The sequence below is a fragment of the Hibiscus syriacus genome, unplaced genomic scaffold (assembly GCF_006381635.1).
Source record: "Hibiscus syriacus cultivar Baekdansim isolate YM2019G1 unplaced genomic scaffold, ASM638163v2 tig00111013_pilon, whole genome shotgun sequence".
NCBI lineage: Eukaryota > Viridiplantae > Streptophyta > Magnoliopsida > Malvales > Malvaceae > Hibiscus > Hibiscus syriacus.
This window is the reverse complement of record NW_024062953.1, coordinates 1,803,748-1,875,836: the sequence shown is the minus strand read 5'-3', so window position 1 is coordinate 1,875,836 and position 72,089 is coordinate 1,803,748. Positions and strand designations below refer to the sequence as shown.

The 72,089-nt window shown below is 34.2% G+C and overlaps 3 protein-coding genes and 1 pseudogene across 6 annotated transcripts; 2 read left to right on the top strand and 2 right to left on the bottom strand.

Annotated features, from left to right (window-relative positions):
- Positions 1 to 20,829: 20,829 nt before the first annotated feature.
- On the top strand, positions 20,830 to 48,814 carry LOC120149939 (annotated as a pseudogene).
- LOC120149937 (aspartate aminotransferase, cytoplasmic-like) lies at positions 42,439 to 52,821 on the bottom strand. Of its 2 annotated transcripts, XM_039162648.1 has the most exons (13): positions 52,537 to 52,821; positions 52,355 to 52,426; positions 51,900 to 52,045; positions 51,664 to 51,763; positions 51,429 to 51,549; positions 51,020 to 51,183; positions 50,759 to 50,896; positions 50,512 to 50,633; positions 50,229 to 50,323; positions 50,010 to 50,130; positions 49,731 to 49,827; positions 45,490 to 45,496; positions 42,439 to 42,458 (listed from the first exon to the last, which is right to left on the bottom strand). In XM_039162648.1, exons 1-11 carry the CDS (start codon positions 52,717 to 52,719, stop codon positions 49,743 to 49,745), a joined length of 1,347 nt encoding a protein of 448 aa, XP_039018579.1. In that variant the 5' UTR covers positions 52,720 to 52,821; the 3' UTR covers positions 42,439 to 42,458; positions 45,490 to 45,496; positions 49,731 to 49,742. The 2 variants fall into 2 exon arrangements, with proteins under 2 accessions (XP_039018579.1, XP_039018578.1); XM_039162647.1 differs by lacking the exons at positions 42,439 to 42,458; positions 45,490 to 45,496 and having other exon boundaries at positions 49,574 to 49,827.
- Positions 52,822 to 54,079: 1,258 nt separating this feature from the next.
- LOC120149938 (aspartate aminotransferase, cytoplasmic-like) lies at positions 54,080 to 57,710 on the bottom strand. Of its 2 annotated transcripts, XM_039162649.1 has the most exons (12): positions 57,620 to 57,710; positions 56,537 to 56,608; positions 56,027 to 56,088; positions 55,862 to 55,945; positions 55,644 to 55,743; positions 55,446 to 55,566; positions 55,164 to 55,327; positions 54,948 to 55,085; positions 54,733 to 54,854; positions 54,503 to 54,597; positions 54,289 to 54,409; positions 54,080 to 54,203 (listed from the first exon to the last, which is right to left on the bottom strand). In XM_039162649.1, the coding sequence occupies exons 1-12, from the start codon at positions 57,689 to 57,691 to the stop codon at positions 54,119 to 54,121; spliced, it is 1,236 nt and encodes a 411-aa protein (XP_039018580.1). In that variant the 5' UTR covers positions 57,692 to 57,710; the 3' UTR covers positions 54,080 to 54,118. The 2 variants fall into 2 exon arrangements, with proteins under 2 accessions (XP_039018580.1, XP_039018581.1); XM_039162650.1 differs by lacking the exon at positions 57,620 to 57,710 and having other exon boundaries at positions 56,023 to 56,088; positions 56,537 to 56,671.
- A 7,899-nt stretch (positions 57,711 to 65,609) lies between these two features.
- Positions 65,610 to 71,471, top strand: LOC120150059 (TOM1-like protein 9). Of its 2 annotated transcripts, XM_039162766.1 has the most exons (11): positions 65,610 to 65,989; positions 66,857 to 66,935; positions 67,068 to 67,166; positions 67,240 to 67,353; positions 67,554 to 67,711; positions 68,344 to 68,425; positions 68,794 to 68,879; positions 69,367 to 69,558; positions 70,069 to 70,535; positions 70,714 to 70,851; positions 70,915 to 71,471. In XM_039162766.1, the coding sequence occupies exons 1-11, from the start codon at positions 65,889 to 65,891 to the stop codon at positions 71,382 to 71,384; spliced, it is 1,986 nt and encodes a 661-aa protein (XP_039018697.1). In that variant the 5' UTR covers positions 65,610 to 65,888; the 3' UTR covers positions 71,385 to 71,471. The 2 variants fall into 2 exon arrangements, with proteins under 2 accessions (XP_039018697.1, XP_039018696.1); XM_039162765.1 differs by having other exon boundaries at positions 65,612 to 65,989; positions 70,714 to 71,470.
- The last annotated feature ends 618 nt before the right edge of the window (positions 71,472 to 72,089 follow it).

The window sequence follows — 72,089 nt, the reverse complement described above, 5'->3', positions numbered from 1 at the left end:
GAATGTTACAGCTCAACTCTAAAGCCATCCATATTATTTTTTGTGCTCTTGGACCAGATGAATACGGAAGAGTTTCATCGTGTACAACCGCCAAAGAAATATGGGACAAACTTCAAGTCACACATGAAGGTACAGATGAGGTAAAGAAATCAAAAATTAGTATTCTAACGCATAGCTATGAAAATTTCAGGATGAAACCAAATGAAGACATCAAAGCTATGACGGATAGATTTTCAACGATTGTCAATGGTCTCAAATCATATGGAGAGATCATCTCAAATGAAAAGCTTGTGAGGAAGTTAGTCTACTCCCTCCCAAAATCATGGCAATCAAAGAAGACGGCAATCATCGAGTCTAAGGACCTATCGTCCTTAACTCTTGAAGAACTTATCGGTTCACTCCTCACTCATGAGAAGATGCTCGAAGATGAGGTGGACCTTGATAAAGTTGAAGAGACACCAAAGGAAAAGGAGAAGAAGAAAAATATTGGAGTTGCTCTCAAATCCACAAAAAATGAGAGTGATTTTAATAATGATGATGATGACGAGGAAATGGCATTGTTTGCCAAACGGTTCAGAAAAATGATGAGACCTTACCAAGGAAGAAAATTCAAACAAAACGAAGGCCTCAAAAATGAACCAAAAGAGAAGGACCCAATCATTTGCTATGAATGCAAAAAGCCGGGGCATGTCAAATATGATTGCCCACAATTGAAGAAAAAGGGTCAATCAAAGAATAAGCACAAGGCTCATGTGGCTACATGGAGCGATGAAGAAAGTTCCGATGAAGAGGAACAAGAAGTAGCAAACTTGTGCTTGATGGCATTCAGGGAAGATTCTAAGGTAACCTCTAACTCATCCGATTTTGATGATTTATCTTATGATGAGTTATTTGAGGAGTACAATGGGTTGGCTTCGGATTATGAGAAATTGTTTTTAAAATATAAAAATGATGTTTCAAAATTGAAAAATGAAAACAAACTCATATCCAAAACCAACAACGATCTTGAAAGTAAAATCAAAGATTTGCAAATCAAACTAGAAGAGTTTTAAAAGAAAATTTTAGATTTGCAAAATTTACTTTCAAAGATCAATGATGATCATCAAAAGAAAATTGATTATCTTAAAACTTCTTTTGATAAAGTTGGAACAAAACATTTTGAAAGAGGTGGAAATTCAAAATCCAACTTTGTTAGAAAAAGTTTTAGAAACTACAATCATAGAGGTCCCCAAGGAACCTCTAATGGAAAAATCATTAGAAGTATGTGGGTTCCTAAAGAACTCATTACTACTAAAGATAAAAATATCCTACACAAATGGATACCTAAGGGGACTAGGATTTTGGAAACTAATGAATATGGACCCAAAAGAATTTGGGTACCAAAAATCAAAAATTAATCTATGTTTGTAGGGAAAGGAGCATTGCTACAAGGCACGGGAAACAAATTCAAACTCATGGTACCTTGATAGTGGATGCTCAAGACATATGACCGGAGACAAAAGCCGGTTCATTGAGCTTAACGCCAAAAATGGAGGAGAAGTGACTTTTGGAGACAATTCAAAAGGTCACATTGAATGTATTGGTACAATAGGTAATACCTCTTCCATACAAATTAAGAATGTTTTATATGTGAATGGATTAAAGCATAATCTTTTGAGTATTAGTCAATTATGCGATAAAGGATTCAATGTCTTATTTGAAATTAATGGTTGTAAAGTTATTGACATTGCATCTAATCGGATTATGCTTATTGGTCATAGAATAGGAAACATTTACATGGTGCATTTAGATTCTATTAATATGACTAATTTATGCCTAGTTGCTAAGGATGAGCATGATAGTTGGTTATGGCATAGGAGACTAGGTCATGCTAGTATGAGTGTTTTGCAACGGTTAATTCAAGGAGACTTAGTAAGAGGGTTGCCTAAGCTTAAATTTGATAATGATAAAATCTGTGATGCTTGTGCTAAAGGAAAATAAAAACGAGTTTCTTTTAAATCTATTAATGATGTATCAACTAGTAGAGTATTACAATTGATCCATTTAGATCTTTTTGGGCCAACTAGAACTACTAGCTTGGGAGGAAAACAATATGCTTTTGTCTTGGTAGATGACTATTCTAGATACATTTGGGTTCTATTCTTAAGTACTAAAGATGAAGCATTAGAAAATTTCATCATATTTTCAAAAATAATCCAAAATGAAAAAGGTTACTCTATCACTAGTGTTAGAAGTGATCATGGCACTGAATTTGAAAATCTTGGATTCATTGAGTTTTGTAATTCTAATGGTATTAGCCATAATTTTTCAGCACCTAGAACCCCTCAACAAAATGGAGTTGTTGAGAGGAAAAATCAAACTTTAGAAGAAATGACTAGAACCATGCTTTGTGAAAATAATTTGCCAAAATATTTTTGGACGGAAGCCACAAATACCGCTTGTTATGTTGTAAATCGAGTAATGATTAGGCCAATTTTAAAGAAAACTCCATATGAAATTCTCAAAAATAAAAAGCCTAACATTAGCTATTTTCATCCTTTTGGATGTAAATGTTTTGTTTTAAACAACGGTAAAGAAAATCTTGGCAAATTTGATGCTAAAAGTGATGAATGAATTTTTCTGGGTTATTCCTTAAATTTTAAAGCTTATCGTGTATTTAATAAAAGAACTTTAGTTGTAGAAGAGTCTATACATGTTGTTTTCGATGATAATCCCCTTCCGAGGAATGATTCTTCTGTTAATGATTATGTAGGTATTGTACAAGCAAATGACGTTAGACATGACGTTGGAGAATCATCATCAAAGGAAGAAACAAAAGATGAGGAAGCTCATGATCCCCTCGAGAATCCAACCATTGAAGAAAGGGAAGTATCTTTTCCAAGAGAGTACAATTATGTCAATGATGGTGAAATTATAGGTGATCCATCAAAAGGGGTAACTACTCGATCTTCTCTTAGAAATATCTGTAATTATGTTGCATTTATTTCATGCATAGAGCCTAAGAACATCAAAGAAGCATTAAAAGATGAACATTGGATTATGGCTATGCAAGAAGAATTAAATCAATTTGAGAGAAGTAAAGTATGGACATTAGTTGAAAGGCCTAGTAATAAATCTATTGTAGGTACTAGATGGGTTTTTAGAAATAAACTTGATGAAAGTGGTATTATAATGAGGAACAAGGCTAGACTTGTTGCTCAAGGCTATACTCAAGAAGAATGCATAGACTATGATGAAACATACGCTCCCGTAGCTAGGATGGAAGCAATTAGAATGTTATTAGCATTTGCATGTTTCAATGAATTTAAATTATATCAAATGGATGTTAAAAGTGTATTTTTAAATGGTTTTATAAAAGAATAAGTGTACGTGGAACAACCGCCAGGTTTTGAAGATTCAAATTTTTCGGATCATGTTTTAAAATTGACAAAAGCTCTTTATGGTTTAAAACAAACTCCTAGAGCTTGGTATGAAAGATTGTCAAATTTTTTAATTGAAAAAGGTTTTTTTAAAGGAAAGGTTGACACTACATTGTTTTTAAAGAGAAAAGGTAAAGATTTATTAGTAGTTCAAATTTATGTTGATGATATAATATTTGGTTCTACTAATTATGTTCTTTGCCAAGAATTTTCTAAGCTAATGCAAAGTGAGTTTGAGATGAGCATGATGGGGAGCTCTCATTTTTCTTGAGACTCCAAATCAAGCAAAGAAAAGATGACATCTTCATTAATCAAGCTAAGTATGTCAAATATATGCTCAAGAAGTTTGGACTGGAAAATGGGAAACCTCATAACACTCCAATGAGCTCTTCAACAAAGCTTGACTTAGATGAAGGAGGTAAATGTGTGGATGTTAAATTATATAGATCCATGATTGGCTCATTGCTTTATCTAACCGCAAGTAGACCGGATATTATGTTTAGTGTTTGCTTGTGTGCTAGGTTTCAATCATGTCCTAAAGAATCACATTTACTAGCTGTTAAGAGAATCTTTAGATACCTTAAGGACACTCCTAGTTTAGGACTTTGGTATCCTAGAGACTCTAGCTTTATCTTGCATGCCTTTTCTGATGCGGATTATGGAGGATGCAAATTAGATAGGAAAAGCACCTCCGGTACTTGCCAATTCCTTGGAAATATGCTAATTTCTTGGTTTTCAAAGAAATAAAATTGTGTTGCATTATCTACCACTGAAGCGGAATACATTTCAGCCGGTAGTTGTTGTGCACAAGTTTTATGGATGAAACAACAACTTTTTGATTATGGAATTGAAGTAGATATCATTCCTATCAAGTGTGACAATACTAGTGCTATTTGTCTCACTAAAAATCCCATCCAACACTCTAGAACTAAGCACATTAAAATAAGACATCACTTCATTAGAGACCATGTCACTAAGGAAGATATAGTTTTAGAATATGTTGATACTTTGCATCAATTAGCGGATATCTTTACAAAACCCTTAGACAAGGAAAGGTTTTGGACACTTAGAAGAGAATTAGGTTTAACTAACCTATCTTTACTTAGTGTTTAAAATAATTTAGCACTTTTAATAAATACTGAAAAATACTTATAATAATAATTTTTGATTGCATTCTTGCTATTAGTTAGGGGGAGTTTATGATTCTTAATGAAAATTAATTTTATGTTCAAATAATGTTTAAAGATTAATTTAATTGTTTGAACATAATTATTTTTTAATATATGAGTTGCCTATACCACTAGAGAAGATTAATTTAGCATTTTATGTGCTTAAAAGTCGGATTTTAGCATTTTTGTGCAGAGAGAATCGATCCCCCCATGAGGGAACCGATTCCCCCTTTGAAGGGGAACCGATTCCCCCCACAGGGGAATCGATACCCCCTGGGGTTCTGTTAAATCGGTCAGAACACCCCAAAAACCCCAAAACCTTCATTTTTCTTCTTCTTCCGCCGTTTCTCACCCTCTAAGCACTCAAATCTCCATTCTTGCCTCAAATCATTGATTTTAATCGGAAATCACTTCAAATATCATCTCCTAAACTTGCAATCATTATTAAAATCGTGCAAACAACATCTAAATCCCCTCAATCTTCATCTTTCAAGGTAAATTTTTCTAAACTCTCTATTTCATTGATTTTGAACATAGGATTAGTTTTAATTAGTTCTAGGTTGAAATAGTGATTGGGCATTGATTATTTAGTAATTAGAAACTAGATGTTACAACTAATTTCATCAAAAACACAAGAATTTTCCAAAAAAATTTAATTTTTCGAAATAAAAAAATTCAAATTATTGTGTTTTGATTAAATTATGTTGTTGTTATAAAAACTATACATATATTGTTTCTCAAAACCATATTTTTCAAAAGTTTTTCAAAAACTTTGCCCATTAGGATTGATTTAGAGAACCTTTAAATATTGAGGACTCATTTGAGTTTTGGGATTAATTGAATTGCATACATTTGTTTTTAAAATTGCAGGTTATCAATTCTATTCCGATTTCCTAAACCATGTCCAATCCTAAACGTGTTAGGTCTTCATCTAGTCGTTCTAGTCGTCAAACAAATCCTCCTCCTATTCCTCAAAATCCTATTCCAAATCTTGATCCTAACTTAACTATCCAAAATTCTTGTTTCAATCAACCGGGTCCTAAAGATTATCGTTATTGGTTTTACCAATATTTTGACTCATATAAGATTAGGGAAGAACGTATCCCATCTCTTCAAACTATGGTTGATATTAACTTTAAATATCTCCCTATCTTGCACGAATGGAAATTTGATAAACTTTTCGAACTTGAACCCATTGTCTATCATCAACTTGTTCGTATCTTCTACTGTAATGCCGTTTGTATCAAAAATCGTGACAAAACCAAAACCATAGGAGTGCGTTCCTACCTCCTAGGTCAATATTTCCATCTTGATCCTAATTACATAGCCAATGCCTTAGGCTTGGATAATGAAGGTTTATCAAACGAAAAACAAGTTTTAGGCTCACGATATAAACGGAATGATAGTGCAAGTGTTTTAGATCTCCATGAGCGTTTTCTTCATCTTATGATCACTTGGTGGTTTCGACCATCCGGGGGTCGTTATTCTACTCTTAGAGCTTTAGACCTATGGTGGTTGCATTGTTTTGAAAACAATATAAAAATAAACCTTTCCGAGATTATCTTTGCTGAGATCGTTGAAACAGTTAACTTAGTGCCAAATAAGAAACTCTGTTCTTCACTAGTTTACGGTTGTATCCTTAGTAATCTCTTTTCTAAAGCCGAACTCCGAGTTGGTCTAGATGCCTCATTTCCTCTTAAGAAACAAATCAATCTTCTTTCTTTAACAAGAGCGGGATGGGTCAAAAATAAGGAAACCGGTGCATGGGTTCGATCTTCTACTCCGGGAGCTAGTTCTTCACAAGCTCCACCCGAAGCTGACGAAGATCCCGAGTTTGAACAATTAATGAGGGATATCGAAGAAGCTGAAGAAGAACCTGAACAACCCGAGGAGCACGCACAACAATCGACTCAAATGCCTCCATATTTTCAATCCTTTATGGAGATATTTGATTTCCGTTATGCGACAATGGATTCGCGCTTTTCCTCTATAGAGTCTCATTTATCCACAATGGGAGCTCAACAATTAAAGATTCTTCAGGAGATGCGTGCAAACAATGAAGCAACCAATGCTCGTATTAATGAACTAACTTATGAAATGGCTGCTATGCGAGCCTGTTTTCCTCCTATCGATCCGGATGCTTGATTTTGTGTTTAGCTTTAAAACTTTGAACAAAATGAATATTGTTTCAACATTTTGAATTGTTTGATTTTGTGGATTGTTGGATTTTGGATTTATGGATAGTGTGAACTTATATGTTTGGTGTGTTTTATTCGTTATTGCATCATTTACATCATTATTAGCAATATGACCAATTTTGCCATATCACATTATTTATGAATATTGATTACGGAACTAATGGCTAACGTTTCTCTTAATTGTGATCTTAGCAGCTTATGCATACATATACCTAATCAAATGGCTTAATATTTTTCACGTTTATTTGAATCTTTTTTATTTAACAAAAAGGGGGAGAAGAAGTGTGTTTAAGTGTGTGTTTTTAATGATAAATGGGAGAAGTGTTAAAGTAAGGGGGAGTAATTTCAAAACTTGATTTCAAAATCTTAAAATTACTAAAATGTTTTGTTATATCAAAAAGGGGGAGATTGTTGAAAACATTTTGATATTTCGATATAACAAATTAAGTTAAATGAATTTTAAGATTTTCCAAAATGATTCTCTAAAGTATGTTCGATAAATTTATTCGAATATAAAAACATTACTCCAAATATTTCAAAAATCATTTTTAATCCTTACTTAAGTGTAAAATTAAGTTTTAATCTTAAAACAATTTCAAAATAATCTTTCAAAGTATTTCGAACCATTTCAAACCCAAAATTTCCAGATTGCTCAGAGGGAACCGATTCCATCCCATAGGGGGTACCGATTCCCCCTGAATGGTTTGACTCCGAGATTTCCAGAATGCTCGGAGGGAACCGATTCCCCCATAGGGGGTACCGATTCCCCCTGTTCAACGGTCGAAATATTTGAATTTTACACTTAGGGAACCGATTCCCTATAAGGAGGAACCGATTCCCCCCACGCTCCAAGCTGTTTTATTAATTGTTTTCACACTAAAATGGCTATATTATCTTCATTAATTATCCCCAACGTTCAGAAGTGATTCAATGTGCATTTAAACAAGTTCTGAAGCCCTTGATCAGTAAGAAATCATAGAGAAACAAGAGTGAAAGCATCAAACACAAAGTTTGTGCAATTCAAGCCAATTTTCATTCAATATTCATTTTGCTTTCAAAGAACACTTATTGTGCTCATTTGTAATTTTCTTTGAGTGTTCTTTTCTTGTTCTAGAATTGTGCAAACATCTTACCTTGTGAGGTTTTCTTGTAAGTTTGCAAATTTGTAATCTTCTCTTTGGGAAAAAGAGTGTTCTCAAGAGTTGGGGTATACTCTTGAGGGAATTGTAAGGTTATCTCTTTGGCCTCAAAAGAAAGAACAAATTAGTGAATTTGTTGGAAAATCCTTAGTGTGGATAGCTAAGGTAGTGGACGTAGACTTTATTTGAGAAAGTCGAACCACTGTAAATCGCTGTGCAATTACTTTCAATTTTCTGCAAAAGCTTCCACAAAAATTTTAATTGCCAATTCACCCCCCTCTTGGCCGATTCCGTCAATCGATTAACTCAACAGCTTGAAAAGGAAAGACAAGAAGAAATAAGAAGTTACAAGGGTCTGATGGCCTCTGAAAAGATGACATCAAACAAACAAATTGCAGAGACAAGCAAGTCTCTCCAGGAACTAGAAGAGGATTTTATGTGAAATTTATCAGTATTTATTCACCGATTACGATCCTTCTACCAAAAACTTGTCCTTCGAAGAAGGGTGTTTTCTGCTACTTTTTCCATTGCAAGCTGGAAGTTATTTGCCTCACGATTAAGTCGCCTCACTTGGGTTATTACACTGCAAATTGTAGAATGAAGTCGAGCATTGAGTGTAAGCGAGATGAATTTCTGCAATAGGTGCCATAGATTCTACCCAACATTATTGGAATCTCCTTTGTTGATTTGGTGTTACTTCTATTTTGATTTATATATGTTCCGAACGCAAATTTGCGTGATGATGCTTGTATGGTAGCATGGTTTTGATATTCTTGTGCTTATGACATTTTTACAACGTAAGCTCTCTCTGGTGAGGCTAGTTTTAAGGTAAATTGTCAGTTTTCTTTCAAGAAAATTACTCTTCATTTGAATAGAAAACAAACATCTCAAATTCGAGCAAGTTTTTGAACCCCAAAAATTTATATTTTATGTTTAATTTTATGAGTTTCAAACAAGTTAAGAAAACTCTTCATTTGAATAGAAAACAAACATCTCAAATTCGAGTAAGTTTTTGAACCCCAAAAATTTATATTTTTTATGTTTAATTTTATGAGTTCCAAACAAGTAAAAAAAAAATCTTAATCGATATAGTGTTAAAAAATCTCTGGCCTGTCCATTCCAAGCTATGAGTTGGCTCAAGGGATATCTGTGAAGGCATGGATATCTGAGAGTCCTAGAGACGAAGGCACGCACAGAGCAGCGACAACTTTCCTCTCTTGGCGGTGGAAGGATAACAGGCTGATGCATCCTGAGCCCAACATGGCTCCGCGGGCCCTTCCTGATTGGACAACCATATTTTTTTTTTATATTTTTGGGTTCTTTCATTATTTATATAAATATAATTTTCACTAAATTTATTATTTTGGGGTTAATTAATATGTAGCTGCTTTTTAAAATGTACTTACTTTAAATGCTAATTAATATTATTATAAGAGTGTTATTATATTTTCATATAAAATTTAAATAAAATTATTAATGTGCAAAGATTTAATCACTTCACTTATAATCATTTGTTAAACAATTTTTTTTTAAAATATTTGTTTATGTATAGTGTTTTACATTTACTCACATCATCAATGATACAAAATTTAATTCGATCGAGTACGGAATTTTTATACACAATAAAAACTCTTCAAAATGACTTTGAATCGTTCATATATAAGTAACATGTATTCTATATCGATTTAAGATTCTTTTAGATTTATCTCTAGCACAAATAATTATTATGTTAAGTTGTAACCTACAAGAGTTATACTCAAATCCAAATGTATCAAAAAAAAATCTCAGGTTATAGGCGAGGTTATTTCTAGTCGACTATATTTTATTGCTTCCTTTACTTATTTAAATTTCCTTTTTGAATAAAACATATTTCTCAAAAAAAAATTATTGCTTTTAAGTTGTATCTCAGGTTATAGTCGAGGTTATTTCTAGTTTTCATCAGATTGTTTGGGTGTTTTAAAACAACAAGGTGAATAAAAAAATAGATTTAAAATGAGATTTGGTTGGTTTTTGAAAAGAGAATCAAAGGAAATTCATTCAAAGGCATGGAAATTAAAAAAAAAAAACTCAAAATATAAAATAATAATAATGAAAAAACCCAAAAAATGTGATTGACCTAAGATGCAACAGCCTGTTATCCTTCCACCGCCAAGAGAGAGAAGTTGTCGCTGTGCTCTGTGAAACCAGCCTCACGCTGTGCCTTCTGCTTTATTAGAGTGAAGAGATATCCATGCCTTCGCACAAATCCCATTACTCAACTCCTAAGCTTGGAACGGGCAGGCCGAAACCAGCATCCATGAGCCCGACTTCAGTGGACCGAACTAATGTCCAACCACATTAGTGCCCCCACATAGGTTACAAACAGACGTTACCCCACTCGGCGTACCGTAAGAATTGTCTATTTAAATAGCAGGTAGGGTTGTAAAATCGGGTAATCGTTCAGGTTTCAGTCGGATCCTGATAGGTCGGGTAAAATCGGATACAGGTCAAGTCAGATAAATTTGACACCAGATCCAGATTGGGTTCAGGTCAGGTCAAATCAATTCGAGTTATTTTCAGGTTAATTTGACACCAGATCCAGATCGGGTTCAGGTCAGGTCATTTTCAGTTCGGATCGTTGCCAGTTCAGGTCCGAAGCAGTTAAAAAGCAGGTTAATTCAGATTCGGATGGACTTCAGGCGAATCTCGTTCAGATCGGGTCACATCATTGGCAGATAAAATTCAAGTCGGATCTCTATCAGATACGGATTGAGTTCAAATCGAGTTTATTTTTATTTTTTGATTAATTATTTTCGTCTTTCCTGAACGTTGAATTGCAATTTGTAATTGTATATGATTTAGAGTAAATTACTAAGAATATAAATAATCATGGTTCAGTTTTATAAAAATTAAAATTTAAGAATTAAATTGAACAAATATGAAATTACAAATAAAAAATTTAAATAAATTAAGCAACACACATTGGTGAGGGATCAAATCGAAATAATTTTAAATTGTGAGGTTGAAATTAATACAAAAAAGTACTAAATTATACCCATTTAAAAAGTTATGAGCCAATTAAAAAAATAGAATTAAGTAATAATTATGGATCACTTTCATATGCAAATAAAATTTGGAGGACTAAATTGAACAAATATGAAATTACAAATAAAATTTTTAATAAATTAAACAACACACATTGATGAGGGATCAAATCGAAATAATTTTAAATTGTGATGTTGAAATTAATACTAAAAGTACTAAATTATACCCATTTAAAAAGTTATGGGCCAATTTAAAAATAGAAATAAGTAATAAGTATGGGTCAATTTCATATGCAAATAAATTTTGGAGGACTAAATTGAACAAATATGAAATTACAAATAAAAATTTAAATATATTAAACAACACAAAAGGGATCAAATTGAAATAATTTTAAATTTTGAGGTTGAAATTAATACAAACAAGTACTAAATTATACCCATTTAAAAAGTTATGGGCCAATTTAAAAATAGAAATAAGTAATAAGTATGGGTCAATTTCAGGTACAAATGAAATTTGGAGGACTAAATTGAACAAATATAACATTACAAATAAAAATTTAAATATATTGAACAACACAAAAGGGATCAAATCGAAATAATTTTAAATTTTGAGGTTGAAATTAATACAAAAATGTACTAAATTATACTCATTTAAAAAGTTATGAGCCAATTAATAAATAGAAATAAGTAATAAGTTGATAAAAAAAATTAAAACAACTAATATATATATATATAATATAAACTATATAGTTTATATATAGAGTATATGTATTATATATATAAACTATATAGTTTATATATATATATATATATATTATGTATAAAGTATAAACTATATATACCATGTATAAACTATAATACTATATAGTTTATATATGAACTATTGAACTATATAGAAACTACATGGTTTATATATAAATTATATATGAATTATACCAATTTATATTTATATATTATGTATAATTATAAATAATATATATTGTATAAATTATATAGTTTATATATATAATATATATGGTTTAGGGTTTAGGGTTTATATTTATATTTATATAAACTACATACTATAATTTATATTTATATACTATATTTTATACTATCTATATAAACTATAGTTTATATTTATATATTATATATATGAACTATAGTTTACATATGAACTATATATATATAAATATATATACTAAGGTTGATATTTATATATGAACTATAGTTTACATATAAGCTATAGTTGATATTTACATATGAATTATAGTTTACATATGAACTATATATATAAACTATATAGTTTACATATGACCTATATATATATATATTATAGTTGATATTTATATACTATATAGTTTATATATGACCTATATATATACATACTATAGTTTATATTTATATACTATATATTATATATAAACAATATATACTATATAGTATAATTTACATATGAACTATATATAAAAACCATATAAACTATATACCATAGTTGATATTTATATACTATATAAAATAATTTATACTATAGTATATATAAACTATATAATATATACAAACTATATATTATATAGTTCATTACTATATATAACCTATATAATATATATATAAGCTATATGGTATATATAAACTATACATTATATATATATATATATATATATATTTCATTAGTATATATAAACTATATATTATATAGTTCATTAGTATATATAAACTATATAGTATATGTAAACTATTTATTATATAGTTCATTAGTATATATAACCTATATAATTTATGGTATATACAAACTATATATAACCTATATAGTATATATAAACTATACATTATATATATTTCATTAGTATATATAAACTATATATTATATAGTTCATTAGTATATATAAACTATATAGTATATGTAAACTATATATTATATAGTTCATTAGTATATATAACCTACATAGTATATGGTATATACAAAATATAGTTCATTACTATATATAACCTATATAGTATATATAAACTATATGGTATATATAAACTATATTAACTATACTATATAATTTAAAACATATAATTTATATTAATATTAACTTTATGCACTATATTTTATATTAATATTAATTACAAATTACAAATTATATTATATTAATATAAGTTAATATTAATATTAATTATATTAATATTAATTATAATATATAATTATTTTAATATTAATTATAAATAATTTATTAATATAAATTTTATAGGGATAAGATTGAAAACTGGCGCCAAAAGTAACCATTTTCTCCCTCTCTTCCCGGCCAAACCCTCCCTCCTTTATTTTCCATCTCTCTTCTTCCCCGCTCAGCATCCAAAACCTTTCCCTTTTATCTCGTTTTCCCTCTTTCATTGTTGTTTCTGTTTGCCTAGTTGTCTAGTTGTTCAATTAATAAACTTTGTTACTACTGTTGTTATCTTCTTTGTTTTCTGCTTCTGTTTTCAAACTCTCAGAGCTCGTGTGGTTGCCAAGGCTGAAGAAAAGAGACTGGAGTTGTTGTTTCTTCAGTGTATTTTATCTCTATATTATTCAAATTTCATTTTTTATCAGTATTTTATTAACAATGAAAACTTCAAATTGGCAGTTTCAGGCACTATTTGTGCTGCTACATTGGCAAGGAATGGAATGTCAGTTACCCTTTTTGACTCTGCTAGAGCCCCCGGTGGCCGCATGTCTCAAAGAAGGTTCTTTTTCTTGTTTCTCTCCATTTCTTATTATTATTCTATTATTTGTGCTGTTGTTTTTTTTTTGGGGGGGGGGGAAGAAAGAGAACTTTGAAGTGGATAGTTAAATTAATTTTTATTTACAACAATTAGGGTAGTAATTGAAACCAACCAAAACCCAAACTTCGTCCCCCCCCCTTTTTGATGTGATTGATCCATAGATCTACTGATTCTGGTTTTGAAGCTCGCGTGAAGCTTTTGCCTTTTCTGTTTCCAGATTCTACTTTCAAAGTTTAAAATCAAAGTGGTCAAATAAAAAAAAGGCGAGCTTCTTTTTCTTATTAATTTTTTTAGTTTTTAGCATGGGAATCATGAGTTGAATTATGATGATTGATGGGTTTAAGGGTTCTGTGAAACGTTATTATTTAAAGTTCTCAATGTGAAACTTTATACCTTCTGGATATCCTCTTGGCTGACCAACTACTTTGTTAGGTAAAGAATTGAGCTTTGACTGATTCTGTTGTCTGAAAAAGCCCTCATTTTTTGTTGATTTTTCCAGTTGAGGTATGCTCATGTCTTTCCTTTTTTACACTGAAACAAACTATAAGAAGGGAGCTTTTTGTACACAATTTATTGCTCTGCTAGCTGTTGGTTATATAGTTATCAAGTTTAGTGTACTATCAAGGCTTGAGGACTAGTGAAAGATACTAATTTCTGCTTGAGGTTTGCTTGATTTGGTTGCTTTTGAGTTGTAATTTCATATTGCAGTATTGTTAAACCTTTTGGTATGCTTTGTTGTTTGTGTTGCTGTAGTGTTCCGTTATCGTGTTGAGATACAAAGGAGCGCAAGTCCTGGTTGTATACGGTACTCATTTAGATGTAGAGAATTTGAAGGGTTTTTTTGGAGGAGATGAGGGATGTTATCTGGGTTTATAAACTATATCTTTTTATCTTGCTGTGTTAGGTTATGTGATTGCTGTTTTAGGTAATGTCAACAGAAGTTGTTTTAATTTTAATGAATAGGATACATTTTTTTTTTCTTATTTGGGGAAGGGGATTTAAAGCTGGCTTTTAAGCCTGGGAATCATACACTTCTCTCTGAACCAAATGCTCAAGTGCGTGAATAAATATACTTTATTTTCATCATTGGGTGGGATTCTGGAGAGTAAGATTCTTATTACTTCTAAAGTGGTTAGTGCTATTCATGAATAGGCAAGAGTAGCATTGTTAATAATTTCTTTGCTACATGCAGTCAACGCACATGGCTTCTCAGAAGATTACAGAAGAAGTCGTGTATCTCTGTACTGGAAATCCATTTCCTAAATACATTGAGCAAATATCTTACTGGCTTCTGAATGAATCGTTTTCTTAGTGTTTCACACGTACTTGTCTTAATCTCACTGTTTGTTATGCTATTAATAAAATGCTTGTCTTTAGATCAACTTTTTAACACTATATCTATATTTTGTTATTAACTCTCTGTAGGAGTTTCTGAAACGAAGACAAGAAAAGGATTGGCCTTGATTGATATTGTGAGGGAAGTGACTATGTAATTTCCTAATCCTTCTCGTTTTATGCCTCACTGCTTACTTCTCGTTTTGTAACATGTTGAGATTCTGTCTTCTTTATTCCCTTCAAATGTAACCTAATAATATTTTATATTTATAATGTTTATTTAATAAAACTTTCAAATTGTTTATTAATAAGTCTTCTCTTTTGTAGGGTGCCTTACTACCTTACAAGATGCAATACTTGGTGCTTGATTCTGTTTGCTTCTATTTTATATTGTTTACTTCTGTTTGATATTTGTACGTGTTTGGTAAAGTTGAAAATGTTTGGCACTGTTGGCCATTGAATTCTCTTTGGCTTTACCACTGATTGTATGCTTTCTTAATGCAAGATGCTTGTTGAATTGATGTAACAATGCTTGCTGAATTGGTACATGATGCTTGCCGATTGCTGTTGTCTATTATTCACTGATGCCTTGTAAATTATTGTTTTTGGTCTGATTTAAATCAATTTTAGAACCTTATAAATTTTTATCTAAATAGTTACTCATGTTTAATTATGTTGGTGGTATTTTGACTTTTAAAGCTAAAAAGTTGCTCATAATTAAATATGTCGGTAGCATTTAGGTATATGCTCTATGATGACGTTTCTGGTAGTATAGTTAGGCTTTTTAACCTTGTAAACATTAGTTATAAGATCTGAGAGCATTTATTTCAACATACATTTATTTTGTTTAGTTGATTTTATTGTATTTTTAGTGTTTTCAAATGTAATAAAATTACATTCATTTATAAATATTTATTTAGTATTTGTAATGTTATTCAAGTTTTTAATATTTAATAAGTTTATTTCAATTAATATATTTTGATTTTAAAATATCAAGTTAAGTTTACTTAAATTATTATTCAATTTTTACATTAAAAGTAAATTATATTTATGATTATTTTAACTTAGTAAATATAATTTAAAAAAATCAAGTTTAATAAGATAATATTTAAATTTAATTTAGTTATTTTAAATAAAATTTATAATATAAGAAATAGTAAGATATTTATGAATTGGAATTAACATAAAGATTAAATTTATAATATACAAATTATAATTAATATAAAATTAAATTTCAAAAAAGTAATTATATTAATTTGATTATCATAATAATTTATGATAAAATTTCAAAGAGTAATCATATTAATTTAATTATCATAATAATTTAATTATCATAAGTTTATATAAATTTAAAATAACATAATTATATTAATTGTAAATTTATTTATAAGTCAGGATAATATCATATCACTTTAACATGTCGGATCATTTACAGGTTGAGTGAATTACAGGCAAGGTTCATAACATGTCAGGTTGAAAACAGGTCGGGTAATACCAGATATTTACCAGGTCAATCTCGAGTTCGGGTTCATATCAGTAGGATGCAGTTCGGGTTCGGATATCATATTTTCGGTTCAATTCGGGTTCAGGTTGTTCTCAGGTCGAATGCAAGTCGAGTTCAGATTTATAATTTCCAGGTCCAACTCGAGTTCAGGTCATACCAGTTCCGACTCAAGTCGGTTTTGGATCGTCACAACGCAGGTCAAAAATAATTTTAACTCGAGTCAGTTTCAATCAATTTTACAGGACGGGTCAGTTTTTTACACCCCTAATAGCAGGTATCTCATTTATACAAGCAGGGTGGGATAGTTTTTTCTGTTCACGCACATCACACCCTAGAGGTGAGTTTTAGCTTTGAGATGTTAAAATCACTGTTCTAATCAACAATTTCATGGTTAACAAAGATATGATATCTTTTTCTGAATAACAAACCTGCGGATTACGTAATAGAAATGTAAGCAACTGATCTCGAAGGAGTCCTCTTTTTGTATAACAATGGCCAAATAGCTTTGAGGTTTCACTTCATCGTCAGCCGACCAAACCAGTCATTGCAGCACTGATCCAAGTCTGGCTATCACTCATCTTCATTGCAGACACTGAGTCGGACTCAGGGCGTCATCAAAGAAGGTTTAAATGAGATAAAATGAATAGTGTTTCTTCCTTACAGTTACTAGTTCTAAACGAGGCCGAGTAATGAAACTTTTGACAACGAGGTCATCGTCTTCACCTGAGAGAGACCGTTGCAGCATGAGATTTCCGGGTTTCTTCAGGTTCGTTAAACCGAATGACACCCTAATAATCTCTGATCCTAAAGTCAACATATTAAGCCTTTAGGGACCCCCAATTCCTCTTGTTCCAGTTCCAGCGATGACAACGAGCAGTGGGGAGCAAATCTTGGAAGCTTTAGCTCAAGTTCCAGATTTTACTAGGTGCTTTAATCAAAATGATGAACGGGAGGTGCCTTCGTTGGCAAAACTTTAGAGAAAATGTTATGAAAGAAATTAATTCACGAGCTAATGCACTCCTAAGATTAATTGCTCAAATAGGGTGAAATCTACAGTGTTAGCCGTAGGTCGCCATGGACCTTGTAGGTCGCCATGCACTCCGGGCGACCTACCCTTGCTCAATTAGAGAGAACGAACGTGTTGCATGGCACATGCACGTCCCAACACATAGGTCGCCATGCCCTCCGGGCGACCTTGTAGGTCCTAAGCACTCCGGGAGACCTACCCTCACTCGGCTGCCCTCGAATTTCCTCGCATAGCTCGCTCAGCTGTCCTCGGATGCCTTCGCATAGCTCGTTCGGATGGCCTCGGTCGGATGGTCTCGGATGCTCTCGCATAGATTGGTCAGATGGCCTCGGATGCCCAGCGTGTTGGGACGTGCGTGGCACATGCAATCTCTTGTAGCTCGTCGGGAAGACATGGCGACCTAGTAGGTCGCCCGGAAGACATGGCGACCTAGTAGGTCGTCTAGAAGGCATGGCGACCTACGGCCAACACTGTGGATTTCCCCTTATTTGAGCAATTAATCTGGGAAGTGCATTATCTCGTGAATTAATTTTTTCTAGAACATTATCTCAAAAGTTTTGCCGCTTTCGTTGTTGGAGAAATAATAATCTGCACCCTCAAATATTTGAGCAAATCTAATCTGAAGAAGAAAAGGAAAACGAAGAGAGGGTGGTCAGAGTCGACAGAAAAGAAAACACCGATGACGGTAGTTCGCAGTGGCTGCACCTGTGATATTGTAATGGTTCTCATGCTAAATTTGGATTAACTGAATTCAAAATTTTTAAGATTAAATTTATAGAAATTAAGATATTGGAGATAAATTTTTAAAATTAGGATAAAAATTTAAAATTCTAATAGTTAAATATATTATTATATAAATTTTATTTGTCGTATATGATGAGCACATGATTTAGATTTGATAAATTTTAATCCTATTCTATATTTTAGAGTTAGAGTTTTTTTAATTTGAATTCAAATTGAGTTTTGATTTAAGGTATAAATACCCGATTTAATCTAAAAATAATTATCTCTTATATATTTATATATAAATACAATAATATCTCTATTTTTAAATTAAGTTCATATTTTAACTAATAAAAATTTATATATATATATATATGGGCAAAATCAACGAGATAATGCGTTGAATTTTTTTTTTCACGAGATAGTGCCCTCACCAGATTAATTGTTCAGATGGGGTGATCTCTACAGTCCCCATATAGGTCGGGGTAGGTCGCCATGCCCAACGACCTACCAGGTCGCCATGCACGCCCAACGACCAAAGGTCGCCATGCAATCTATGAATAAATGTTTAGCCGTTTGGCAGCCGACTCATTGCTTAAACAAGCAGAAAGCAAACAAGCACAAGCCAAAGACAAGTCAATGAAAGTGGACAATATCATATTAATAATATTGCATCTTAGGCTGGAAAATACTAAATACTCATCCAATATAAAGAAATAAAAGGTCTAATCATGTTTTCAGTCGTTGTACTATCCAACTATTTAAAATGTAGTCCCTCTAATTTAAATCTAAGTATTTTTCACCCTTCTAAAAACTAATATTTCTTTTTAAATGTTTTTAGTCTTTGTTTAAATGAAGAATTATAATTTTCAACCTTTTGAAAAATAAAAAAGTTGAATAACTTTTTTTTGTTTATCAATTGATATTCGATCAATTGATCGATTATTTCAGACTAGATTTTACATAAACTCATTTTAAATATGGCATTGTCATATTAATTTATTTCATTCACAAAATTCCAATTATCTAAAATATTATAATTTTATCTCAGAACAAACATAAATTTCTAATTTCACTTGATTAGTACAGAACACGTGAAAAGTTCAATAAAAAATAAAAATATTCAACCTGAAATCTCTGGTTCTGAATTCAAGATTATAAGATTTTGAAAAACTGAACTGTGTTGATTTTTCTTTCTACTTGTATGACTTCAATAACACTTTATATCACATAATTCAATTTAGTACGTATCTTCAGGCATTTGCCAAGCATGGACTGCATGGCGACCTTTGGGGGCTGCATGGATTGCATGGCGACCTACCTAGGTCGTTGGGCGTGCATGGCGACCTGGTAGGTCGCTAGGCGTGCATGGCGACCTACCCCATCTAACAGGGACGTCACCCGGAGCACCTGGCGACCTATATGGGGACTGTAGAGATCACCCCATCTGAGCAATTAATCTGGCGAGGGCACTATCTCGTGAAAAAATAAATTCAACGCATTATCTCGTTGATTTTGCCATATATTTGTGTTAGGTCAAATAGAGTCCAATACGCGTTTTTATGAAAAAAATCATATCAAATTTTGGGTAAGGTCAAACTTCCTAAACTCAAGGTAGGTTGAATGACGAATGAAGGAGTAGAATGCTTGGATCAGATGATGATAGAAGGTTAAATTTCTCTGATCGAATTCAGGTTGGTCAAAAATCTAATATAGTCCGGTCCAATCTGACTCATACTCATGTATAACCACGCCATATATCGTCAAATTTTTAATAAAAACAAATTAATTTATATCTTTTTATATCAAATGATCATTTTATAATTTTTTATAATTAAAAGACTTTGTATATTATTATTTAAATATTTTTATAGAAATTGTTATTATATTAATTAATTATATGGATTCCTTTTCTATAAAATTAGTCAATGTATTAATTATTATTGGGTAATGATTTGATTATATAAGGTTTTTTATATTATTAATTAGATTAATTTTTTAAAAAAGCATTAATCCAAAGACATATAAAGTCTTTGACTAATTTTCAAATTTTGGCCGTTGAAAATTCAAAAGCAAATTCCACCGGATATAATCTTATAACCACAGGATTTGAAAACAAACATTATTCCGCCCTTTTACGTTTAAACAGCTTGTCTTCTACCATCTTCGCAGTGCATCTGCAGTTCTCGAAACCATATCTTTGCTTGGATCTGCAATTGCGCTTCGTTTCTACTTCTTCACTACTCCATTTTTCAGTTTCCGGAGCTCAGCTCGGTGAGTGCTTTCTTTTTTTCTTTTACTCTTCTTTTTAAGGTTTCTTCTTACGAATTTGATTTTTTAATCGATATTGATTTCTAGCGTCTAGGTTATTTGATTTACTAACTATCCGTTCTCTGTCCAATTTCTGATTTGATGTAATGAATTTGAACTTTTGATCGTGATCTGGGGTTCTAATTTAAGAGAATTTTGATTTAGTTTAAATGGAATTCTCTATGAAGTTTTCAAATCATTGATTTTGACTTTTTTCTCTTCTATAGGTGGAATTTTTCAAGGTTGATTTATAATTGTTTCCCCTTGTATATTAGTTTGTTCTGTTGTATCGAGGGGAGGAACTTTCTAGTTAGGTTGATATATAATGATTTGGGAAGCATATTGCGGAGAGAAACGTTGTAGAGTTGAAATTGGGGTATGCAGCTTTATTCATCTACAAAGGAACTATGGATGGTGAGGGAACAATATCGACTCCTTCAGCTGGATGCAGCACCGGCGATGGCGCTCAGAGGATGCGAGCTCTTCATGGGTATTTTCCTTTAAGCTTATAGTGATTTTTACTTGTTATTGCCTCTCACTTAAAAGGCTAAAACCATAATATGTGTTCATAACTGCTCTAGCTAATAATGGTATATATCATCTTACAAGAAATTATGGTTTATGTTTTGCTGAGTTTTTCTGACTTTGCAATCCTTTGTAGAAGGACTAGTGGTCCTACAAGACGTTCTACAAAAGGACAATGGACTGCTAAGGAGGTACCTTCTTTCCTTAGTTTATTAATGCCCTCTTGCAATTTAAGACAACGCCTTTCTATAGTTTTATTGCTTGTTTGTGTTATTGGTGTCTAATAACTTTAATTCCACCCCTTGATAAAATCATTATGTGTACATTTATATGTGTATGAGTGTTTGTATCAGTGTAGGTATGTACATACATATGTATCTAGATACTCTTAAATGATTTCAATTTTACAACACAATCTTATGGGCGTCCAGGATGAGATTCTGCGTAAAGCTGTTCAGCGTTTCAAAGGAAAAAATTGGAAAAAGATAGGTACATTTCTTTTAATGGAAGTGGCATGATAGCTCTTTGTGAATCATTTCACATTATCTAATTGTAAAAGCGGTTCATCTGCAGCGGAGTGTTTCAAGGATCGGACTGATGTACAATGCTTACATAGGTGGCAAAAGGTCTTGAATCCGGAACTTGTTAAGGGGCCATGGTCCAAAGAGGTGATTGTTTTTGCCACTTATCACATTTCCTTGCACTCGATTGTTTTTAGCAAACAAACAGCTTTTTCTTGATAATTAGTACGAGTTGCTTTGCTGAAACTTAAACAGGAAGATGAACGGATAATTGAGTTGGTGAACAAATTTGGGCCAAAAACTTGGTCAACCATTGCTCAGCACTTACCTGGACGTATTGGAAAGCAATGCAGAGAAAGGTGTGATGGTAATTTTCATATTTTAAACCTACTTATTTTTTTAGTTTTGGAGAAGGCCAAGGACTGGGGAGTTTGATCCTTGGATTGTGACTTTGTGTAGGATTGATAACAACGGCTGATCTAAGCCTGCTAAATTTTGCCAATTTGCGACAGGTTTTCATTATGGGATGCTATTGTGATCTGCTCCGGGATTTTATGAAATTATTTTGTTGTTGTAATAATCCTTTTTCCCTTAAAATATAAGAACAAAAAAAATGTTTATGTTTACATTTGTATTAATGCAGCTAACTACTAATGTAGGTGGCTTAATCATCTCAATCCTGCCATAAACAAAGAGGCATGGACTCAGGAAGAAGAGCTGACACTTATTTGTGCTCATCAATTTTTCGGAAACAGATGGGCAGAGCTCACAAAGTTCTTGCTAGGAAGGTATGCTTACTTATTTTTTTTATAGGAATAGTAGGCCTCATTAAAAAACCCCTTCATGATTAATAGAACTTGAAAATAGTTCCTTAATCAGCGGAAGGAGGAAAAGAGTGCCATAGGATTTCATTAACCTCAAATAATTACAAAGTAATACAAGGTCTAATCTTCCCCAAGAGATAGAAAACCAAAAAGAAACAACCCTTAACAGAACATAAATATCAACCAATACTAGCCTTAGCTAGGACGTCCGCCTCTATATTGGTTGTCCTACTAACCCATCTAATAAGACCTTCATAAACACTAAGCTTTTGAATAATGTCTTTAACAATTTGAACATAAATGACAGGACATGAAACAACATCCTTAACCCAGCCAATTGCCACCTTACTATCACTCTCGATAATTAATCTATCTTTAAAACTATGGCGAACAGATTCATAAGAATCTAAACCCTTTAGGATAGCTTTCAATTCCATCAAAGTTGGAGGCCCCGGACCAGCAGGCTCTTTGAAGGAGCCAAGAATCGAGCCAGACATGTCTTTCAGAACACCACCTAAACCACTCCTCTTCCAATCACTAGAAGTAGCCGCATCCACATTAAGTTTAATAAAACCCTTTGGAGGAGGGGACCAAGGAAACTTAGTTGAAATCCGATTAGAATGGGACGAGCAAGAATCCACTATGGAAGGGTCAACAATAAGAGCGTCCTTGGAGATAAAAATATGAATTTCCCTAGCTAGAAACCATGAAGCAAGCCTGTACCTCTAAAATGAAAATTTCTGCTCGATCAAGCTTCCCTCCTTCGAACACTATAAAATTCCTAGTTTTCCATATTGTCCATAAAACCACTCTAGGGATAAATGACCAAATAAGAGAGTTGGTCTTCAAGTCAGTCCATGCTAGTAGGAATCTTTTAGCATCTTCATGAAAAACATACTGAAAATTCCAATAGCCCATGAATTTAATCCATATTGGCCAAACAACCGAACAAGAAAAAGATATATGAGATGATGATTCTTCTTCTAGATTACAAAAAGGACACAAAGTAACATTTATGCCCTGAACACCTCTCTTAACTAGAGCTGTCTTCACTGCCAGCTTCTTTAAGATAACTTGCCAAAGAAAAGTCTCCACTCTTGGAGGCAGCAGGCCCCTCCAAACAACAGACTTCCAAAATTTAGCTTCCTCCGAATCGGAAGTACCCGAATAAGATAGATTGACACATGATTTAATAGTGAAAACCCCTTCTCCAGTACCCTTCCAAAACAATCCATCAACAGCATCAGCAGAAATAGAAAAATCTGAAATAACAACAATCAAATTTGACAATTGCTCAAATTCCCAGTCATTCAACTCCCTTCTCAACTGAACGTTCCAAAACCAACCCCCTGAACTGTATTCCCCAAATTAAAATAATCTTCCAGTTTTGTTCACTGCAATAGAGAATAGTCTAGGGAACATGACCATTAAAGGATGATCCAATGCCCAAGTGTCTTGCCAAAACCGAATATTCCTCCCATTACCAATTTTATAGCTATATTTGCTTCTGATACTACAGCCCATCGAATCAACTTTAAAATGATTACTCACCATAAATCTCCATATCCAAGAAAATTTAGGAGAAACTTTACTGTCAAACTGCATCAAGGAAGAGTCCATTTTGTATTTGATGCAAAACATTTCCCTCCAAATCGCCTTCCTCTCAATAGCAAACCTCCAAGCCCACTTTTCCAATAGTACCCTATTCATCACATTTAAATTAGGAACTCCCAAGCCTCCTTCAATTTTTGGTTTACAAACGTCGGACCAGCTCACCCAATGGATCTTCTTTTTCCCATCTCCACCACCCCATAAAAAAATTGACATAATAGAATTAAGGGTCTTGTATAATGAAGCTGGAACCTTGAACATTGACAAAAAGTATATAGAAAGTGAACATAAGACTGATTTAATCAGAACCATTATGTCTGCCAATGACAAAGAGGAACATTTCTAGCCTGCTAACCTCTTATTGAAGCTTTGAACCACTAGATCCCACAGAATGTTGGAGTTTCTGTGTGGACCAAGAGGGAGTCCCAAATATTATGAGGGAAAAGAACCCACTGAACATCCAATCGTAGCTGCCCAATCCTTAATTTCCTCTTCCTTTAAGTTCACCCAAACAAATTACACTTCTTCAAGTTCAACTGAAGTCCTGATATAATTTCAAACACTCGAAGCACCCTCTTCACATTCAAGATCTGTTTTTTTGACGCACCACAAAAAATTATAAGGTCGTCAACAAATTGAAGATTTGTTAAATTAAAATTCCTCTCCTCATTTCTAATGACCAAACCCGAAAAAGTCCCTCTGAAACAGCCTTAAGTATCAATAAATTCAAGAGTTCCCCAACTATATTGAACAACAATGGAGACAAGGAACAACCTTGACGAAGGCCCTTAGCCATTGGAATTTCCTCAGTTGGAACCCCATTCACCAAGACTGAAATAGTTACTGATGTGATACACTTCGAAAACCAACCTATCCACCTAGAACCAAAGCCCGTTTCCTTCATTATTCTGAACAATATAGGCCAGTCAAGAGTATCATATGCCTTCTTGAAATCAGCTTTAAAAACATATCCTTTTAAACGGTTCTTCTTCCAAAAGTCAATCCATTCATTGGCTATAAGGGAGCAGTCCAAGATTTGTCGACCGGGGATAAAAGCGAATTGACATGGACTGATCAAATCTGGAATGCAACTCTTAAGTCTCATTGACAGACATTTAGAGAGGATCTTGTACAAACCACCAACTAAGCTTATAGGTCTAAAATCGTCCAGACCACCACACGAATGTTTGAAATCTTTTGAATAAGAGTGATAAATGTGTGATTTACTCCATGTTCCCATTCCTTCCCCAAGTAAAAATTATGAAATAATTTCATAATATCTTCCTTAAGGACCTACCAAAGCTCTTGAAAAATCCCAGATTAAAGCCATCAGGACCTGGAGCTTTGTTACTACCACAAGACTTCACAATAGCCCAAACTTCCTCCTCTGAAAATTCCTGCTCTATGAATTGAATCTGCTCCAAAGAAATTCTGGAAAAATCCAGTTTTAAGTCATCAATTTCTAAAGTAGATCGGTCATTGTAGATTTTAAAAAAATAATCATTTACTATGGCCTTAATTGCAGTTGGGTCTTCAACTGTTTCTCCTCTAAAATTTAGTGCAACCAAAGTATTCCTCTTATTCCTAACCATAGCACAGGTATGAAAGTATTTAGTATTGTGATCCCCATCTTCAATCCATTTAGATCTCGAGTACTGAAACCAAATCTGCTCCTGGATCTTGTTAAGTTTCCATAATTCTTCTCTATAATTATTCAACTCTGTTAAAACCTCACGGTCGATAGCACCTTGCTTATGCTGAATATCAGCCTCTATCATCGAAATTTTCTTCTCTAACTCAGAAATCAAGGCTCCTGGATACTTATCTCTGCTACCACTCCACTTCTTTATTGCATGTTTGGTGTTCCTTAAAAGACTAAAAGCACATGCCTTCTTCTGATTTTTCTTACAACTCTGAATAGAGGAAATAACCAGATCCTCAAAACCCTCCTCATCCATCAAATAGTTGAATAATCTAAACGATTTTTGACCTCAGTCCACTCCTTTATTCACAAAAACTATAGTATTGTGATCTGACAACGATCTTGGTAGAATAGACTGCATAATGTTCAGAAACAACGCTAGAAATTAACAATCAACCAAAAAACGATCCAATCTTACAAAAGTTGGATTCTCTTGGTTATTACACCAAGTGAACCTACACCCATTAATAGGAAGATCAATTAAGCCCGTATGAAGAATGAACTCATTAAAGATCTCCATTGAACTCCTATTTTGACCTTTGTCCATCTTCTCATCTTCTTGTAAATAGACATTGAAGTCCCCTCCCACACAAACGGGATAATTATGCCCACTAAGAAAACTGCTTAATTCTTAAAAAAACCAGATTTCTCCTCCTCCACTGCTGGACTGTATACATTGATGAAACCACAACTGAAATTATTATTCCAAAATTTACCAAAAGTGGCTATAAATCTCCTGCTAATAAACTGACTTTCCAACTCAAAAATATTGTCATTCCAACAGCACTACAGGCCCCCCACTGATCCAATTGAAGGAGATTCCAAAACACCTTTTAGTTTATTAATCCCACTTCTTCTAAAAAAAGATCTCTTAAATTTCTCAGTCTTGGTTTCTTGCAGCCAAAGAAAAGTATGATTTAAGCTAGTGACTAAATTCTGAACAACCCTCTTTTTTTCATTTTCCCCCAAACCCCTAACGTTCCATGAACATATTACTAACTTTATCATCTTCATAAAAGAAAATAGGTACAAAAAAAACCCTCAATCAACCAAACCTTGATTAACCCCATTCAAGCCTTTCTCTATAACTATGATTTTTTCCAAAAAAGCTTCTTTCCCTTTCTTGAAAGACACCCCAAAAGCTTACTAACCTCCCAAGTTTCTACAGTTTCTTTCAATAAAATCGAGAAAGCTGAGGAGGATGTTGTATCAATGCTCACCTGGTCAAGGGTTTCTCGAAACAGGATCCTTCTAGTTCTTCTCTTCCTTCTAATTAACAAACCAGATTTGGATCTTAAGCATTCACCTTCTGAAAAGTAACCTTCAATCTCCCTCTCTACGCTCTCATCCCTAGAACAATTGTCAATGCGAGGAAGAAAATTCCTATCAGCAATGAGCTATGCTGATAAACAAAGCTGTTTTTTAGTACTGGATTCCACATCAAACTTCCTCTGCCTAACAACGATACCATCTGTTTCAGTCGAGAGGTTCAACAAATCCCCATACCAATATCTTCTTTCCCTCAACCTGCTATAGACCCTTTTACAACTGCTCAAACTTCTAGTTTCCAGCACATCACTCTCTGTCGTGAACTTTCTTCTAGAATAATGTAACTGTCTCCCCCTTGAGTTGATTCCTAAATTAGTTGAGACCAATTCAATCGGCCTCTATTTCTGTATTAATCGACTTCTCTGCAATTGGGCTCGTCTCTAATACTTTAAACAATTTCCTATTTTTTCCTGCTAAATTAAGGTTCTCAACCAATTCCCCAAACTTATTAATTGTAAATGTTGGCCCAGAAATGAAACCCGATTTTGACCCAGACTGTCCAGAGTCTTCAGAATGAGCCTGAGATCCATCATCCGAATAATTTTGACTTCTAAGCCCCAAACCTGCAAACTCACCAACTTTTAAACTCCCAACAATCTGACTTTCTGGCAGACCACAATTAATACCTTTCCTATCGAAAGAAAGTCTTGATAGCTGTCTGTCCTCACTAGCTCCTCCAGAAACACGAAACACTCCCTGGTCAATCCAATTGTCCACTGACAGACGATTTTTCCTTGCTGCACATACCTCACCTTCCCCATGATCTGACAACAATTTATCTTCATCCTCCTCAAATATAATCTCCTAAAAAAATGCCTCACCGGAATCCTCCACCGGAAAATTACTGAAAAACAAACTTGAAAACTCACTTGCTGACCCAATCTTGATACTTACTTTGAATGATATACCATAAGCTCTAAGAGTGATCACCTCTGGAACATCAAAGGGGCTTGCCACCCTCAATAAAATTCTTGCCATTGTGAGGTCTTCTCTTTTCCTTGTACTATCCTGAATACCTACCACATTGCCCCATCTACCAGCCAACTTCTCGAAGAAAGATTCATTCAGCATAACAAAGGAACCCCTATTAATTCTGCCATACAGAAGGCCATTGGAACTCCGGCCTCATTCAATAAAGGTTCTACTCGTTCAAACCACTGTTTTAAAACCTCTTCCTTGTTACTCCATGTCGAAACGGTTTTTTTTCTTAAAGGTGAAAAAGCGAGATTTTGAAAACCACATTAATTTTTGAATTATCACTTTCAATTGATTTTTAATTTAAAAACAAATGTAATTTAAAAACTTATCGTTTCGAAAATTTTTGGATTTCCTTTATGATCGAAAAAATACGGTTCAAAGAGTCACCACCAATCTTTGATTAGGGTGTGATTGGGCACCCAAAAACTGTTTGTTATTTTAAATAAAAATTAATTTTAATTAAAACAAAAAATTAAGGTATGCGTTACCAAAATCTGAGTTCGGGAGTCGGTTACGTGCATGGAAGGATTAGCACCTCCACAACGCCCTAAAACGGTACCTAGTCGATTAATTAATGTCTTTGCAATGAACTTTACAAATTCAAATTTAATTTGATTTTTGATCACATAGAACAAAGATGTAAATTTAAAAACATTCAAAAGAACTTAAATAAATTAAATTAAAATTACCAAGTCATTTTAGAAAGATAAAGAATGTTCGATTATTTACAAATATGGAGACCAGATCTTAAAAGTTATAACAACCTTTTCTCGATAAATTTAAATAAACGAACATTTCCTTTTCTTTCGTTCCCAAATTTTAGGTGACGAATCAATTTTTGTTTCACTTTCGGGATACACTTTTAACTTAAAATGGTCATAACGGCCCTCTAATAAGTTAAGACAGGCCACTCAAGACAATTTTAAATTAAAAGGGTATTACTCTTAGTTCGATTATGTAATAGGTCGAGTTATGCACGCGAGGGTATCATAAAAATTGTGCAAAAAATGGATGTCATGCCAAAATTAATTATACAAAATTAAAAATATCATACAACGTAACATACAAAAAATTATATACGTATATTTTAATTAAAAATAATAAATTATGCATATTGACATATTATGTACACATGTGACCTAAATATAAAAATAAAATCATAACATGCTAAACTATAAATTTAAAAAGTGTATATATACATGTTAAAATAAGGACTAAATTTAAATACACATAAAATTAAACATACTAATTAAAAAATAAAACAAAGACTTAAAGAAAAACAAACATAAACATAATGGATTTAAATAAAACACGCATAAATATAAGGGATCTACACCAAAATAATTTAACAAAATTATAACTAATATTAAAATTGGAAAATAGCGAAATTGGGACAAACAAGAATGACTAAATTTTAAAACTAACCCCTTAGGTGACTAATTTATGGAAAGGTGCCTAAATATGGGGGACTAGAACCTAATTTACCCTAAAGTTATAACATATAACCTAAGTTAAAAAACCTAAGTTAATTTGTAAACTACAAGCAGTTCTTCCGCAGTCCAATTGTTCAAAACGAAGCCCGACGGTGCAGGATAAATGTCCATAGCTCTCATTTCCTCAAACTCACTATCAGTTATAACATTAATGCCAAAATCTCCCAAGGCATCCTCAACCATCACCTCAGTGTTCCTTGAATTCCCTTGAAACATATGCCCTCCAGATATGAAAATGCTGCTCAACGGCGGGAAGGTCATGAGTTCCCAGCTAAGGTCTTCACCAGCCAATCTGGCCTTTCTCATTTCCTGACCTTTCTTAATTCCCCTCAGCTTATCCCTCAGTGTTAGCTGATACCTCAAACCAAACAGATCTCTTTTAGTAACAGGGCATATTGGATTCACCGGTCCTTGTAACTGACTTTCTAACCCTTTTCCAACTTTTGCTCCTCTTCTAAGGGTCAGCTTGAGTCCCATTTTGGTACAATTTGACAATCTAGGATTTGGTATCTTCCTGCCTTCAGCCACAAACGTAGCATTGACAAACTCCAACGATCTGAAAGAACACTCTCACTTCAATGTACGGAGCAGTAGTAGAAATAGAGGCAATAATGTCCTCTTTAGCATGAATATATACCAACCTTCCATCAATCATAAATTTTAGTCTCTAGTGCAATGTGGACGGAACTGCACCGGCCTGATGAATCCAAAGCCTTCCCAACAAACAATTGTACGTAGGCATAATGTCCATTACGAGAAATTCAACTTCATAAGTTGTTGGACCAATAGTCAGAGGAACATCAATCTTGCCCAACACTTCTCTTTTAGTCCCATCGAAAGCTCGAACCACACTTTGGCAGGTTCTCATAAGCGTACTATCTAATGGAAGCTTCTTCAGAGTCACTAAGGGCATCACATTCAAAGCCAAACCATTATCAACCAAAACCCGAGACAACACATACCCTTTACACTTAAATGTGATATGCAAAGCCTTCTGACTACCAATCATCCCAGAAAAAGATAAAAAAAATATCAACTTGTATATTGGAAACTAATCGGTCCAACTTTTCAATGGGCAACTCTTTCGGAACAAAAGTCTAGTTCAAAACCTTTAACAGAGCATTCCTATGGGCCTCTGACCTCAAAAGTAATGATAAAACAGAAATACAGGCAGACAACTTGTGTAACCGTTCCACAACACTGTACTCACTGTGCTTCAGAAACTTCAAAAATTCCATTGCTTCACTCTTAGTTACAGGTTCGTTGATAACAGGCTTATCTTCTTCTATCTGCACAATAATCTTTTTCCCCTTATCAACCGCAACCTTCTTCTCAGACTCTTTAGGTGGATTAAGAGAATAACACCTATCACTTCTGGTAAAATGTCCCACCTCATCTACTTCCTCATTCTCTTTTGTTACATCTCCCATCTGACAATCATATCTCCAAGGCACTTGTTTATTATCCCGATATGGGAATAGAGATGGAGGTGTAATAACCACTTTTGGAACTATCTTTTCAGGTAATCGATTCTTGGGAGTTATGATTAGGGGACAACTAGCATTGTATACCCCTTTAGACGATCATTCTGAAGCGCAAACTTCCGCTTCCTCTTCTTCAGCAATCTCTTTAAAGAACTCAATTTCTTTACTGTCCATCATGTCTTCTACCAAAGATAGGAAGTCAGGACATTGATGAATACTGTGTCCTTCACTGTTATGATACTGACATACCTCTCCACTGTTAAACTGTTCACCCATCAAACTGGGCTTCAACAATCCTACCTTGACCATCTGGCACCACACCCAACTCATGGGTAATACCACATCACTAATATTCCTTACAATTTTCTTTCTTTTATCTTCAGTAATCGTGTTAACTCCTGCCCCTGCATGGCTTGCAACGGATTCTGAGCTGTATTCGACTGCTCACTGTCACCAAAGTTGATGACATTCCTCGTTCTCAAAGCTTGGACAACCTTTTTAAACGCAGTACAATTCTCAATGGAATGCCCGGGATTCCCTGCATGGTACTCACACTGAGCACTAGCATCATACCATTTGGGAAAAGAAGGTTGTATTGGTGTCACGTGATATGGCGAAACCACATGCCGATCATACAAAATCTGAAACAATTCCTTATAAGTCATTGGGATGGGATCAAATTGAGGCCTCTCTCTCCTCTGGACCCTTGCCCCTTGTCTATTGTCATTTTGTGTTGACGACCCTGCTCCTTGAGGATGTGAAACAGTGATGTTATTAGAATCGTATTGCCTCACATTAGTGACTTTGTTTTCCTTTTTCCTCGTTGGTGGCCTCTTACTAGACTCTCCTCCCTCGAGCTTTCCACTCTTAACCGCCATTTCCGCCGTAACTACATCAGCAAAACTTCGATAAGGATTACCGATAAGATGCGAGAAAAAAAAAGCCCTTAAGGTATTGAAAAAAAGTATATTTGTTTCATTCTCTTCCAATGGTGGATGGACTTGCACCGCTACATCTCTCCATCTTTGAGCATATTGTCTAAAACTCTCGTTAGACTTCTTTTCCATTCCTTGCAACATTATCTTGTTGGGCCTAACATCTTTCACATGTTTGTATTGCTCAAGAAATGACTTGGTCAAGTCTTTCCACGATTTAATATTAGCTCTACTCAACTGGTTATACCACCGGATTGCCGAGCCAGTTAAGCTTTCTTGAAAGCAGTGTATCAACAATTGATTGTCCCCTATGTATCCGGTCATTTTCCTACAGAACATCGTGATATGCGTAGAGGGACACCTGGTAACATCAAACTTCTCAAAGTCAGGAACTTTGAATTTTGGAGGCAAAATTAAATCAGGAACTAGACTTAATTCCTTTGCGTCGAATCTATAGACAATAGTATCTTCTTTCATGGCTCTGACTTCTCTTTCTAACTGTTTCTATTTCTCTTCCAGCAGATTGTTTTGGTCCTTCTTGGCTTCTTCATTAAGGTCTGGAACTTGATGATATTTATGTTCTTCCTGATACGAACCAGATCCAGGCTGTACGTTAATAGAAGCACCGACTGGATTAATGTGCACCTTTTTGACATGAACATGGGTCACTTGAATGTTCTGAGATTGTTGTGGGGTTAACCCTGGAGGATAAAGTGGGTCCTCAGTTACATCCCCTGGTACAGGGTTTTTCCCATGTTCCGGATTTCTTCCTTCCAACATACTCGCAAACTTGGCAAACATCTCATTTTGCCCATTTAGCATGTCTTCTTGCATTTTCTTGATATTATCTTGTAACTCCAATTGAGCCTTCTCAATTTGGGCAAGTTTGTCCTACATAACTTTCTTCCTGGTTCTGTAGGTATGCTTGGGATTTTCCAGTATTACTCTGTCACAGAGTCATTTTGTTATCGCTGATATTTATTAATGAATATGAAATATATGATTATGAATGAATAAAATGCGATGCAAAAATTTAAATGTATTAAAAAATGCATATGCAAAATGCAGGGTGTTGATCCTGGAACGACTCTTTATATTAGAACGACGTTCAATTACAAAGTTAAAATATATCACAAATAAATCTGCATCATCTCTCCTATTTACTGTACATGTGCTAGCAACTCCACGATCTTCTGGTTTTCTTCAGCCTCGGGATCCAGTTCTTCAGTCACATCAGCAGCTTCCTCATATAGAATGATCAAATATTGAGTTATTCTCCGCGCGTGTCCTAGGTAACAAGCAATAAGGTCATCTCTTTGCTTAACTCTCGCATGCGTTCGATCCCATCGAAAATGCCACTGTATATCCCCCTCATAAGGAACTATCGATAGCTCACTTGCTTGCCTCTGAAAATCTTGAATTATGGCTTCAAGCTCACTCACTTGTTTTTTCAGACTCTCAACTTCCCCACGGCTTGAGCTACCTTCCCTGTTTCGGTATTGTCGTAATACAGTCTCTAAACTAGAAATCTTCTCCTTCAACTTCTCATTATGGGCTTGACTCTCTTGTAACCGCTGCTCTAAAGAATCATTTTCTTTCGATAAAATCTTCACTTGGTGTCTGCTTTGTTTGAGCTCTTCTTGACTCTCTCCAGCTACTCTTTTAAGGTTCGCCACCTCTTGCCTCAATTCGATAGACTTACTTGAGCTAGAACCAGCATGAGCTTTTACCATTCACTGATAAGTTGACCAAAGATCGTCAAAGTCTAGCCGAAGTTGCTTCTCTACTTTTTCAATTCGATCAGCTCTACTATTCTGAATGTCGATCTCCAATCCCTTTTGATACACTTCATCTTCCAACTTCTGTAAAATCATTCTCCATTGTCTCCGTTCTGCTTCGAAATCGCGCTTAGCTAACTCTAATGGAGATGGCACCATTCTCAACTGTTCTTCCAAAGGCTGAATATTTTCAGGATTCACCATCGGGATGTTGTCATTTACTCGACCGCTTCTCTACTGCTCGTACTCTTGAGATAACTCGAGATCATAAGTGAACAGATTCACACGACGAGTTTACTTCCAGACCTCAACAACCCCTTTAACTTTACCCTTATACTGATCTCCTTTGAATGCAAAATCCAACCCTACCAAGTCCCATGTGGCTGGAATGAACTGCCTTGACTCATATTGTCTGGAAACTAGTAGCGGTGCATACCCAACAGAACCCCATATACCTGGCAAAGGAACCCAATCTCGCTCTCCATATCGATAAATCGCTCTCCATATCGATAAAGTATATCCGAAGAGACATTCCACGAAGCTCACCACAAAATATCACCATCCCTGATATCCTTGGAGATGACCATCCATTTTTCTTCGGTGAAGCCCTCAGGCCATTCTTTAGAAAGAAAATCCTTCAAAGGCAAAAACCCATCTAGAAATATTCGTCCTGGTACCCTTTCAACATGTTTGAAATGACTTAGAATCCACACTAGCAACAAAGGCGCACACCCTATAAAGCGTCTTTCTCTTTCGCGCCTACAAGAACTCAAAGACCGGAACGTCTCAGCTAAAATAGTTAGAACAGGATCCACGCGCTTGTCTAATCTTTCAAACAAGTCAACGACTGATACGTCTACATATCCTAACACCTTTGGAAAAATAACGAGCCCATAAATCCCTAAAGCAAACAAGTCAAGCTTCTTTCTCTTATCAGGGTGATGAGCAATTACTTCTTTCAAAGCAGCCCAAGAGATGCACTCACTGTCTCCCTTCTTCTTAATGTTTCTGACTACCCAATATTTACTAATTCCAGTCATCAATAGTAATTTCTTCTTAAACAAAAGAGTGACTGGCAGCTTAGTATATATTCTATCTATCTGGGACCTCGGACAATGGACCAAAGCTTGATACTCCTCTATTGTGGTGTTAGATCAACTCTACCAAATGTGAAACAGCTATAAGCCGGATTCCAGAACTGCGTCAATGCTCTAAACAGATTTCGGTCAATAGGAACATCCAGAAGATAAGGAATATCGTCGTACAACTGATAAAACATCTCCCTATCGGCTGCTTCCCATCTTCCCCATACCTCTCTTAGCTCACTCAGATCATTCTGACGTACGTTGATGTGAGTGTAACCAAATAACTCCGACACATATCCAGGCATCACGCTGTCCCCATTGATCAATTGGGATTGTTCCGACCACCTAAGAATATCCGCATTGTCCTCAACCTCTTTCTGAACCGTTCGTTCCATATTACTGGCCTTCTATATGGACATCGATCCCAAATCAACACCATGTAATGGACATTGCAATGCAAAACATAAAAGAAATAAAGAAAAGACAACAAAATATCAGTTAGTAAACATAAAGCAATTAAGTCGGGATAATAATTTGTTAAAGAATCCTACCCACATGCTGGCTACCCAATATGCTTTATCAGATCCTACCCAACATGATATCTACCCTCATGCTTTGTTATTCACAAAAAGAAATCCTAACCGCGTGATATCTAATTCGCATGCTTGTTCGAGAAAAATAAACCTAACCGCATGATATCTAGTTCGCAAGCATTTATTCGAAAAACGAAAATAAATGACAAAAAAAACTTTTCCATGTGTACTCTCCTCACGGGATTCTTAAGGTTCGGGTTTGGTTCAACCTAAGTTCAGACTCTATGTTCACTATATGCCGGGTTCAGTTCTAAAGTAATAGGTTCTCGAATTGTCCTTGTCGGTGCCCCTTGGGCTGCCGAACCCTTAATCCTGGCCCATCATAGGCTTTAGGGGATCGAGTTCAATTTCGAGGGAACACACCTCCTTATGTCCATGCGGAGGTGATTACTATCACGAGGACCATAAGGCGTAAGCTCCAGGAGTGATCCACTATCCCATGCGGAGGTGAAAATCACACGAGGGCATAGTCTCTCACTCCTACTTAAATAGAACGGAGCGGGGTTTTAGCTCATGTCATGAAAATGCAACTGTGCAGTGTGTGAGGAAAAGCGAAAAAACACAATAAAAACACTCAAAATTTCCTAAATTCACATAATTAATCTGAAATTTTAGCAAACAAATTAATACAACTATTTAATTGTTAATCGAATTAAATTAAAAAAAATCAAAATATAAACAAATCTTATTAAAAACCAAACAAGGGATCAAAAACCAAATCAAAACGAATTTATAATTTTCAATTGCAAAGACAATTAATTAATTGACTATCGACCTGACTCTTTCAATTGATTTTTAATTTAAAAACAAATGCAATTTAAAAACCTCTCGTTTCGAAAAATTTTGGATTTCCTTTACGATTGAAAAAATACGGTTCAAAGAGTCGCCACCAATCTTTGATTAGGGTGTGATTGGGCGCCCAAAAAATGTTTGTTATTTTAAATAAAAATTAATTTTAATTAAAACAACAAATTAATGTCTGTGTTACCAAAATCCGAGTTCGGGAGTCGGTTACGTGCATGGAAGGATTAGCACCCCCACAACGCCCTAAAACGGTACCCAGTCGATTAATTAATGTCTTTGCAATGAACTTTACAAATTCAAATTTAATTTGATTTTTGATCCCATAAAACAAAGATGTAAATTTAAAAACATTCAAAAGCACTCAAATAAATTAAATTAAAATTACCAAGTCGTTTTAGAAAGATAAAGAATGTTCGATTATTTACAAATATCGAGACCAGATCTTAAAAGCTATAACAACCTTTTCTCGATAAAGTTAAATAAACGAACATTTCCTTTTCTTTCGTTCCCAAATTTTATGTGACGAATCAATTTTTGGTTTCACTTTCGGGATATACTTTTAACTTAAAATGGTTATAACGACCCTCTAATCAGTTAAGACAGGCCACTCAAGACAATTTTAAATTAAAAGGGTATTACCCTTAGTCCGATTATGTAATAAGTCGATTTATGCACGTGAGGGTATCATACAAATTGTGCATAAAGTGGATGTCATGCCAAAATTAATTATACAAAATTAAAAATATCATACAATGTGACATACAAAAAATTATATACATATATTTTAATTAAAAATCATAAATTATGCATATTGACATATTATGTACACATGTGACCTAAATATAAAAATAAAATCATAACATAGTAAACTATAAATTTAAAAAGTGTATATATACATGTTAAAATAAGGACTAAATTTAAATACACATAAAATTAAACATACTAATTAAAAATTAAAACAAAGACTTAAAGAAAAACAAACATAAACATAATGGATTTAAATAAAACACGCATAAATATAAGGGATCTACACCTAAATAATTCAACAAAATTATAACTAATACTAAAATTGGAAAATAGCGAAATTGGGACAAACAAGAATGACTAAATTTTAAAACTAACCCCTTAGGTGACTAATTTATGGAAAGGCGCCTAAATATGGTGGACTAGAACCTAATTTACCCTAAAGTTATAACATATAACCTAAGTTAATTTGCTAGAACCAAATACCCAGCAGTTCACCCTTTCTTCTTCATTCTTCTTCCACGCTCGGCTATTCATCCCTCAAGCAAACAATCACAGGTAAGAACTAACTAAGAAACCTAAACGATCAAAGACTGAAGATCCGACCCCACGGCCTTAAACCCAGCTCTAGTGATCCCAGGAGACATCGACTCCGACGATGAACACAATGAAGGAAACTACACGATACAGGTAACCTCGAACAACCTTCTTATTTTCTATTTATGCTTCGAAATAACACGAGCTGGAAAAGGAAAAAAAACGAAGGAGAATACCTGAACAAAAATCAGTCTTTCAAGTGTTTTTTCCTTTTTTTTTATTTGACAATGGAACCAACACACGTAATAAATGGAATCAACAAGACACCATTGATGTTCGAGCAGTCTAGGTAAGTCCTAATCTCTCTCAAATTTTAGTTTTAAACCACAGTCACACATACATTAAAAAAAATGAACTGAAAAATAGAGAAATTGAAGAATGATTCCTTGAAAGACATACCTTTATTGCGCTTATTTGTTTTTCAATTGTAAGGTTACAATAGTATTTCCTTTGGCACTCTTTTTGCACTTGTAAAATTACTGATAGCTAGTATACTTTTCTTTCGAAATGCTTTCCTTCGTTTCGTGTTCTCTCTGTTTCTTGTCTATTTTTTCTTTTTTTTTTGTGTGTAATCTTTTCTGTTTTGTGTCCTCCCTTTTTTCTGTGTGATCCCCCTTTTTTTTATCAATCTCTGTGTAATATCCTCGTTGCCAGTTTCCAGTGGTTAATTGTAACTTAAAAAACTGACCATTACAGTTTTCCTCATTACTCACGTATCCTTCCAACGACAGAACAATACTTCTCTCATTTTTCCGCTTGTTACCCCCATAACCGTTCTTGTTTTGCAGGACTTCACGTTGACTGAAGTTTGGAATCAACACTGCTATCTTGGGCTGATTTGGGCTCCTACTGGTCCAAATTTATATCGTGTACTAGATACGAAGCCTCCGATGCAGTCCCCGGACAAAATCGAGCATCTACACTCCATAAATCCAGCATCTCCTCATGAGATTTAATAATTAAAACGCACGAATTCCATACATAACCCCATCTAGCAATTTGAACATCATAGTTGTAACATTCCGAAATCTAGGTCAGTGACTAAAATGAGAATTTTTGAAATTTGGTGATAAAAGTAGAGTAGTTAAATAGTTCAATGACTTATTGGAAATATAATTGAAGGTTGTTTGGTAATTATTGAATGAATTAAAGGGTAAAATGGTCAACTGACTTGTAAGATTTTTATTTCCTTTTATAAGATAAGGGAACCACGTGGAAGAGGGAGATTTCTCCAGAGTTCTCTTCTTCTCCTTTCTTCTTTTTCTTCACGTGAAACCATAAGTAAATGTAAGATCACTTGTTGGTTGATATTTAGCCGAATTTAAGATTGGGTTTTGATCACTAGATGATAATTAAGCTTAAGGAAAGCTTAATTTATCTTAAAACCATAAGATAAAGGAGTCAAGAGAGATTAAAGATTAGAAGTTTTTAAAAGAAATCTTGAATGAAAGTTGATAAGTTAAATTGGAAGTTAAATTGGACTTGTGAAGGGTCTAATTAAGAAGTTAGAAGCCATAGAATTGGAATTAAAACATGTTGCAAAGTTTGGTATAATTCTTGAGTTACATATGAGGAATATAATTTTGAAGTTAAAGATAGTTTATATGGATATAAATTGGTTTAGGCATGTGTATATGAGTTAAGAACATGAAAGGGGATGAAAGATGAAGCATTGGAGTTGATTTGAGTGGATTTTCGTGCACAAAATAGAATTCTGGGCTAGTGTGCATCGGTACACATTCAACTTGTACCGATGCATCAAGGGTAAATTTCCAGAAATTATTCAGTGTGTATCGATGCATAGGAAGTGCATCGATGCACCCCTTAAAAATAGAAACATCGAATGCAATTAGTGCATCGATGCATAAGAAGTGATCGATACACCCCTTTAAGATTAAAACATCGAAGGTGATTTGTGTATCGATGCATGGGTAGTGCATCGATGCACATGTTAAGGGATGCATCGATACACTGTAGAATGTATCGATGCACTTTAATGGGAAATGGAATAAATCATTATTTCAGTTTATGAAATGATAGATTAAAATATATCAAATGAGATACTGATAGTATAAATACATGATTGTGTAGATATCGATCGAGAGCAAGTTCTGTAATGATTGAAAGGTTAGAATTGATCAAGAAGAGAAAAAAAAACCATAGGAGTAATTGATAGCAAGTGAGGCCAAGGTGAGTGCATCTTATTTTAATATAGGATTATGTGGAAATTGGACTTGCGATAAGTCTAATTCCTATAGTTGTAGTGCATTAAGTCATGAATATAAGTATGTCAATTTCCTTATTTGTATGTATTCATGATTATATGTATTGATAAGTTTTTGTATGTGCTATATGATTTCTGTAAAAATACTATTATGTGATATATGAAAATGTAATGTAAACTACATATAAATGGTGAGATGTGTAAATATATGTACATAGAGAGAAATAAGAGAATAAAATATAATCATATTACAATGAAATGTGAGACTATGTGAATACATGTCTATAAGATAGATTAGGCAAAAAAATAGGAGAATATGATATAAGTGAGTTTATGAGAAGTGATATGAACTGGGTAAGCATGTATAAAAGTTATATGAACAATAGAAACATGAATTGGGTAAGTACATAGTTAGGTGATCATTTATATATGAATTAGTATAATAGAATTATATGATTAAATAAGAATTGAGATAAGCTAAATAAGATTGACCATAGAATGAAATGAGAATAGAGAATAGTATATTAATTAGGAAGCTTGAACATAAGTGGTAATATGAATATATAAGATAAGCTATAAGGGAAAAACTCATGTACTTGAATAAAATTATGACATATAAGGTATATGAAATTGAACTAAATAAATAGATTAGATTAATATATATATAAGTGAAATGATAGAAGTGATACATGTTTATAAGTATGTCATAGATTACATGATATAGGTAAATATAATAGAATGAAGCTTAAGCTATATGAGATTATATAAGTTATTAAATATGATATATGTGATTATGAGAAGAAGAACATAAACCATGTGAATATAAGTATAGGTAAAATGATATATATATATATATATATATACGATTATGAGTTGGAATAATGTTATATGATTTATACTAGGATAAATTATGAGACTATATGTGAAATGAAATGAGTACATATTTATATGATGAAATGGTGAATTATATGAACATGTGAATATATGTCTATGATAAGACATAAGAATAAGATATAAGCAAGGTGATAAGAAATGTGAAATGATGTGTAAAGCTAATGTAAGTTGTGTAAAAGAGATCTACGTGATTATATGTATATGTGATCCAAGATATGTGACCTAAGATACGTGAAAGGTGAAAGTGAATTATGTGTCTATGTGAATACGTGAAATGACAAATAATAATGCCCATGTTTTGTGTCATGAGAGCTAGGGATATAGTTGGCATGCCAAGAATCGAGGGTGTACGCGGTATTTCGGGACATATATGTATCATTTGGAACATCTATGAGGTCTTTTGAGACACATAATTGGTCTTTAGAATATGTATATGATTCTTAAGGAATTTCTATGTGGTTCTTATGGAAATTTTATTTGGCACTTCGGTGCATTTCTACGCGGCACTTCGGTGCAATTCTACGTGGCACTTCGGTGCATTTATACGACCTGTGGTGACAGCATTAGTGCATAACCTCAATAGACTCACATATCTATAATTCTCAAAGGTGTACATGGGCTAAACAAAGAGATAACAATGAAGATAATACTTGTGAAGTATATGTTTTGTGATATGAACTGTATTTTATGATTGATATGATGATGTGTGTATGGTTTGAATGAGTCATATGTTGATGAAAAGTATGATTAAAGGATATAAATGATAATAATGTGGATAATAGAATAAGATTAATGATGGAAATAATGTGTGAGATGTATATGTGTACATTATATTATATATAATGATTGTGTGACATCATGGAGTGATATGTTCATACATATTTAATCATTTAGAGTTTCCTTTATAAATTTAATATCTCACTAAGTCATAGTCTTAGCGTGTGATTATTTCACACGTAGGTTACAGAAGCGAGAAGAGAAGCGAAGAAGAGCAAGACAGGTCAGCGTCTCCCTTACAAAATTTCAGATCAGAAAATAGATGATTTAAATGTATTTGATTAATTTGAATATAGTTGGCATGTACTAATTGATTGAGTTGAATATGCTCTGATCGATTTTGGTTATTTTGGTTAATTTATGTAAATAAACCGCTTTTATTTTAATGAAAGTTTTAAATTTTCTTTGAATTTTGTCAAGAGTCAAAGTTTGAAAAGTCAATGTGACACCTCAGACTCGTATTCGGGTTGGGTACGGGTTGGGGGTGTTACAATAGCCTTATTTTAATAAGGCATTCCTAATGAACTCAACTTGAAAATAGTATTTGATAATCCCTGTTAATGACCTCTTGACCCAGTTGGCACTTTCTGATGGAATATGCATTTCCAAAATATTTTTCTTGACATTCCTCCTCTAGATATCCTCAAATAATAGTTTTTTGTTCCCCCTTGTATTCCCATTTGACATCAGAGCATCCCTATAAGTTCTGTCGTCCCTTCTGTTTCTGTTAATATTTTTTCTTTCTCTTGATTTTGAAGAATCTGCATTAATGTGACCAGAAGCCTTGTATGAAGAAGTATGCACCACCCATGACCTTGAACGTCCATCCTTAAATCTGGCAGGACTAACTGAGATCTTCCTTCCTTCAATCACAACCCCGTTTAACTCATCCACAGCTGTAAGATCCGTAATACCGGGTTAGTGACTAAATTGAAAAGTTTCAGAATTTGGTGATTAATGTAGAAGAATGAAATAATTTAATGATTATTGGAAATATATGATGAAGGTTATTTAGTAATTATTAAAGGAAATTAAGGGTTAAATGGTCATTTGACCAGAAAGATTTTTATCTTTCTTTTAAAGGTGATGTAACGTGGGAAATGTGAGAAACATCCAGAGTTCTCTTCTCCTTTCTTCTTCTTCATACGTGGGAGAGCAAGGCAAAGGTGAGAGTTTTATTAGTTGATTATTATTTGAATTTTAAGTTTGGTTTTGATCTTTAGTTGATGGATAAACTTAAGGAAAGCTTGGGTTACAGTAAAATCAAAGAATGGAGGGGTTAAGGGAGATTAAAGATTTGGAGTTTTTATATGAAATTTTGGAAAAGAATTAATAAGTAGAATTTGAAGTTAAATTTGACTTGTCAATAGTTAAATTAAGAGATTTGGAGTGATATAAAGGAATTTAGAACATGTTGAAATTTGAGTATGATTATTGAATTTCATAAGAGGAAAGGTTTTTAAGAATTAAGATGGGATAAATGAGTATAAATGGGTTTAAGTATGTGTGTTTGAGTTTAGTATATAAAAGAGGTTGAAATAGGAAGTGTTTAAGTTGAAATGAAGTATTTTTCGTGCTAAAAATATAATTCTGGGCTAGGGGAATCGGTACCCATTCAAGGGGAACCGATACCCCTTCAAGCGAATAAAATTTCTAGAATGTCATGGGGGAACCGATACCCCCACAGGAGGGAACCGATTCCCCCTAAAGGAAAATTGTAAATATTGGTTTAATAAGTTCGTTTAAGTTGCTAGTATCAAATTACAAGGTGTAGGTATCTAATAATTGTCTTAAAATGTATAATTATGTAGATTCAGAGCCTAAACGAGTTCCGGAATCATTGACAAGTAAGATCGATAAAAAGGGAAGATAAGAGATTGGAATGGACTAGTGAGGCCAGGTGAGTGCATACAAGTTAATTTATGATGTTTAATGGAAATAAGACTTGCGACGAGTCTATTTCCTATATTATAATGCATTAATTTATGATCATAGGCATATGTTTGATTTGGGTATATGTGATATATATTACAATATGTGTTAAATGATTGTGTGAATACATGTATTGTGATAAGTATATGAATTAATATGAATGGTCTATATGATTGCATGTGAATGTGAAATAGGTTATATGATAAGTGACCATACATGTTAATAGTATAAGTGATCAATTATAAGAATTAATATAATAGATTTATATGACTACATGAGAAAGGTGATGAGTTAAATAAGATTAGACTATAGAGTAATATGAGAATAATATATTAGTGAAGGGAATTGAGTATAAATGATGATACCAAACCATAAGATAAGTATTTACTTATAGGATAATATGATATTATATGAATATAACATGTAACTTTATGAGGAAGAATTGGGTGTTATATGATTTAGGTATGAAAATGATCTATGCGTAAGTAAATTACGTGATTATGTGACTATGTGTGAAATAGAGTAAATTAGGTAAGTATAAGGTATGTAAATATATGGCTATGGAACAAAGTATGTAATAATAATACAATGTTATTTGATTTATGATTTTGATATGTGCATGGATACATGAAATGGATATAGGTTATTATATATGTTACATGATTATATGCATGTGTGATATGTGCTATGAGACATGCCAATGTGAAATGAAATAAGCCAAGTGACTATATGAAATATGTGATTGTAAGATCAATGATTACACGTACATGTGGTACGTGACAGAAAGGAAATAATATGAATAAGTGAAGTGAACTGTTATAAATGTCAATGCCCATGTTATGTGTCATGAGAGCTAGGGGTATAGTTGGCATGCCAAGAGTCGAGGGTCTATGTTGTCCTTCGGGACATATATGTATTCTTTGGAACATGTGTGAAGTCTGGTGAGACACATACTTGATCCTTGGCATATGTATATGATTCTTAAGGAATGATATGTGGTCCTTCGGGACATATATGTATTCTTTGGAACATGTGTGAAGTCTGGTGAGACACATACTTGATCCTTGACATATGTATATGATTCTTAAGGAATGATATGTGGTCATTCGGGACATATATGTATTCTTTGGAACATGTGTGAAGTCTGGTGAGACACATACTTGATCCCTAGTATATTTATATGATTCTTAAAGAATGATATGTGGTCCTTATGGACATTATTATATGGCACTACGGTGCAATTCTACACGGCACTACGGTGCAATTCTATGTGGCACTTCGGTGCATTTATATGAGCTGTGGTGACAGTATTAGTGCACAACCTTCATAAACTCACATATCTATAGTTCTCACATATGTACATGGGCTAATCAAGAGATATAAACAAATATATGTTAGTGGTATGATAAATGTTATAGAAATGATATGATGTTGTGTGTGTATAGTGTTTGATTGAAAAGGTTAAGCATAAAAGTATGTGATTACATGATAAACTGTTAATGATGAGTTATGTGTATGTATGTATTTACTGTAATTAATCTGATATGATTTTATATGATACGAAGAAAGCATGTAATTTGGTATAATATGATAGAACAGAACATGCATGTATTGATATATGTTATAAAGTGCATTATAAGTTTTTATGCCTCACTAAGTCATAGACTTAACGTGTGATTGTTTCACACGTAGGTTTCGAGAAGAGTAAAGAGTAATGCGGAGCAAGACAAGTCAGTTCTCCTTACCAAATGTCAGATCAGAAAATATATGTACTGTATATAGAGTGTAGTTGGCATGTAGTCTAAAGATATAAATTGTATGAACTCTGATATATTTTGTAAACGTTTTGAATAAGTTAAATGTTATCAAAGTTTTTAAATTACTCACTATTTTATACGAATAAATGTTTGAAAAGTCAATGTGACACTTCGGACTCGTATCCGGGTCGGATACGGGTTGGGGTGTTACAACAGCCCTTTTCAAATCATCCTCCCTCTTAAAATGAACAAAAGCAAAGGTAAAAAATATGTATTTTGTATTTCTTATTTGATTGGGAATAAAAACTCTCATAACAGGACCATGGACTAAGAATATTTCCCTTAGCGTACGACGAGAAACCCTCCTACTCAGATTGTCGATAAACGCTGATCAACCCTCATCGGGAACTAACTTTTCTTTCAAATTTCTCTCTCTACGTTTTTCTCTCTCTCACTCATTGTTAGGTATGCTTACTTATCATTTAGAGAGACCAAACCTTCCAAACAATGTTGTGCCAAGAAGCTAATATATATTTTTTTCTTCCAATAACTTGCTCTATTTACGTCTTTGTATGGGTATCAGAACGGACAATGCCATAAAGAATCACTGGAACAGTTCAGTCAAAAAGAAATTGGACTCTTACATAGAACCAGGTCTTCTAGAACAATTTCAATTTCCGATCCTTACAAATCAAAGTCAGCCTCTTCCTTCATTGTCTTCAACCATGACGAGGAATGTAGATGATAGTGGTGCCAAATGTAGTACAGAAGCAGAAGACATGTCAGAATGCAGCCAAGAACCTACTATGCTCGGCTGCTCGCAGTCTATAAGTGATTCAGCTAATGCCTCTGTAAATGCAAGTGAAATATCTGGTGTGGCAAAGGAAAAGAATTCCCATCCAGTACATAGTTCAGAAGTGTATTGCCCATCTCTGGAGGTCGTCAACATCTCCATTCCAGAAATACCTGTTGAAGCAGGGTACTGTACAAGTGGGGATTACCAGTTTGGTTTACCAGACCTACCAAATGTTTCTTCTACGGAATTGGGGCAAGAATCATCAGGGTTTCCAAATCACTGAGTAGATACTATCATACTAGTGAATGCTGTGAAGTGATGAATGTTGCATTTCCAACTTCTGTAGGATTAAATGCACCTACATCTCTCATAAATACGCTTACAACATCTGACAAGCAAGAAAATATGTTGACAATGGATGAAGAATGTTCTAGGGTCCTATTCTCAGATGCAGTAAACGATGGATGCTTTGTCACAGAAGATTTTACACAAGGATATAACATGGTTGAATTTGGTAGCTGCACACATGCATCGCTTTCTCAGGCTTCAGACATCCAAAAATCTGAAAATGGAAGAACTCCTGCCTCACAATCTACTTGTCCTTCAAGTTCTAAAGTGTTACCAACCTCATGCTGTCAATCTTTTGTCTCTCCTTCAGTTCTCTTGGTTGAGAATGGTACAGTTTTATATGGCAGAAAGCCCGTTCAGTTAAATGGTCAGCCTTTTGGAACTCAAGAGCAAGAACTTCCGAATGTGCATGATGGCTTTGTCTATACCAGTGATGATTATACAGAAATGCAAGAGCAATCAAACCTCGACAAGAATTCTCTGAAATTGGTTCCTGTGAATACTTTTGGTTCAGAATCAAATGCAATACAAACTTGTCCTATTGTGGATGATAAGCCAAACTCACCTGAAGAACAGGATGATGGAGGTCTATGTTATGAGCCTCCTCGATTTCCAAGCTTGGATATTCCATTTTTCAGCTGTGATCTTATATCAAGTGTCAGTGATGATAAGATACAAGAGTATAGTCCCTTTGGTATTCGCCAGCTAATGATGTCATCTATGAACTGCATCTCTCCATTTAGGTTGCCAGATTCACCATTATGGGATGATAGTCCTGATGCTGTGCTGAAAAGTGTTGCCAAAACTATCACAGGTACACCCTCCATATTGAAGAAACGCCACCGTGACATATTGTCACCTTTATCAGAAAGAAAATGTGACAAAAAGCTGGAAATCGACATGGCGTCCAATTTGACCAAAGAATTCTCTCAAATGGATGTTATGTTTGATGAGTGTGGGACTGGGAATGCATCTCAGGAGTCACCTTCTGAATGAATGATCAACTCTGGTGTCTCCGTTGAAGACAAAGAAAACATGAACCCAACATTTGATCAGGAACAAAGTGATGGGGGAGATCACACTGGATCTTTAGATAATGGAGCTCATAAGAAAGATTCTGGTGGAATTAATTACCGAGGAAACATAAAAAAATAAGTCTGCGATATTGATACCAACTACAAAATTGACGCTGATGGATCTGACAAAATTGCAAGTTTTTTCTTCTTTCTGATGGCTCTAGTTTCTTTACTGATAATCTGAACTAATGTCGGAATATCAAGGGATCTGGAGCTATACACTAATAGTTATTGTTTGTATAACTCATATGATATTGATAATTCTATGTACCCTTGAGGTCTTAACTCTTCTTTCTTTATTGCTGTTATATTCCCTTTTGTGCTAATGTTATTGATTTACATTTTACCAACTTTTTTCCTCTACTTTTTGCAGGCCCAACGGCCTTCGGCAGTTCTTGTTGAGCATAATTTAAATGATCTGCTATTCTTATCTCCTTATCATGACAATCTTAAAGGAAACAGAGCATTGTCTTCGGGCTCTGGAACTCCAAGAAAACAGTATCATAAAAGCTCTGGAGCTATATCAAATCAGGGTTTTGCTTCCGAATGCTCGTCGGGAAATGCATGCATAGTTGTAAGCTATCCTACTCCAAAAATAAAGAGAGGTGATGCCAATCCAATTGCTGTTACTGCAGTATCAGCAACCCTGGAGAATTCTGCTGAAAATGCAGGGAACGCTGCTGCTGATGATATTGAAAATTGCAATATGTAAGGTTCCACAGCTCCAGAATGTCATTATTAATACTTCAAATGATATGATAAATCGATCACTCATCGGTTTCTTGCTTGAAATGGATTGCCAGGTTCGGAAAAACTCCACTGAAAATAAGTATGGAATCCCCATCAGCATGGAAGTCTCCTTGGTTTATCAACTCCTTTGTTCCTGGACCAAGGATTGACACTGAAATAACAATTGAGGTATAAAAACTTCAGGTATGTTTTAAAAGTTATATATCTTGTTTTACAATTCCTGATAATCGGAATCAACGGTCTCGTTCCAGGACATCAGATATCTAACGAGCCCTCCAAGTAGAAGCTATGGCGCCATCAGGTTGATGAAGCAGTTAAGTGAACATACCACATCAACTTATGCTGATGCCGTGGAAGCTTTAGGTAACGAAACTCCGGAATCAATTGTAAAGGGAAGATGCTCCCACAATCCTAACATGAACAAAGAAAAACATCAAATGGAGACTGAGCTGCATTCGGCTTCGAATATCTTGGTATTACTGAAAAGCCATAACCATGCTTAATATTCTCTTCTTTGTTGCAATTAGTTGAGACTAATAGTTTGCGATTAATTGCAGCCGGAGCGCCTCATCCTTGATTTTAGTGAATGTGAATCAGCAGGAAAGGGAACTGAAAATTTAAAGTCCTCAACAGCCATGAGTTTCTCAAGTCTCTCTTCCTATCTTCTGAAAGGTTACAGGTAATGGTTTATCAAGGCTAAAAGGCCTTCCTTGTTTGTAGTTTATATAAATATATGCATGGCATCTTTTTTATTTCTTTTTTTTTCAAGTTCTTCAATTAGTTGTCGAAAGAGAACGGATATAATTAAATTGATAGAAATAAATTGTTGAAGTGCACAAAAATTCTCTAGCTCTCATATGATCATAGATCAGGTTAAGTTGGGTCAATTTTTTGTTCACCTGAATTCAACCCAATTATTATATCCTTTCACCCGCACTCGAGTTGATCTGGATTTAAAGAGATTTTATGCTGTCTAAAATTTGACTTCATTTGTGAGGTAAAAACCCATATTGTGTGTGTGTATATATATATATATATATTCATATTTATTAGATAAAATATTTATTAGATAAAATAGGAACTTAACTAAAAAAATATAGATAATTTTATTACAATTATCCCTAAATATATAAGAATTATACTAATTTCTCAAGTTGAGTTTTTTCATCCTATACTAATCTAATCCAAATTTGAAACAAATGATCCTACAAAATCAGGTCAGGTCAGGTCTGAACCTCAAATGTTCATTCCTAATGTGAAGTAAATCAGGGATCTATTCAACCAGTGTTAGACTTTCCATTAAATACTCATGTTTGACACTTGAATATGAGAATATGATCTCCAAACATCCTTCATAGAAAAATATAACCATACCCCTGTTAGATACTTACCCTTGTCCGACACTTTCATCTGAGTTCAAGTATTTGAGTCCGGATAACATATGATCCAACCAATAAAATACAAGCAATTGGAACTGAACATTATTTCTGCCTTTCCAGTGTTTAAGGGCTACAGATAATTTTGAATAATAACAAGTTAAAAAACAATTACATTGATGTGATTCCCACTAACGTTTATTGATTATGAACTGTGTTCTGCTGTGCCCAATTTCTATGACATACGAGTAACGGCAGCATGAATTGCATCAGCCAGATGAGGAACTGTCTTAGAGCTCAGACCTGCCATGCTAATCCTCCTGTACACAAATGTCAAAAAAGAAATTTACTTGAGAGATACTTGGTTTAGGGACTTTAGCTATGCTACAAGGGCACATTTCCGCACTAGATAAGAGGTATTCGATACCCGTATCAGATAAATACTTTTATCTTACACTCACCCCTTAATCTAGAAAACATTGGATGTCAGTAATCGACTTACCCATCGGAGGTCATGTAGATGTGGTATTCTCTGGTCATAAATTCTACTTGCTTTGAATTTAGTCCGGTGAAGGTAAACATTCCAATTTGTTTGGTGATATGACTCCAGTCATCGGGTGTTCCTGCCGTATGGAAAAGATGGGGGAAAAAAGGTGAGACAGCAACATATACATAGGATGAACCATTGTTGTGAAAAGAATATTAAGGACTTTGAGATGACCTCTTGTGCGCAAAGCGTCGAAAAGTTGTTTGCGCATGCTTACGATACGATCAGCCATCGCCTTCAACTCGATGGTCCATTCATGGAACATGTTGCTGTTGGTTAAAAGAAATATGAAAAACCATTAAAGACATCCGTTTATGGGTATACATAACAATAGCCGGCAACCGATTCCTTAAAGTTCAATGCATACACTGATGCATACAGGGTAAGATGGAGTTCTTGCAAACCAAATGATACAGGCAACAGCGGTGTAGAGAATCATCGGTGAAGGGTGCCGTACCTGTCCTTCAGGATGGTCGCCACAATGGACGCACCATGAATTGGTGGATTCGAAAACATTGGTCGAATAACGAGCTTCAACTGGCTCTCGACCCTGCTTGCTACGGCAGCTGTCTTGCAAACCTATTGACAATGAAATTTGTGACAGAAGAATCAGAATACATTCTTCAGGTCCACAAATAACAAGGCATCGACAGATTAAAAGATTGTGCTCAAGATCATTCTAAGCATCAATCCTAGAGTCTTACAACACTCAGTGCACCAACACGTTCCCCATAGAGGCCCATGTTCTTCGCGTAACTCTGAGCTACAAAGCATTCACCACCGTCAGCGACAAACATCCGTACAGACTGTGCATCTTGATCCAGACTTCCGCTTGCAAAACCCTACAATAACAAGTATCAATGCTATCCTCTTAGGAATGATAATAATAGTACCATCGAATAATTATCTTAATTTTCTCGGTATGCAAAAGTAAATACCCAATGTTTCATTTGGTTTCTACTTACCTGATAAGCACTGTCAAAGAAAGGTAACAATGCCTTTGATCTCATCAACTGCCTTATTTGCTCCCATTGCTGAAGGGTGGGATCAACACCAGTGGGATTATGAGCGCAAGCATGAAGAAGCACAATCGATCCAGAAGGGGCAGAACTAAGGTCCTCCAATAACCCTGTTAACCAGAAGGAAATGAATATTGTAAAACCGATAAATTAACAGAGTAAAACTAAATCATATTAGTCCTCATTTGAAACCAAAAGCAAGCATGAACATCGATCACAACTTCAACAATAACGATAGGAAGTAAACAACTTCATAGATCTTGTTGATGATAAATGATAAAAAAAGCCAAATATAAGATTGAAATATGGAATTGTTATATACACAAAACACACATTCAAAGAAGTTCTCTCATACCCTTGAAATTCAATCCGCGTGTGGTCGGATCATAATAACGATATGTTTTCACAGATAATCCTGCCAAAGTAAATATCTTGGGGTGATTTCCCCATGTTGGTTGTGGAATGTATATGGTTTTCTGCAAAAACAAAACACCAAAATCACAGTAAAAAATGTAAGTGGATTACTACCATGAAATTGACCAAATATTAATACAAACAATACGATAAGGAAACTAAAACAAGAATTTTACTTGATGATAATGCCTAGCCATAAATTCAGCTCCAACTCTCAATGAACCCGTCCCGGATAAACATTGAACTGTGGTAACTCGATTCTCTTGAATTGTAGGGCTACATTTAAAACCCAAAAAAAGAAAGAAATTATATAATGAAGCAAAATGGATTAGAAGATTAGTCGCATAATATCCAAATTACTTGGTCACTAGATCATATAACAATGTTTAACAATAAAAAAATATTAGCAAACCTGTCAGCACCCAAAATGAGTTTAGCACTTAGTTTATTAAAATCTGCTATTCCAACAATGGGAAGATATTCCTTAACACGTGATCTGTCGTTCAACAACATTTGCTCTGCTTTTCTTACTACATTAAGAACAAGAGGCTTCCCTTCCTGTTAGCAAAATTAAAATTTTCAACTAAATGATAAAATCCAACGTGTACAGAAATGTTTAATATGCCCGCGGTCCCTGTACTCTTCGAACTTTTAAAATTTAGTCCTTAAAAAATTGAAATCTAATGGATAACATTATTAATCTACTTCGGTTAAACATAAATATTCAAAGTCCTGGTTTAAAATAAGGAATCCAAAATGATAACAAATATTCAAATCGAATGCAAGTTCGTTCATAACAAATTAAAAATTAGAGTAAATTCATTAAATTAGAAGAGTTCAGCAATTAGACTCGAGTAAAAATATTACCTCGGTTCGATAAGCACCAACTCCTAAATTCAACTTAACGGGGCTCGGATCTTTGTTGTATGCCACAGTTACCTAATAAACCAACGGTATTATGGATTAGCTAATCGTAAAATCTTAATCACTCGAGATTCAAAGAACAAGAATATAAAAAAGACAGGAGAGATTGAATTTAGTTAGCATACTCCGAGGATGGGATCTTCAGGGGCGCTAACGACGTGAGAGAAAACAGAGTCTCCATGATAACCGGAGGTGGGAGAAAATGCTATGGCGGTTCGAGACTCGATCGATGCGGTTGCAAGGTGCCGGATCAGAGCGTTTAACCGCCGATCGGCCGCCGAAGACGGTGACGTAAATTCGTGGCGCATGTTAGCTTGTCGGTACGTTTGAATGATTAACTTACGCTTTCGTTTTCTCTTTGCTTCACGGCAGATTTTGCTTTTGCTTGCTGAGAATTGACTGTTCGTTTTGTGTTTATATCAATGAAAAGAAGAAGAAAGAAAACAAAAGGCTTACGCGACGAGTGACGGTTATCTGCTTACCATTTCTCCATTAATTGGGGACCACCTTTTTTTTTCTCTATTATTATTTTTTCATGGTTTTGAAACTTTATTTAATAAACTTTTAAACTCATTAATCTATCTCGGCATAAAAAATATTATTTTTCTTAATATTTTAAATTTAAACAGTTATATTTATAAGATAAAATTATAAACATATATTATTTTATAATTATTTTAGTTAATTAAAAATATTAATAAATACTTTTTACATATAATAACATTTGTATTTAATTTCATAATATTTAAAAATATTATTTAAACTAAAATTCAATTGATTATTATAAGTATTTAATTATAAATATGTATGAGCAAATTCACCTATAAAAAACATCAATGAAAGAATTTAAAGAATATCTCAATGTTGATATATTGTTATTAGGTAATCCGCGATCAGAAATTGAGTAGTTTAATAAATAATTTTAATTTCCTGTCATATATTTTTAATTAATTGTTTAAATATAAAATAAGATTCAGTTGGATAGAGAGAAAAGCCACGTGGCGGATAGGATTATATCTCGAAGATGATGAATTATAAATGAAGTTTGCGTTTGGCACGTTTGTCAAGGTGGAGCTATGTTCAACTCTTTCCGGATGTTCACCAATTCCTAGGCTCATTCACATGTGGAATTAAATATTTTATCTTTTATTTTAGAGTTAATTATATCATATTCTTAAACTATTGTTTTCTTTTTAAATTAATCTCTAATTTTTAAAATGTTTTATCTAACTGCCTAAACTATTGGTTTGTATCAATTATATCCCCTCCACTAAAAAAACATAAATAAAAGTGTTAAATTCCACGTAATCAATTTTGTATTTTAAAAGCATTTATATAGGTAAATAATACTTTTAGTCTCTAAAATTATATTTTATTATCACTTCATATATAGAAAAATTCAATTTGTTCAATTTAAACCCGAACTCTCCAACCGTGAAGCAATTTATCTCGTTCAAAAATTTTCGTTGAAAGAAGCTACATAACACTCTTAGAACATGCTACTTAATACAAAATACGTATTAAATTAGAATTTTTTTCACAAAAGATCTTAAAAAACAAATTTATGATTAAAAAAAGAGAGTTTTCGTATATTTATTTTTTGGATTTTAATTTTTTTCTAATTTAATATATATTTTTGTTCCACATGGCATATTAAGGTGCATGGAGAATAAAAGAACCAAATGCGGCCAATTGATGAACTTTAGGCTAAAATCCACGACTAACTGCATCATGTATTGCATCTGCAAGATATGGAACTGCCTTTGAACTTAGGCCCCCAAAGCTAATCCTCCTGTAACAAAGCTCATCATTTACGATGGAACTGATTCACGAAGGTTATAGCGTGGATGGTAAGGAAGTAGATCGAGATTTTTTACCCATCAGATGACATGTAGACATGGTGTTCTTCAGTCAGAAAGTCAATTTGATCCTCATTCAATCCGGTGAACGTATACATGCCGACCTGCTTTATAATATGGCTCCAGTCACCCGGAGTTCCTGCCCAAAAAAAGAACAAGATATATGCTAAAGTTTAGGTTGAATCAGCAATGAAGTTTTGAGATGGATTTGTAAACTACATAAAGGGAATACCTCTTTTGCATAAAGCATCGTAGAGTTGGTGGCGTACTCGGAAAAATCGATCACTCATGGCCTTCAATTCGGTAGTCCATTCTTTGTACAACTCCCTACAATAGGTAAAGAATTAACGAGATCGAAAAGTTCCGAAACACCGGATAAATTGAAGATGACTATCCATCATAGTTTCTAATAATCACAACAATTGTTCATATTGCTACCAGAAAAAGAATCCAATGTACTACCTATCCTTCAGGATGGCAGTAACAATGGCTGCACCATGAATGGGCGGGTTAGAATAAAAGGGTCCTATGATCAGTCTGAGCTGACTCTCGACCCGCCTTGCCACATCAGCTGTTTTGCATACCTAAACATGGAGACAGATGTGACCATGTGCCTGGACCGTGGTGAAACATGGAGGTAGATGTTAACTATTAGGAGTTCTGTCGAAGTATCTTACAATGCTAAGCGACCCGATGCGTTCCCCGTAGAGTCCCATGTTTTTCGAATATGACTGAGCCACAAGGCATTCGCCACCATCACAAGCAAACATGCGAATGGACTGTGCATCGGCATCTAGATTTCCACTTACCAGACCCTTCAGGCACGGTCCATCGATCACCAAACGAGGTTCAAGTAGAAAACCTAAAGCCATTTATATTTAATACCTTCTTACCTGATAAGCACAGTCAAAGAAAGGGAATAAGCCTCTCAGTCTAACTAACCGCCTGATCTGTTCCCACTGTTCACAAGTTGGATCAACACCGGTAGGATTATGACCACTTGCGTGGAAAAGCACGATGGCTCCGGTTAAGGCCGAGCCAAGGTCTTCCATAAGGCCTATCAACACCAAGATGAATTATCTAAATCCATAAGAACAATGAAGAAAGTAATCAGGACCCAAATTCACACACATAATAAGCTTCGACGAATAGAAGATGTTCGAAATGAAGTAGACCTTGAAAATCTAGTCCATGTGTTTTTAGGTCATAATAACGGTAAGTCTTCAAAGTTAGCCCTGCCGCAGATAACAGATTTGGATGATTTCCATATGTTGGTTCAGGCAGGTAAACAACTTGCTGCACAAGAAGGTGGAACAGTGAGGTTAAACAGTCCGATAATAATGCATAAACAAATATGACATTATATCATTTACTTGGGGGTAATGTTTTGCTAAAAGTTCAGCTCCAAGCCTCAGTGAGCCACAACCAGACACACATTGAACGGTAGTCACTCTACTTTCCTGGATGGCAGAGCTTTTCCGAACAACGATATAAGCAACCAACAACAGGAAAACAACTTCAGCTAAAATCAGAATTCAAAGAAACTGATAATTGTTCTAGTGAACTTTAAACCAGGCTAGTATTCCTTTACCTGCCAGAGCTAAATATTAGCTCGGCACTTAATTTATTAAATTCTGGCATTCCTGTTATAGGAAGATACTCCTTATCAGCTGACCTAAACATCAGATAAATTATTCAGTCACGAGTCTCGACTTGAACAAATCTATGACGGAAAAAATAAGAGTAAAATACTTACAGATCATTAGCTAGAGTCCGCTCCACTCGTCTAACGACGTTTAACGTATGACATTTTCCATCCTGTCATACAACAAACAAATCCGATCCAGAAAATTATTTCCACGAAAACGAGCAACGCGATATATGGAAATGCTCATGAAATTTACTTTCTACTAACATTAATCCATGATTATAGCAGTTTCCCACCTGTCATCAACAGCCTAATACAACTGAATCCTAAGGAAGGATGTTTATTTGACAAAACAAGATACCTGAAAGATCCAACCTTGCAACCATATCATGGCTTCATCTTACCGGTAAGAAGCAGGTGATAACGAGCCTACCGATTGGAATGCAAAGTCGGTAACACACGATAAAAAAACACATTTTCTGGAAGCATGCCAAAATCTTGAAATGCACAGATAAGTAATAGCAACTCGATATAATAAGTAACTATCTGGAAGTATACTTGCAGTGGTCAATGTGGGTGAGAAACATCATTAAATTCGCACAAGTAACAAAAGCTCACCTCTGTTCGATAAACACCAATACCCAAATGCAGCTTATTGGGGCAAGGGTCCTTGTTGTAAGCTACTGTTGTCTTTTGTCATACAAGATAAAAGAATTAAAAGCGAAAGGAACATCTTAATCCTTGAAGGAACAAAGAAAGGGAAGCAAATAAAAGGAAGAAGTTGAAATATACAATATTAACAACTAATTTATCAAAATATTCGTAGTTAGAGATCTTGACTTGAATTCTGTTTGATCCAGTCTGAAAATATCACTATGCGATAAGTTTGGTGAAAAATTAGTTTGAGAGAAAAAAATAGGGTCTGTAATGGATGCACCAGGTCACTCAACCAGTTGTGTTCCTACACATTTATCTATCTATATAGATAGATAGTTTCATGTTTTCGTAGTTTGTTACTTATACAATTTTCGACTATAATAAATTTCCTCTGCCGATCATGATCATGGTTTTTCATGTCAACAATTTCACATGAAATCTTGTGTGTTTATTGTTAGAAATTTGCAAATGGAAGAATAGCTAAAGCGATATCAAAGTAAAATAAAATATCGCACTAGACAAGATTTAATGCAGTTCAACCTTGTCTATTTATACGAGAGAAACAAATAATGCACTGTAAAAAATCGAGATATATATATATATATGTATGTATGTATGTCAAAACTCAATGTATCCCAAATGACTCTCCAAGTAATCTTCAATCAGTATAATTTTATAATTTTAAAAAAATCCAACTCAATTTCTAAATAGAATTCAAATCAATATCTAACATTATTATGTTTTTCTTTTGATTTATGATTTATTACCATTATTTTTCTCAATTCCATAACACTTGAAGAATCGATTTCGACATAAATTCATGAAAATAGATAATCACACAGAGATTAAGCAATAGTCAAAAGCCCAGATGAAGTATTGAAACGATCGTGAACCATGTTAGAATTATCAGTTGAAAGCAGGGGAAAGTACTCAAAGGCAATGATAGAATTCAAACTTGCTTGAAGAACAGGGGACCATCACATTGAGTAAAACAATTAGTAAGAAATTGCAAGAATGTATTGAAAGTTTATAAAGAGGCAATACCGCGTAGATTGGAGGATCGGGAGCGGAGGGAACGTTCTGAAACAGAGAATCTCCATTTCTGGTCGGGTCCATGAGCTTGAGATGCAGTGAAGAGGTGAAGTGAAGATAAGCTGTCGCAAGAAGTGGCTCGATCAACCGTCAACTTCTTTCATTTGGGATTTTTTTTAATATGATAGATTACATTCATGACCACTTAATTATAGACTAATTCTATTTTAACCACTGATGTTGTAAAATTTACTATAAAACAGTTGGTGATTTGATTGACACTTAAGTAATTATATGTTTTGATTGATAAAATTAAAAGACTATTGATCAAAATATGTTCTATCTATAATTAAGTGGTCATGGATGTAGTTTACTCAAAACTCCCTTTAAAATTAGGGTAAAGCACATCAAAAGTAAGTGAACTATGGTCAAACGATCATCATATTTTAAAAATTATAAAATGATCATTGAATTTATTAAATCATTATAAAATAATCATTACGATGTTACAGTAAATTGTAAATTTTTGATAAATTTAATAGTCATTTTATAATATTTCGATAAAATTTAGTGATCAATTTATAGTTGTTTAAAAATTTTAATAATTATTTTATAATTTTTAGATGTTTAATAACTATAACAATCATTTGAGCATAATTTAATGACATATGAAGTAATTTATCTTAAAAATATTAGTATTTTTTATAAACATAAGGTGAATACGAATTAATATATGTTCAAAGACTTTTAACCCTTTGATAATAAATATTTATATTTTTATATATACGGTGCTTGAATCTTATATTTTAAAAAATAATAATAATGTCTTAACCACTAAACAGTTGCTTGCACTAAAAAAATATTATTTAGACCCGAAATTTAGGCGACGAAAAAAAAAGCAAGCAAGAATCTACTCAGGCCTTCATCACGCCGTAGTTCTGATTTGTGACCTAATTTGCCTAACCTTTTTCATGTTATAATAATAATAATAAAAAGATTCCAGTGGCGTCCAATTAATCGATCAATTAATCTAAATTAAATAGGGTAAATTATATGTTTAGTACACAAATTATTACTTTTGTTTTTCTTTTGATATTCAAATTTTATTTTGTTTCAATATCATATCTAACGTTTAATTTAGGTTTTACTTTGGAACTCTGCTGTTAAAAATTAACATAACTATTGATGTGACATTTTAAAAAATCAATGATGATATGGCATTACCTTATGATGAAACGTAAATATCGCCGTTAAATTTTTAACGATGAGATACCAAAATAAAACTTAAACTAAACGTTCGGTATGATTTTGAAACGAAATAAAATCTAGGTACCAAAATATAACAAAAATAATAGTTTAAGTATTAAACGTGTAGTTTACCTAATTAAATATTGTAGATAGAGATGAGAATAGATCAAATTAGATCATACTCATCTCGAATTTTATATACTCCATGAGTCACTCAATTTGATAAGAATTTAGAAAAGTTTCATCTAATTTGAAACTAAATTAAGATTATTTCATACACTTTTAACATTTTTACGATTAATATTTTCTAATTCAATTATTAAATTTTATATCCTATTTGCGTAAATCATGAATATTAGTTTTTTAGTAAATTAAAAGTATTTAGTTTATGAGAAAAATATTCAACCATCATATATATATTGATAAATATATATGAATTTAGATTAATATAATAGTGTTTTTTTTTTTAAAAATGCAACTCTTGTTATAAATCTCTTCATAACTCAATTAAACAATAGTTCGATCGCATCAACAGAAAGAAAAAAAAAGTATCAAGAGATTTATTGATAATTATCAATATTGACTCAAAATTTTATATACACGAGACGTTTTTTTCGAAAAAATCACAAGTGACCGGTATATTTATCGATTTAACACCGGTTATATTATACTTCTCGATCTAACACCCGTAACAGTAAAGCGCGCTCCCTGCCCCGCGTTATATGCTGATTTGGCGTGTGAGGTATAGCGCGCCCCCTGTACCGCACTATACGCTGACATGACTTACACGTGGGTATAGCGCGCCCCCTGATCCGCGCTATACGCCACGTTTATCTGACACGTGGGGTATAGCGCGGTACAAGAGACTCGCTATACCTTTAATTACCCCCAATCCTCCCTATAAATACCACATCCTCTATTACTTTCATCACACCATATTCTCTCAAATACTCTCAAATACTCTCTTTATTTAAGGTATATTTTATAATATTTTTAATATTATGTATTTAATTTATTTAAGCATTTTACTTTATTTAATATTTTACTAATATAATTTTTTTACAAATATATAATGGAAGGCGGTATACTTCACTTGGATGGAAATCATATATCTCGACACTTTGCTGATATGATAACATTTTAACGTTTTAATTTAATTTAAATTATTTGTAATAATTTGTTGATTTATTTAATGTATGATTAAGAATTAATTTGTGTAATTATTTAATTTTAGGAGAAGGACCATGTATTAGATCCTTTTATTAGGAATATTAAGTTAGTGATACCTAGCCGTGTCTTGCCGTATTTAGTAGAGGCTGGATTTGGTTATATAGGTAGATATCAGGGTCACTGTAAGATAGAACCAGACCCTATTTATGCCTTAGTAAAGCGGTGGAGGTCGGAGACCCACACATTCCATCTTCCGTGCGAAGAGTGCACGATTACACTTGAGGATGATGCTATACACCTAGGGCTTCCAGTGGATGGATATGTGATATCAGGGATCTCGCAGGGTTCATGGACTACTTTGTGCCGGGATAATCTAGGACGTGTCCCGGAAAGTTTTATCGGAGGTAGGATATCGTTAAATTGGTTAGATGCCAATTTTCGAGAGTTGAGCGCAGACGCCTCTGAGGATGAAGTTAAGATGTATGCACGGGCATGCATACTGCAGTTGATATGAGGGTTGTTGATGCCGGACAAATCATGCAACCTAGTTCACTGTATGTGGTTGTGACATCTTAGCGACTTTCGTCTGGCCGGATCATTCAATTGGGGCTCAACAGTTTTGGCTTTGCTGTATATGGAGATGTTTGGAGCCACTGACTACAGGCGTAATGCTATCGGCGGATGTCTTCTGCTGCTGCAGTCTTGGGCATGGTATCGATTGCCCTTTTTATGTCCCGTTGTGAAGAACCCATTCGTATTTCCACTACTTCTAAGGTAATTATAAAACTGATTTTATATATTAATAATTTTATACAGCGTATAATAATTTTTTTTCCTTGAATAGGTGGTATACTGATAGGAAAAATCATCAGAAGCTACCTGATGATTTAGAAAAAATTAAGGTGCTAATCGATCAGAAGGCTGACACACATGTATGAATTTTAATGTTTAAAAATCGATTTTAGATTATAGTTATATAATTATATTATTATTTTGATAAAAAAATTATATAATATTTATTTTAGTTTGAATGTGTGTCATATTGTACTGATGATGTGAGGGCGGTGATCCCACCTGAGTGTAGGGACCCATCAGATGTTTGGATGGCGATGGTCCCTCTGATCTATTATGCGACCGTCGAGTGGTACTCTACTGATCGTGTGCTCTGGCAGTTTGGTTGTTTTCAACCAATTCCGGAAGCACCTCGCAATATGGACGAGTTGCATAGCTTAGATAGACGCGGCAAGACAGATACAACTGCCAACAATAAAACTTGCTTGTATTTCCTATACAAGAAAGTCTCGTCGATCTGGACCACATGCTTGCAGTATTTGGCAGCATTAACGCACTGTGGGTAACTCCAAAAAACCCGGTAGAATTGGCATCGATCGCGGAGAACTCGATCATTATGGTATGCATAAAAGGTTTCGAAGTCCACAATTGTCCCAGGATTCAACCTCCGTACCAGTTTAAATCATCCTGGAAGTTTGTTGTAAGATGCATCCCATTTGCCATGAAGTTTGACAATGTCATTTTGTTTTGCCAACCAAGCTTTTTTATAGGAGACAGTGTACCCATACTGCGATTGTATAGCTGAAATCAACACTGCAACAACTATATGAGAGCTTGCTTTTACCATGGGCATGATGGCTTGGCATATCACTTCAGAGTCCAAGTTGGGATGATCTTGGTTGACCCCTCCAACATAATATGTGTGAGGACCGTTGTATACTGTTAGTTCCCATATGTTGTTTTTCATCTTCCTTTTCGATACGCGAACCATCCAATTGCATCCGTTTTCGCGTCGGGCACAGTATCATACATATTTTTTGGTCGTAGATCGGTTGACTCTGGACTGAACAAAATTACAGATATTGTAATTTTTTTATAGCCATCACCGCTTCTTCTTTGCTTGAGAACTCCATGCCTAAAGATAACTCACCATTATTTATTGATGAGTAATATCCATAGTCACCGAGATGAGGCATATCCGCAAATTCTGGCCCGTACATTGCACCATAATCAGCTTCATACATGTGTACAGGAGGGTCAGTTTGTGCCACATTTCCTGGAACTTCATCATCATCGGAGTTGAATTGCGGTGATTCTGGGTGAATGAATAGTCCAGTCTCAACACCATCCGCACCAGGCTCACGAAGCGGTTCTTCTGGTGGAGATGATAGTTCCTTCATGCTCTCCACATTTAGGTCGAAGAACCTACTACTTGTACGCCTTCCCCTTGAATTGGATGGTATATCGACATTGAGATCGAAAAAGCTCACAGTCGAATGCCTCCCCCTGGAGCTTGAAGCCATTGTGTCAAATGGAAACTGCACAGATGGTTGCGTCGATGGCATCTCCATATGGTCAAAGAAATTTGCAGATGAATGCCTTCCCCTTGAACTGGACGCAGTGTTGCCATACTGATTGTTCGTGGACCCACCTCAGTACATATCGTAAGGAGTTGCGGATGAATGTCTCCCCATTATGACATTAAAATCATTACACATTACTGTAGTCGTGCTGTCAACTTGATCAACTTGTTCAGCCAGCCCATAGTGGGAGCTTAAAGATTGACCCCGAACAATACGCACTTAAACAAAATGTGCATATATTTCAATAGCGGCGTCTGAATAATTATTTTGAGCTTCAACCATCATTTGAACATCATCATTGTTCGAAAGTTCAAACGCTGTATAAGTTAATGACAACAATGATATTTGAAATCTGTACTGCAACGACGATATTCTTCTACTACTTCCAACATGAATCTTCCTCGAAATCTTCGTTATTAGCTCCTCAAGAGTTATGTTTCTCTTGAATGATATTTTAACACGCTCATTTGATACGAAAACAACACCGATTTCATCTTCTCGAATTTCACCATCATAATAAACAATAGCTGAAAGTCGCGCCATTCTTTGAGTTTAAAAGTGCGACAATATTATATCTGCAAAAAAAAATAATTGAAACAAACTTGATTAAATAAATTATATATGAACGAAAATATAACACAATAAATTTTTTACACATCAACGTAAATAATTTAAATAATATAATTTTATATTATTACATGTACCGCAAAACTATTTTGACGTATGCTCATGCTTTTCAATTTTACAAACACAAAAATTAATTGAAAATAATTAGTATAATATTTTTTCAAATAATCATAATAAACAATAAGTATAATAAAAAAAATTATGACAAAATTTATAACGAAAAATCGCACGAACTTCTAAATTAAATATGAGAAAATTACCAGAATTATTACTCGTTGACGAAATTGTTGTATTAATTTATAAGTAAGAGGAGAGAGATGTGAGAAACTTAACGGGGAGTGAAGGGTATTTATAACCATATAAGAAGCGGTACTTGCACCGCGCTATATGTAATTATTCAGATAAAGGTATAGCGCGGACCTGGTTTGCGCTAAATATAATTCATACTCAGGTATAGCGCTAGCAGGGGCAGCGCTATACCCCTACGTGACGTATAGCGCGGATCATGGGGCACGCTATACCCACGTGTAAGCCATGTCAGCGTATAGCGCGGTATAGGAGGCGCTATACCCCACGTGGCGCCAAATCAACATGTAGTGCGGGGGCAGAAAACGCGCTTTACTATTACGGGTGTTAGATCAGGAAATATAATCTGACCGGTATTAGATCGGTAAATATACCGGTCACCGGTGATTTTTCGAGAAAAACGTCATACACGAGAGGTATAATTATATAAATAAATTCAAAAATCAAATTGTAAATATTAGTCATAAAGATAATTAAAGTGTGTAAAATATCTCTAAATTTATAAATATGTATTTCCTTAAACAATATATCAAAATTCAAATCTCACGTATAATAAATAACATAGTGTGGTTTGCTTTCTCTTTCTCGTCTGTTTTTTTTTTTCATAATACATACCTTCGTAGCTTTCTCTTTACACAATTCTTTGCTTGCTTAGATTCCGCCTCCCTTCATTTTGGCCCCTCGAATTTGTCCAAAATTTATTTTTAACCCTTCCAATTTTAATTACTGTTGACCTTCGAGCAAATGACTTGTAATAAATTTATGAATTTACTTTGTTTTTGAAATCCAAAATAAAATTTCGAAGTCCAGGTTTTCAAATGGCACTTACACGAGTTTTAATTTCTAATTTTAATCTAATAGAATTGATGCAACGTAGACTCGGGATACCGATTTAATTAAACACCATATAATAGGTATAACATACTATTGGTAATTTTAAACCAGTTCAATTATTATTAATTGTTGAATTTAACTTAACTTGTTTACAATTATTGATATATAATTTTAGATTGGGAACTGTAAAACACCATTAAGAGTATAATCTTATTTTATTTATTTACAATATGACCTTATTTTAAAAAATATAATGTCTTGTATAATAATGGTCATGGATCGAATTTTTGATCGACTAAAAATTGACTTGAACATTCTACTCCTCTACCTGTCACCTGATTTGATCTAGATTTAGGGATGTTTCAAACCCGAAACCTGATTTGTTGTTTTAGATATAAAAAATTACATTCAGTTCAACGTATATATGTATAATTATATTTTTATTAAATAAAATAGGGACTTAATTGAAAATATAAAGGGATGTATTATTACAATTATAAAGTATACAAGAGATAATTATATTATGGGTAAACTGCACATTTAGTATTTAAATTATTATTTTTGTTTTATTTCAGTACCCAATTTTTTTAAAATCATACATAACGTTTAATTTATATTCAATTTGGTACCTCACTGTTTAAAACTTGACTGTAATGTTGACTTGTCACCATAAGATAATACCACGTCGTCATTGAAAAAAATTTAAAATTGTCACATCAACAATTATGTTAATCTTTTAACGGGATGATATCAAATTGAAACATAAACTAAACATTAAATATAGTTTTGTAAAAAATAAAATTTAGATATAAAAACAAAACAAAAGTAATAATTTTGATACTAAACATGCATTTTACCCTTATATTATTTATTCACGCCAGACATAACCAAATATTTTCACCCTAATCTAAACCTAATACAACATTATCCTTTAAAAACCGTAATTCGACCTAAATTTAAATTTTAGAAAAAATTGACTACATGAAATTGAGTCGAAACCCATCAAAACCTGCTCCGTATACATCCCTTTTTTTATCCGTTAAACCAATTGGGGGTTGAATTCAACTTAATTTTTAGAAATGCTAGGAAATACTTGATGGTCTCAATCATTAGAAAACAAAGAAACAAAGTTTACGGTTACCAATACACAAAAGCAGTTCCTTCAAAATTCAGTATGCTGAGAAACGACACCGTTGTAAGGCCCTCTCACAAATGCACAAGTTCAGTTATAAAACGATAGAAACTTAAAAACAACCGTCTGATGTAAAGGATCGACAAATCAATCCGTATCGGGAGAAGTACAACTAGAACATGGGTACGTTTATGCTTCAGTTTAATGACACGTGTCTGATGATGATTGGTCTTTACTTTTTTTATTTCACCTCTCAAATAATTGGGGGAAAAAAGTTATATATAAGAGAAAAAGAAAATGGTAGAAAATGTTGTTTTTTTTTTCAACTGAAAAAGAAAAAAAAACTATTTGATTTGATCTCAGAAACAAAAGGCGAGTAAAGCGAGGAAGAAAAGGGAGGGACCTGCTGATTTTGGACTGTTGTTTGGTTTATTTGTTAAAAGATAGATTTGAGTGCTCCGGAGTAGCCCCTGGAATATTCTACCGTTCTTCACGACCGTGCCCGACGGTGATTGAAATCGGAGTATTTTTGCTTTTTTGTTTTCGGTGTGTGCGAATCTTTTTCTCTTTTTTTTTTCTATAAGCGAAGATGGTGAACACTATGGTGGAGAGCGCAACGAGTGACTTGCTGATCGGGCCTGATTGGGCTCGGAATATCGAGATATGCGACATCCTTAATCACGATCCTGGGTATGCGTTGCTCTGGATTCCAATTTTCTCCCATATTCTAAGAAGTTGCTATTGGTCTCATAATTCAATTGATGATTGTGTTCAGTTGTTATTGCTTTTATGGTTCAATTGATGATTGTGTTCAATTTGATTATAAAGAATGAGCATGAAAATTGTGAATCTAGTGTGCTTTCTTATTTCAGTGTTCGAATTGCTTTTTTACTTTTACCATTTTTTTTAAAATTTTCTCCACTTGTTCTTGTAGTGATTGTAGATTTAAGAGAAGTTAAATGTTAGCTACTTAGCTTTGCTTTTACAGCATGTAAATTTAAAGGGAGAGATTTGGTTCAGAAAAATTATAATGGTTGATCAGTTTGTTTTGCCTTTTCTTTCTTTGTTGACGTGTAATTTCTTCATGGATGTATCTGATAATACAGCTTTTAAGTAAGATTTTGTTGATTGATGGAGAGCTTAACTCCATGTGAATTTGACTGGTTATAGAGCTCAGCTACTTTCTCAAAGTGAAGGATTACTGGGTTATTTCTGCTTTTAAGTTTTCCTTTCTCGAACTCGAAGTTTAACTGGGTTTTAGTTAGTTTTACTTGAGCAGCGTCATGGTAATTATGTTTTATACTGTTGTTTTTTGTTAATTATTTTTGGTCACTTTTTCTGGTTGATTGTTATAGTTACTATGACTTCCTTGAAAGTAGAATGGCGTAAAGGTTTAGTTTTCTGATTTTATGGTTTCTATTGACCTTTCTTTTTTCAATTTTCAATTTTCTCTCTCCAGAGGAGAAACACCCGAAGGTGACTGGATTTATATTTTTTAAGTTTGAATAATTTTTTGCTTTCTTAAATCTAGTAGTGAAATGTTATGATTATTATCAGGCAAGCAAAAGATGTCGTGAAAGGTATAAAAAAGAAGTTTGGAAGTAGAAATCCTGAAGTTCAACTTCTTGCACTAACTGTAAGCTGCTAATAACTTTTCATTGATTTCCACTAGTGTCTAGATGTAATGATAATTTATGTTGCCCGTTTTGTCACCATTTTGTACACTGAACTGAAATTGTTTAAATCTGGTTTACTTTCTACATTCTAGCTGCTAGAAACTATCATAAAAAACTGCGGGGACATTGTCCATATGCATGTTGCAGAGAAAGGTGTTCTTCATGAGATGGTTAGAATAGTCAAGAAGAAGGTAGGGAGTCTCATTTTGTAGTTATTTTCTTCTTGTAAAACTTGTTCTCAGTTTTTGTACTGCTCAATTGTAGCCTGACTTCAATGTTAAAGAGAAGATATTGACTCTCATTGACACTTGGCAAGAAGCTTTTGGAGGTGCAAGGGCAAGATATCCACAATATTATGTTGCATACCAAGAGTTATTGGTATGTTTGCTTAGGCCTCTCATCTCAAATTGTATGAGTCTATGGGACATGCTGCATTTCTTGATATCTGCTTCGTCATATTCTATTCTTCATTTGTGACTTACATTGTATTCAAAACTTATTGATACACAAAGAGTATTTCTACACAAGTGGCCTTTTCCTTTTAATTTTTCCTCGAGTCAAATTGGTTTATTGTTCAGCGTCTCGGGGCAGTATTCCCACCAAGATCTGAGAGGTCTGCACCTGTACTTACTCCTCCTCAAACACAACCTTTGTCTTCTTATCCTCCAAACATGCACAATTCTGATCAGCAAGACACAGCTAGGTCTTCTGCAGAGTCAGAGTTTCCAACCCTGAGGTATTTTTCCTTTTTGTTCCTCAGTTTTTTAGTCGTATAAAAGCATGTTGTTTTTTGTATTTTGTATTATTCCTATTCAGTTTCATGATGGCCTACGTGTGTTTTATAAAAACATTCTGAAGTCTTTTTAGAAATGTGCTGCAGTAAAAGGGTTATGCAGAAGGCTGGTGCCCATACTAAATTATTGTTATCATTGTCTAATGAATAAATTATGGAGCTAACTGGAATATGCTTTTGATAATGACTTCATAAGAATAAGAATCCATTCTGTTTGTGAGACTAAATTATTTAGTATTTCTATGTATTAAAATAATTGTCAAACTGAACTCTTTATTCCTTAATTTAATCTTTGAAGAGATCAAATTGAGTTGTTGGGTGAAAATCTTCCTACTTGTTTCAACTTCAGTTTGGTCATCACATCAGTGCTCCCTGCCCTTAGCTGATAAACATGACTGCAGTGTCATCACACCAATGAATATCCATGTCTCCTAGAAATAGAGCAGTAGGGACTGTCCACAGATTAGAGCAGTTATAATAGTTGAAACAAGATGAATGGCTTGTTCTATCACATTAATGGTAGTGAAATTACATTGCTATACTTCGAGTCTTTTAACAGAAGTTTCATTGATCAGTTTGACAGAAATTCAGAATGCACGTGGTATTATGGATGTCCTTGCAGAAATGCTAAATGCAATAGATCCTGGAAACAAGGAGGTATTTGTTCACAAATCACAATTTGATATAACTGGTATTTCAAGCTTATTGCTAAATCAATCGTATTCTGGCAAGCACATGGTAGTGTAGTTTCTAAGGGACAAGTCTTTAATTGGATTTAATGTGACTATCAAAGTTCTAATATAACTGGTATTTGTTTAAAAAATTTGTTGGCTGTGCTCAAATTCATCAGATGGTGAACCCGTTTATCTGTGTAAACTTAAGTTTTCGAGCTCTTATAATGAAAAATCTTTTCAAAAGTTTTTTTGATGTTTCAAGCTGCTAAATCTAAAGACATAATGCTGTTGTGGTTTCTTTAAGTTCATTTTCTATTTGCATATTTACTGGTCTTTCTTCTACCATTTCAGGGACTTAGGCAGGAGGTGATTGTTGATTTGGTGGAGCAGTGTCGTAATTACAAACAAAGAGTTGTACATCTTGTTAATTCAACATCGTAAGAAAACATTCTTTTAATAAAACTTCCCTGGGGCCCTTCATACTTTCTATAAGTTGATGACTTGATGTTATCATGTTCTTTCATGGATGTAACATGCTTTTCTGTATGGAACTCTCTTTTTATTTCGTGGTCCTTAAGGCATCTGTGCTAGTATCATTTGTTAAAATACTTTACCAAAAAGAGGTAGTGAAATCATGTGTTCAGATCAAAGGTCTTCATTATTTTATTCAATTGTATTCTATCCGTTGCTATGGTAACTAGAAGCTGGAGCAGTCTGTGAAGGAATTGATTTTTTTATCAAAATCTTTTTCCTAACCAATGCCAATGAGTATCTTTTTGTGCATTTGTGTGATACTTTCACTTATTATGGCATGTTTCACGTGTGACTTGCATGGATAGTTGGCTACTAACCTCTATGGAATTTTGTAAGAAATTGTGTGAAATACATTTTACATTTATATCAACTTTTGGTTACCCATTGTAGGGATGAGTCACTTCTATGTCAAGGTTTAGCATTGAATGATGATTTGCAGCGATTACTAGCACGGCATGAAGCAATAGCTTCAGGAACTTCCTCTCAAGCAAGCAATCCTAAGCCTGAACCTGCAAAAGAACTTGTGAATGCGGATGGTCCACTAATTGATACTGGAGACAGTAGCAAGCAGACTGAGGCCAGGTAATTTGGCATCTTTGAACTGGATTGCATATGCAGGGATCTAGGATTAAAATTTTTGGTGTTCTACATTTTTTTTATTACAACAAATTTGTAGGAATATGCTTAGAATTGTAAGTTCTGTTTGTTATATGCACTGCATTATACTTTTCCTAAGCATTACTGGTGATAACCATAGTCTTTTTCTCAGAATCTCAGAACTTGGTTACGAGTTTCTTTCATCTTTTTGAATCATTTATTTTGAGAAGTCCTTGGTACGATTTAGTTGCTGGGTTTTTTGAAATAAATTGCCTGATTGCGGGTGCTTGGTTATGTCGAAGTGGCGATCTTTTGAACATTTTAGATCTAGTGATTAGTAGTGCATTTATCTCTATCAGGAATGGCTGAGTTACTTATCAAGTGTTAGGGTGCTAGGATTGACATTGAAATTCTACTATTTTGGGTTTACCTAAAACCCTTCGTCTAATATTTCCTGTAGCTCGAGTTTTAACTAACAGGATTTTTTTTTCACTGGTCCACTTCAAGCACTGTTGAAAATTCACCATTTAATCAGTTACTGCTTCCTGCTGCTCCTGCAACCAATGGTTCAACTCCTCCACCGTCTGCCAATCCCAAAATGGACTTGCTTAGTGGCGATGACTTCAATTCACCAAAGGCAGATAATTCACTTGCCCTTGTTTCTTTGGGAGAACCACATCCACAAGCAGCAACTCCTGCATCACAGGAGAATGCCCTCGTTCTCTTCAACATGTTCTCCGATGGTAGCAACACCTCCAATTCTATTAACACCCAGTCTTCACATTTGGCCGGACAAACCAACCCTTGGACTCCTCAAATTCAGCAGCAGCAGAATTTTCGCGCGAATGGAACTGCACCAAACATGGGATCACCACAATACGAGCAGCCATATGCTCAAGGCACAGTTCCTGCCTGGAATGGTCAACTGGTTCAGCAGCAGCAGCCCCCCTCACCCATCAATGGTTCATTTCTGATTACAATAGGTTTCTTATGCACAAACACACAAGCATATCGTTTTACTTTTGGCACTAATCCCTAGGGACGGACACATTCTAGGCTTCGTTTGGCAGGATGAATAAGTATATTCTTGTTTCCACTACATTTATATCTTATGAAACTTTCTTTTTGCATGGAGAGAAGGTGCTCAGAGCAGTGCCTCACTTCCGCCACCACCCTGGGAAGCACAGGCAGCAGACTCAGGCTCCCTTGCAGGTGCTCAGCATCCCCAGTCAGTGGTTACTCAAGGACCTCAGCAGATGGGAAGTGATCAGATGGCCGGTATGTACATTCAGCCAATCACAACTGGTCATTTATCGACGATTACCAACCATGTGGCTCCAGGAAACCAGTTTGCTGGCTATCAGCCACAGCCGGTCCAGGGACAGTATATGGGCATGCTTCCACAGCAAATGCCAGCTGGCCAGATGAGTTCAATGTATCCTCAGCAAATGCCGGCGGGCCAGATGGGTTCAATGTATCCTCACCAAATGCCAGCGGGGCAGATAGGTTCAATCTATCCACAGCAAATGCCAGCGGCAGGCCAGATGGGTTCGATGTATCCTCAGCAGATGTATGGCGACCAAATGGGAGTGTATGGCTATGGTCAGCAACCGTATCTCGATCAGCAAATGTATGGGCTATCCATCAGAGATGACAATGCCTTGAGAAACTCTTCCTACCAGGTTCCCACTCCATCTTACGTTCCACCGAGTAAACCGTCGAAACCCGAGGATAAGCTGTTCGGAGATCTTGTTAACATGGCGAAAATTAAATCAACAAAACCCACTCCTGGAAGAGCTGGAAGCATGTAAACTTGGATTTAGCTTTTACATATTTTTTGGTGGCCAACTTGTTTCTTTCTCTTTTCCCATGTTCTTTCCTTAAATATTTTTCATATTCATGTATGCTTTTCTCTGTAGAGAAAATGGAAAGATCAAACTTTCTGGCTAGGTTGAGTTTTTATAGTTTTCATTCTCTCGTTTTCTTTCACAACACTATTTTTTCGATTGTAATAATAAAATGTATATGTCGAATTTCTTTTAAGTTATAATTAAAGTTTCTTTCGAGTTATGAGTAATTTAGACATTATATTAAAAAATTATTTTTTCTTTATTTTGTTAAAATTAATTATGTGTTCAATAAATTTTTTAATTACAACGAAAAAAGTAATATTTGTTTGATTAGTTTGAGTTAATTAAAAGGTAGTGTATGTGTTTGAAAGATTTTCAAACATCTGATAATGAATGATTAAACATTTATGCACATATCATGTTTAAAACTGAAATCTTTAGAGATAATAATTCATTAATCATTGAAATCATTTGATTCATGTAATAATTACTATTTTTAAATGTATTCAATTATCATATTAAAATTCACAATAGTACGTATTTAGATTTGAATTATGTAGGAACCCTAACCCCTCTCCCCCCTCTTTTTTTTTTCCTTCAGAGTTTATACCGTTTTTTTATAGATCAGAACAATTTTTTCTTCTTTGATATTGTTTAGCAGGTGGC

What these genes read in the sequence shown, in the direction of transcription:
- LOC120149938 (XM_039162649.1), bottom strand. Translation starts at nt 57,691, where the DNA reads ATGGACCCGACCAGAAATGGAGATTCTCTGTTTCAGAACGTTCCCTCC. An exon ending in TTGGTGTTTATCGAACAGAG is followed by an intron (nt 56,089 to 56,536) that starts GTGAGCTTTTGT and finishes GTTGTATGACAG; the next exon opens with GATGGAAAATGTCATACGTT. An exon ending in CTAATATTTAGCTCTGGCAG is followed by an intron (nt 55,744 to 55,861) that starts GTAAAGGAATAC and finishes TGTTCGGAAAAG; the next exon opens with CTCTGCCATCCAGGAAAGTA.
- LOC120149937 (XM_039162648.1), bottom strand. Translation starts at nt 52,719, where the DNA reads ATGCGCCACGAATTTACGTCACCGTCTTCGGCGGCCGATCGGCGGTTA. An exon ending in TGGCTAGGCATTATCATCAA is followed by an intron (nt 51,550 to 51,663) that starts GTAAAATTCTTG and finishes TTGTTTTTGCAG; the next exon opens with AAAACCATATACATTCCACA. An exon ending in GCGACCATCCTGAAGGACAG is followed by an intron (nt 50,324 to 50,511) that starts GTACGGCACCCT and finishes TTTAACCAACAG; the next exon opens with CAACATGTTCCATGAATGGA.
- LOC120150059 (XM_039162765.1), top strand. Translation starts at nt 65,889, where the DNA reads ATGGTGAACACTATGGTGGAGAGCGCAACGAGTGACTTGCTGATCGGG. An exon ending in TTCAACTTCTTGCACTAACT is followed by an intron (nt 66,936 to 67,067) that starts GTAAGCTGCTAA and finishes TCTACATTCTAG; the next exon opens with CTGCTAGAAACTATCATAAA. An exon ending in GCCCCCCTCACCCATCAATG is followed by an intron (nt 70,536 to 70,713) that starts GTTCATTTCTGA and finishes CATGGAGAGAAG; the next exon opens with GTGCTCAGAGCAGTGCCTCA.